A 72,089-nucleotide genomic window follows, 5' to 3' on the forward strand; every position below is an offset into this window, starting at 1 on the left:
GCAAATGTTGATATACCCGTATTGTTGGATGAGATGAGGGAGGAGGTGGAAACACGAGAGGCATCATCGGCCAAATGACACTTTAAACGTCCTGCCATTCGGTTTGACTTTGAAAGTAAATATTTTCTCAACATTTGTCAGGAATTTAAGTTTCATAGGAATTTCTTTGGAAATTGTTTAGAGTTTTTTTATGCAGGCAATGAGGGATGCCGAATATAGGCGTCCCTTAGAATGCCCTTAGGCAACATATGTGGCAAATCACATGTGTTGTTGTCCTTTTTTCACCTTTTTCGTTTTTTGGTTAATTTTGGAAACATTTCTAGGAATAGCAAGCCATGCGAGGATTTAAGGATTTCTGAGCAAATACCCGTGGATTATTTATACAATTTTAAAACACTGAGGTTCATGTGTGGAAAAATAAACATTCTAGACAGTTGTTTAAATTTTATTTCATTTATTTAATGTGCTTTTAGGGTTTATAATTTCAGTTAAAAATATAATTTTAAATTCCAAGTGATTTTTGGCCGCCACGTGGCACATGTAAGCAAATAGGGAGCAGTGACTTTAGGTTGAACTCCAACAATTTGCCATTGACTTCTTGTGTATCGTAATATAACTGTAATCTAAGATGATATGTAAATTTTGAAAAATTTACATATATTCATATATTCTCCATTAGTAGCCACTTCAATCATTTTTGTAACAAAGAAGTTAAATTATTAAAATAATTTTCCAAGGAACAGGATTTCATTCGCCATCAACCTCATTTCTTTTATAGTTTCACCAACTAAATACCACATTAGCATTTCTAAACAGACATTGACGACAATTTGCTAATTGTGTTCATTGCTTCGTGGTGTTTTTTTCTTCAACATTCAAATGAATTCTCGAATATCAATTTGCACATTTCCATTAAAAATCATTTCAATATAATTAACATGGCCCGAGAACAAAAACTATATTGATTTCATTAATTTGCAGTTTTTAACCAATTCTCTTTTCTCGGAGATTCGCTTCGCTCTCCTTTTCTGGTCGTAACATCGTCATGGTTAAATTGCATTATTATTTTTTACAATTGCATTTTTATTCATGCACTTCCTGCCAACGGCAATCTTTCTCCAATCCCTTTCGAAATTATCAGCAATCGTTGGTAATCAATTTTTATCGATATCTGGTTTTTTTCTTCTTGCTCTCCGTTTTTTGTTTTACTTGTATTTGGAAATTGTAATCGAAAGGAAAAGGGAAACTTTGTCGTGCTCGAGGCTATTAATTACTCTGAGATTTTTGCTGTCAATTTTTTCTGTTACTTATAATTTGTTATTAATTTATAGTTTGAGCAAAGAAGAAACGGATGATAAAAATTAAATAGAAATTTGTATAAAATTTAAATAATGACAGACTCATATCATATTTTATGAATTATGGGTTTATAATTATTTAGTATTAAATATCCAGTGTCCAATTTTCTCTTTCGAGTTGAGCTTAATGATCGAAGTTTTGCAATGCAAAAGGGAAGCTATAGCGCGAAGCTACAAATATAATAAAGAATTGCCGTCTAACAATAGTGAAGGCATTTCATCATTTTCTGATAAGCATTTCTTAATAATTCAAATCCCCATTCAAGTATTTGTTTTGGGTCGGTCTACAAATTAAAATTTAGCATTTGCTCTTTACGAAAATTAAATGAATATTTTGTGCCTTTTCACAGGAATCATTCATGCGACACAATTTGTGTAGATAAGATTGTCCGTTGTTTTTGCTTTCATAAATGTCACTGAATCTATTGTTGCTGTTGTTGCCGTTGATTTCATATAGCCTTCATCATTCATGTTTGAGTTTGATGATACTGCATAAAATTCAGTTTATTTTTGTTACGATTGAAATCCCTTTCCGTTTTTAGAAAAATAAAACTTTAACAACACTCGTCGCCTCTAGGCTCTTTTCTCTATATTTATGGATATTAATATTTTATTGTTGTTGTTGTACACTTTTGAATATGCCATGAATGGGTTGGTTGGATGGTTGCCGACTGGTTGATATCTATTTTTATTTAATTATTTGTTTATGCTGGCAAGCATATAAATATTATTTACATAACACCAGTCCATTTTTATATGGAAAGTATTTTTATTTTACAATATTCAATTAAAAGGTCATTCGATTTTTTTCTATTTTTATTATTCATTGTTTAATAAATATATATATATATATATATATATATTTGTAAACAATATATATTGTTTACAATATATATATATATATGTAAAATCAAATAAAATTAGTCAATTAGTAACGTTATTTATATTTGAGTTATTTAGATATAATTGTTCGTTATCATGACTTTAAAATAAAAAAATTATAATGTAATTAAAAATATATTACATTATAATTTTGTAAATATGTAAATATACATATTTATAATTTATTATTTCCTCTCGCCATTTTAAGCACATATTTGGTTTAAAAAACGTTGTTTATTTTTTTTCTACACTTATTTTCAAACCGTTGTATGGTCCATAAAGACATTGAAAAAAGCAAGCCAAAATATTGTTATATCATAACATATAACTGTAATGGAGGTGATTTTTTTAATTTGAATATAAAAGATTTCATGTAAAATGGAACATTTAAAATTATTTTGCCGATTTTTTATACCTTCTTCTATGATGGGTACATTACGGTCTTATCATTTGGAAATGCGTCTAGGTCCATCAAAATGTGGAAGAACCTTCATAGAGGAGAATAGACTTTTATTGCAAATTTTATAGATTTAATTTTTCATTAAGAAAAATCTAAAACATTCAAAATGCATTCTAAAAAGCCATGATATAAAACTACTAAAAAATCGGCCGATACCGTTAAATGGGGACTATTCCAAAAAGTGAACCCATATAAAGCATATTTTACATAGAAATACACCCTCCAAAAATCGGGAAAGTCAAGATGCCGATAAATCCATTGAGAAATTGTAGACTTTATGAATGCCAAATTTTATGTTCACTCTCTTTATGAAGAAGGGTATAACAAAGCATTTAAAATAAAAATTTATTTTAAATTTAATAAAGTGTTTTGTTTTTTGAAAATTAAGTTCGGAATAAAGTCACAAAAAAACCCTTGTGATAATGCGATTTACCCCAAAATTTGTTCATTAAATTAAAACCAAATTATTATTTTTTCATACATTTTTTGTTTGTGGAAAAATTAAGCCAACAAATAAAATTAAATGTCGCGTGGACAGAATGTGCATCGCTGCATTATTTCCCACACTCATCTCATTAATATTTTACCCTAAAGCCCAAAATATTCCCGCAAACCAATTATGTGACAATAAAACAAGCAAAAAACGAAACATTAATGAAAAACATCAAAAACGGCATATTAAAAAGTAATTGCATTTCGACCATTACGGTCGTCGTCGGCGACGTCTCTATATTCGTAAAGCTGCAATAATTTATGGCCGCACTGAACTGTGATATGAAAAACGAAGGCAATTGAAATGAAAACTGGAAATACCAACATTCAACTCAATAAACATGGCCATCAAATTATTTAAATTTCATTTATGGCCAGTAGAAGCCAAATGTGTGATGGCGATCATGCGGATGGGTGTCTGCCAGACACAATGAGAATTTCAAAATGCTAATAGATGTATACATACAGACACACATATAAACATGTATGTGTTCATTTGACACCTTCAACTATTCCAAGAATTTTAGTTTTTCTCATAGAGGGATTTTGAATGGCATACCATGACTGCAGTTTTTTTGTTGGTAGTTCATGTGATTGAGTGTTGTTGGACTCCTTATGCGGTATTAAAGAGGGGTTGGAGACATATTAATATCCCTTTATTGTCATAATTGTATGGCATGACACAATCTATAAGCAGATATCTTCATATGAAAATTAAAGAAAATTCGTAAGATTATTTTTGTGAAACATTATTTTATTTGATAGAAACATTTTTTTATTCCATTCCCTTATTTTATTTAATGGAATTTTTTATTTCATTCGCCACATATCCTAGCTGACTGACAAAAAACAGTGTTTTACCCACTTTAGTAGATAATTTAATCGAAATATCCACACTCCTGCAAATCAATATTCTAAATGAATGATACAAAAAAGGTTAAATGAAAAAAGGCTAAATAAGTGATGGGCATTGTCATGATTATGCCCTTTCGTTCTCATTTAAAATCCTTTCTTTATTCAACAATCAAAATGAAAAAAGAACCCTCACACACACATCCATAAAATGTTAACAGACAGGCAACAGTTATTGAATTGTCAGCATTGATGTGTTGAAGGAATATCAATTGGAGTCCTTTATTGGCACAGCTCTCTACAAACGGTCTGATTGAATTGCCTTTCATGACTATGGACATTTTCAAAAAAATTTTTTAGTTCAAAGCACACAATAGAATATTTAAATTAGTTAATTTATTTGTATGTTCAATGTTAAATGGAAATAAAATCAGTCTATTTAATAGATTTTTAGAGAAATGCTAGATATAAGTGTGTATAGATCGCCTCTAGAGTAAAGCACTATCTAAAATATCTTCGGCCCAAATTTGTTTATTAAATTCACTTCAATGCCTTTTTTGAAACATCAGTTTGGGAAACCGCTTTTTCATTCGAATCCGTGGTTCCGACACGTGGTCCTTTTGAGAATATGCATAGAATCACTTTTTAAGTCGATTTATGGATGTCCGTCCGTCGGTCTGTCTGTCTTTCCATGTTAAATTGTAAACAAAGTACAAGTCACATTTTTGATTCGAATTGAATGAAATTTGGCACAGCTCATTTATTTGGCACAAGTAAATGGTGCACCAAAGTCCCTATATATCCTTGGATTTGTACGAAATTTGGAATAACGTACTGCATGAAGTCAAGAGTGATGTGTGTTAAGTTTCGTGAAAATCGGTTCATCGGATATAGCAACTATATATATTTTCGTCCCTATATATCTTAGGTTGTGCATGAAATTTGGCACAGCATACTAAATTAAGTCTAGAATGATGTGTGCAAAGTTTTGTGAATATCGGTTCAGATTTAGATATAGCTTCGCCCGATTTTAGGTAAATAGTCCACTAAAGTCCCTGGAAATATTTTGATTTGCATGAATTTTGGCATAGCGTACTGAATTAAGTCTAGAATGATGTGTGGTAAGTTTCGGGAAAATCGGTTCAGATTTCGCTATTGTAAGGATACATATGTACAATATACTCAAAGTGGTGAAGCGTATCATATAGTCGGCCCAGTCCGACATTACTACTCTCCTTACTGGTTTAAGATCCAGCACTTTCGTTTTCTTCAATAGCGATCGTATTTAAATGAAAATTCGCTTATGTGTATTCTCACAGACACCATATCCTTACCAGCCGATTGCAATATTTTTCTACTTCATATTTAGCACCTTGTAGCATATCGGCGCAAAAACTCGGATTGATTATTACATCTCCAAAGGTCGAACCTACAACAGAGCTTTTACATGTCCTTATTCTTATTTGGATAGACATTATTAAACACATATAAAGTTCTATAGTTTCTCCAAACAGAGAAAGTATTTTAGTATTAATATTTTTTATTCCTATTATTTAATATATGTCTATATATATATGCATCAAACGACACTTTTCAAAGAACATATTCTCACAACGCTGCAAACACTCCCCTACTCATAATGTTCCACGAAGTGTGCACAAGTATCGAATAGATGGAACCCATGTCATATAAATCCAATCTCAAACAATTCAAAATATTCACACACTTATGTAAATGTTATCTAGCATATGAGACTCTCTGTCCGTGTGTTTTTATGTGGGCGTGATTACAATGTAGGGGATTTGCCACTTTTTTCCCCTTTGTCTCTGTGTCGACGTAACATAATGAAATGCAATTCAATTTTCCAACAGTGGTGTGCCACCATATGTGCCATGTATTACTGAAAAAGGATTTATTTAGTTTTCCATTTTCACACCAAGTCGTTCATGCAATCCGCCTCCTTCTACACCTTCCATGTGTGAATGAACGAAACACTTGAAAGCAACACAAGAAAATCCCATCAAGTAAACGAACAGGCATCCACAAAATGAAAGAAAACTTTTATTAGATTGCTTTCTAATAACTTCGTTTGCATCGAACTCACATTCACATGAACCAAAAAAAGGTCAGAAGAATAGAAGCAAAGGCGTAGCACAAACCACAAAGCAACATTTTATTAAGGCTTGATAGGCAGGCAAAACGGCAGCAAGAATATATCCATCATTCTCAAGGATTGCCAATAACTGGTCAGTGTTTTAATCAAAACTACTAACACAGACACACACTCACAATTTTTAGAGATACTGCCTTTGTGCGATGCCTCTAATCAGAATCCATTACAATCCAAAAGACAAACAGAAACCTATCAATGGTCGTAACTTTCCCATTGTCTTGTATGGGTGAGTGTGTGCGTGTCTCTCCGATAGACTTCACTGAATTTGTTTTCTGATGGTGCAGGGGGTGGCTCCCAATAATATTCTGCAGATTTTTTCACTACCAAAAAATCCTATTGTTCCAATGTTACGCCTTGCTCTTTGCCATGTCCCAGGCAGGTGATAAACCTCAAACAGATACAACCATTAAACGTGGCAAAATGTTGTCGTTGCCGCTGTTGATTGTAAATAAAGTGGCTTGTGTTCGTCGGTGGCATTGGAACAAAAATCTGAATTCACCGAAAAGCCAATGCTGTTGGTTGGAACCGATGTGAGAATTGTGTGCAAAACCCAGAGGTGGATTTCAACATATGGTAATAATATGTGTTGTATAAATAAAAATAAAATGGGATGGTAGAAATCATGGTGAAAAGGCAAATAAAAAATGTTTTGGGTTTTTGTAAAACTGTGCCAAGTGTAACATTTAAAGGAATTATTTTAAAAAATCGCAAAAATTAGTTAAACTGTTTTAAATAACCTTTTAAAATGAATATTTTATTATTTTACTATGCAAAAAAAATAAATGTATAAAATTCGATTCTTATGATAAAAGAAAATATATCTAAAATATGTTGGCCCAATGAGTTTTCGGTAAAGCTTGATGAAACTTACATTCTCCCTATATCTATACTAATAAAAGAGTAAATTGATTGACTGACTGATTTAACGATTCATCAACTCCCAGACGAATCGCCTGCTGCTAGGACCTTGACATTTTAGTTGAGGGTCGCTCTTGATCCAAATTAAGAATTAAGGCTGAAAAGTAGGATCGAAATAAGAAGGTGGTTTTCAAAGCGTGTACTCATGTATACGAAAAGTACTAAACTGTGCTAAAGTATGGTACAATTTGAATTTAAAGAAACGGATGGAGCTGAAATTTTAAATAAGGATTAGGATTGAGACATTTGCGTGGATTTGCGTGGTCGTACTACAAATGGTACAATTTGTACTTGGTTAGACCGGTAGAGCTGGAATCTTGAAATTTAACGTTTAGATCACTCTTTGGGTATAGGTTTGGCCTTTGTTGAATTGGGATATGTATGCATTTTTGGAAAGGTCTACTAATGTGTACTAATGGCCCTACTTTTGAAACAATAGAGCTGGGCAGTGGGCAATAAGATTTCCATTACATTTGTAAATTTGTACGTATGTGTACTAAATGGTATTAAATTTGATATAATTTGGATTTAGATGAACCGATACAGCTAAAATCCTGAGATTTGGAATTAAGATTGTCGTGTTTTGGAAATCCTATATAGATTGTTAAAGTTTTAAATTTATATTGATGTGTTCTAATTGGCACTATATTTAGATTTGGGTGAACCTAATATCATATTTGGAATGTTTATCGAAATAAGTATTACAAGATAACAATGGTAATAAATGATATGTTATTATATATTATCTGTTATTTGTAGTCTTTTGTAAGAAACCTTTGGGCATATTTTGAATCTAAATAAAATGAATATATTTTAATTGACCACCTTGAAAAGTTTTTATATACCACAACTTAATCTAATATCGAAATCTTTTCGCATGGGATTCACACTTTCTGAACAGCTGAAAACCTCCAAAAATGTTCAAAATCCTTATTGAAAAGCAAGATAAAGCTGAGAGAATATACATCGGATAAATAAATAAATGCTCCAAAATATATACTTTTCAATATCATCGAATTAAAAATTCTCTTTTGCCGTTCTACCTACTATCACTTTACAATGCCTGTTAATGTACATAAATAATGAAAATGCTTTCAAAAACAAATCTATTATAATTTCAATAATGAAAAGGCGAATACAAAACAATGATGGCATATCGATTAGCCGAGTAGGCTTTCATTTGTAATCCTTGTTGATAACACCAACAACAACAACAACGTACAAATAAATCAATACTGCTGTTGATTTACAAATGAAAATGAGCAAACAAGGATAATGGATTTGTATTCTAACAAGATAATCTATCGTGCATTACATGTGTCAATGAAACGATTTTTGTGAAAAAAGAAAGTAATACTATAAAAACGTATATCAAAACATTTAAAAAAGTATACCATTTTGCTCTGTTATATGTTAATGATTCAAAAATAAATATTACGAATTTTTGACCTGTTTCTGTACAGCAATAATCTACTAATTATTCGATATCATAATGGAAATTTTGTTATAATAGTAAAAATAAGGAACATACATTTTATTTAAACAAAACACTGAAACTGGTAATACCACCGTAAGAATAGAACCGTAATCTCAGAAAATTTATATTAATGATTTCAATTTTTGGTCTTTTCTAAGAGAGAATACTAAAACTAAATTGTATTCAAAAATAGTTATTTATTAATAAAATATTTATGTTTTAAAATTAAATTTATATTTTAAAGATCAGATCTCTAGTGTTATATATTGATAAGACTTCAATAAAATTACTCATATATACAAATAACACAAATGAATTTCCCACTAAAAATCAATATGGAAATCTATATGTAAATTCATATTCTGTCAAAAAAAAAAAATCACTCACATACAAACATACATACACATCTTTATGAAATCAAAATTTGTTGTTTTTCTTTTTTGTCTGATTGTTGTTGTTATTCGTTTTATCTACTTCCAGGAATCAAGCAATTTTCTACCATCATACGAGGCAATTTCCTTTGCCGTTAAAAGTATTGCGACAAAACTTAATTGGACACAAGTTGACATCTATGTTGGTGGTAAGTAAATGGAGGCAGAAGCGTGAAACACACACAAAACGGCAAACTGATAAACACCCACTTAAACAGAAAAACAGAAAAAAACCAAATAAAATAAAACCGAAACACCAAACATAACAGCATGGTAAACACAGAGATTTCTTACTCGCCGTAGGAACCATTACCACGTTCTCTGTTTTCCGCTGCTGCTGTTCCTGCTCCTGCCTTAAGGAAATTTCTACAAAATCTATTTACATCTAAGCAATTTTTACATCACGGTGTTGTTGTTGTTTTTTTTGTCGGCGTGTTTGTAGTTTTGTGCGGTGTTGGTGAAAATGAATGACTAACTTTATTTGGGACAATTCCTTCTACACTTCGTTGCCATCTTGTTTCCATCTTAATTGTATTATGTCGGATATTTATTTCGGGTAGTAGTGTTGGTGGAATGATAAGACAACAAACACTGGCTGACTGCCTGACGAGATTGGTTGGTTGACTAGCTGGCTGCCTGGCTGGTTGCTTGGCAGGTTGGAATAGCGACTCCAAAGAAAATTTACATTTAAATTTAAATTGAGTCAATGCTGGAGAGTGAAAGTGGATATTTGGCGAAAATTGTCTGGCTAAAGGTGTTAAACGTTTTGCTTTCTCTCTTGTGGAAGATTTATATGGGGTTATCATAAAAGGCACTTAAGCTAAACGTTCTCTATCGTCTTGAAGCATCTTTGGCAATGGCTTGCTTTGTTGGCGAGACAATTTGTTTGTTTTTATAATTTCATAAATAGAATGTAAAACAAAATTTAGTCTGCAGTACCGGCCAAAAAAGTCGTTAAAATTCAAAACGAGGAAGGCAGAGGAGTTATATTAAAAATATAATGCGTTATTTGGGAACTAAAATACTATATTAGTATTACTTTGTCACTGAGGTACACAGGATTTTATTTCGGATCGGCCCGCTGTTGCAATATGACATTTCTAAAATTGTTTGAAAAACATAATTTGGGATGGTAATTGGCCCCTGCATTCGTCCCTTGTTCGTGATATACGAAAACATTAATTATGAACGATTTTAAAAAATTGAATATAACTTTAAAGTAAACTCCTGGTCTCTAACAATCACTATCTATGTGCTGGTGTAGCGTAAACACATCTCCAACAACCTGTTTATTGCCTGAGCCATAATGTAGTTTTTTCCTTTGACTAAAGCTATTACCTCAATTTTAATTTCCTTCCTTAGCTGGGTAGGAGGATGGTGATTTCAATGTGTCATAAAGATGTGAAAGCTTTCTAAACAAATACACTAAGGCCGCCTAAGCAACCAACAAAATAACATATTCAAAGAATCATCCTTGATGTGGGGGACGGCAGAGGATGTGATATTTTGTAATGACCTTTAATGATATTCAGGTTCTTCTTTGAAGATGCCCAGCTAAAGACTGATGTTGTGAAAACTTTGAGACAAAATCCGGACAAAAACACAATGAATGACTCATTGTGGTGGCGATGGCACAACAACATTTTTCCAAGTTATTAGAGCGGAAAATTGAAAAAATCCTACACTTGACTAAACATTCTACACCTACCACCCCAACGTTCCCCTCATCGACTCATCTTACTAACAACTTTCTTGTCGATAAACAAAGAGATAAATTTCTGAAATAACCTTTTAAAGCTATTTTAACATTTTTATGTTATCCCTTAACTCAGCAAATAAGCGTACGGCATAAACCTGAAAGGTGGCCTATCCCAATCACATTGTTGTTTCAAAGTCACTGAATTATGTGACACTTATTGTATTAGGTTGGTGCTTCTTTTAGAGTAATATCTTTGATCTAAACGAGATTTCGGATGGATACAAAAACAAAACAGACACACACACATTTCATATTACCTTTAAAACTCAAATTAACATAAGAATGTTGTTTTAAAATTTGAGACATATAAATTTGACAAACATCCATCGGAGTGCATGTGTGTTGAAAGTGTTTTTCAAAAGGGTTCTCATAGAAATGTGTGGCGTGCGACTTGGCAATAGCAAATATACACTTTATTTTCAACATATTTTGGAAAAAGGAGTGAAAATGATTTAAATCGGGTGAAACGCACATCCATCATGAACGCATATAAGTCCATTTGTTTACTTAGCCCTCCATAATAAAGTCACGGCCCATTTTCGATATATAGAAAGTTTTTACATAAATCCCCATAACTTTTTTTGAAGATCAAAATATCGGTGCAGAAAACTCAATGTAAATCTAAAGCCACATATTATAAAGGCCACATTACCATAAAGGTAATTAGATATTCCGGATTCTTCAAGAGTAACTGGACCGATTAAATAATACCCTTCACCACTATGGGTGGTGAAGGAACATTGGCATGCAATTGAAGTAACTTGAATATGTGATGTTTATGCCTTTCAGAAACCTATGTTAAATTTCATTTCATTAGGGCAAGTTTAGAGTCATTTGCGTACAATGGCACAAATTTATTTAAATCGATTCAGAGCAGATTTGATACAAGCTATTCGGTTGGCCGCACTATCCAAAATTTAATCGCAATCAGACATACGTTTGAAATATATATGAAAGCTGTACATGCATCTGCAGCAATTTCAACAAAACGCAATAACGTCATTCTAGTCTCAATTCGATACGTTGTGCAAAATTTCGTGTCACAAAAGTCAAACGAAAATATATATGGGAGCTATATCTAAATCTGATTTTTTTTAACGATTAACTGATTTTCACAAAACTTAGCAAACATCAATGTGGTCTTAATAATAAAGTCACGGCCCATTTTCGATATATAGAAAGTTTTTACATAAATCCCCATAACTTTTTTTGAAGATCAAAATATCGGTGCAGAAAACTCAATGTAAATCTAAAGCCACATATTATAAAGGCCACATTACCATAAAGGTAATTAGATATTCCGGATTCTTCAAGAGTAACTGGACCGATTAAATAATACCCTTCACCACTATGGGTGGTGAAGGAACATTGGCATGCAATTGAAGTAACTTGAATATGTGATGTTTATGCCTTTCAGAAACCTATGTTAAATTTCATTTCATTAGGGCAAGTTTAGAGTCATTTGCGTACAATGGCACAAATTTATTTAAATCGATTCAGAGCAGATTTGATACAAGCTATTCGGTAGGCCGCACTATCCAAAATTTAATCGCAATCAGACATTCGTTTGAAATATATATGAAAGCTGTACATGCATCTGCAGCAATTTCAACAAAACGCAATAACGTCATTCTAGTCTCAATTCGATACGTTGTGCAAAATTTCGTGTCACAAAAGTCAAACGAAAATATATATGGGAGCTATATCTAAATCTGATTTTTTTCAACGATTAACTGATTTTCACAAAACTTAGCAAACATCAATGTGGTCTTAATTCAGTACGCTGTACCAAATTTCGCGCAAATCGAAATATATATGGGGACCTTGGTGCACCATTTACATTAAATCAGACGAAAATATATGTTGGAGCTATATCTAAATCTAAACTGATTTTTACGAAACATAGCACACATCATTGTGGCCTTAATTTAGTACGCTGTACCAAATTTCGTGTGGTGAATGGTATAAAAATTCGTCTCAATAAAATGTTTAATACAAGTTCATGTTTCTACATATCAGAAGTTCATATTTTACGTTATATGTTCATAAGTTGAAGTTCATAGCCCAGTTTTCTATCCAAATTGTCATTCCAATTTCTTCAAAATTTTAAGACTTGTGTTCCCTAAAAGGGACTTGTAATATATTTTATTATCATAATTTTATTGAAGCTATTTTTGAAAAATATAATTTTCAAATAGTAATACAACCTGCACAGGACTGGGATCTACCCGAGTTATGTAGATGTGGCCAAATGTTTTGATTTATGTTATTCCCCAATGCTATCGTCCTATATATCACAATCTTTGCAGTTGTCACGCACTCACACACTTACATTACACAAATACATATGTATATACAATTTAATCGTTTGTTGTCATGATTTTCATACACACATGTCAAACATATTTGGCGTTAACAACATAAATTATTTGTTAATCTGTCATTGGAGTCTGACGACATCCGTACATTAACACAGCGTGAAATTTGTATTAATATTTAATTTATTAACATCAACACACATCCTTCCGTTTCCGTTCACCATAGAACGATATTGGCCAAGGGAGGTCTGATTACACATTATTACTGACATCAAATTGGAAAAAAGATAATCGTGTTAAAAAACAATTAACCATTTTCATTACATTCTGTAATCATCTCGAAAAATGGTAATGTGACAGAAACCAACCACATTGGGTGGTGTACATTTGCAGTAATTAATTATTTTTTACATATATAGCAAAATAATTTAGTTGCTCAAAATTAACCGATAATTTATTATATTATAGCGAATGGGATTATTAAATCAAGCACAAGCATGAACGTCTTAATTACATGGGATTAGTGCGGAGTGATACAATTCTTCTTTGATTAATAATAGAATGAGGTCTGCAAATAATTTTTTGTGTACAATTTTATACAACTTTTATTACAGATGTAAATTAAGAATAAAACTTCACATCAAAGCCTGTACATGGGTGCAAATCAACGGAATAACATTGTTTACACTAAACTAAAAAATAACAAAGAAACAGCCCTTGGCTATTTAAATCCACTATTAGTATAACACATTTGTGACCCTCTATAGCTAAAAGGCAAAAACAATATATCAGTAGCCGTACAAGAGTCTTAAATAGGAAAGAAACCTTTGGGACTATAAATTGGCATGAGCGTCATAATGATAGTGTCAACACAGCGCGTATAACAAAAAGTAGAGAAAACACTTCACTAAGAACCATTGTGCCTACAGGAAAAGAAAAACACACACACACATAGTGTATATCATCCATAGAAATGTGCCAAATACAAACACACCCGCTCACATCGAACTACTCACGTAGATTCATTTAAGCATGACATGATGTCCTGACTGTATGGAAATTTATATAATAGGAGATCCACTTGGAATATCTGTCATCATCACATAATTTTCACACTCATCAAGGAATTCTTTTTTTCCACAATATACTTTGTATGTATAAATGTGTGTGTGTCTCTGTTTTTGTCGGTACACATGTACAGTGTATGTACGTACATTGAGATGAATATAAATTCTGTATAATTTTTGTATATACAATTTAAATGAAATGTTATTATTTTTCTTTTGCTTTTTCTATATTCGCCAACATATGTAAGTACATACTATATATGTCTACATACAAACAATTACTCCTACTTATATTTGAAAAAAAAAACCATATAACAGGAATATCGAAAACATCCGTGTGTCGCCAATTTTATCGATGCGACTGGTAAACATGCTAACGCCAATGCCAATATCCTCTAAGTGTATGTAAATATATGAGATAGTTCCAAATATATTTACTTTTCAATAATATTCAAAAAAAAAACCCTCAGAGGAAGTACATGAAGGGGTGCTACGATATATCTGGATATATCGGTTCCACAATTTTCCCAGGTCTAACATTTTTGGTATTTTTAAGATTTAAGCCGTATTTTCCAACCGAAGGAGGTATAATTTCGCATTCAAATTTATTGGATGTTGAAAGAAATCTATAAAAATATGGTCCAATATACGATATTTTCAATATATAATTCCCTGCGTTAACAAGACCCCCATATAAATGCCCCATCCGCATTTCGAAATATTAAAGGACCTAGACATAAAAGCCTCCCGGTAATATATGTAAAATGGAAATATGCCGAGAACATATTTACAAACAACAAGAGTATTTATTTAGTAGACAGTAGAATACATCATCCAAAATTTTCTGCATTTATATTTTGTGCAATTCAAATAAATTTCATGGAATAGCCCATACAAATACTTTTGAAAACAAAACAGAGCCGGCGTTACTTAGAAATTCAAATAGAGAACGGCATTTTCTTTGGGAGTGCGGGAATACGCTCCTCCAATAAAATAACTACCAGCCACCAATCTGTAAAACTGTGAGTTCTAATATAAATATGAATGGTGGAATTGTATGAATGAAATAATGTAATCGTAAAGTAAATCACAGGAAACTTAACATAAAGAAAAAACGAAAAATAAAAGAAAATTCGATTACCATGTGGTAGTGGGCGTAATTTGGCATTTTGTTGACAAAACTTTAAAATTTCTGCCATTAAATATTGTTAAGGTAAAAAATAAAAATATTGAAGTATACTAAAAATTGAAAAGAAAAACAAAACAAAATGTTCCCATTATTAATTGCCTCCTCCAATGGCATTGATGCGCTTTATTTAACTTCGTTATTGGATATGGTCTTATTTAATTTCAATTCTTTATGAAAACAAGGCATCGAGTATACAAATGCAACATCTGCATGACCGGACATTTCGAATTCTGGCCTCTGAATTTTGAGTCTTTTAATTGAGTAATGAAGTTTTAACGGTCAAATAAGAGTACTGAATCGTCTGCCAAAAAAGAAAAGGAACACATTGCTTTATGATTATTGCTTTAAATTTTTTTTGTAGGTTGTTTTTTCGTGCATCTGTTGAGTCATCTTTACCATTGTTTTGTGCCACAATTCATTTTACTTCGTTTTATTGTCTCCCAAATAAAAATATTATCGTTGCGGTTTTTTTATTGGTGGTGGATATGGTGTTGGTGCCGGCACTGCAATTGTGTTTTTAAATATCATCCATCTCGGTTGAATGTCATTGAACTTTTGGACCAGACAAGTTTTATAACCCCATTGTATTACATCAGTAAGCAGCTGCAATTTTTGTTTGAGGATACTGATAAGGACTTTTATGACTTCTTGTCCTTATTAAATGGATTATGTTTTTATGGAATTATAAAAAAAGTCTTACAAAACTAAATTACAACATCTTAGCTGGGTGCTGTTGATTAATGTACTTTGTTCGTTTTTCAAGCCTCAATAGAATATGAAGAATATTCAAATGTTTCTACAAAATACGATATTTTCAAATATCTAAAATGTGCCGGAACAATTTAAACTTGGACCAATAATGCCAACTTTAACGGGCTTCTACATTTCTTTCAATACCTCTTTGGAGAACGAACCGTAAGAAGTCTATTTTACATTTTCGAGCTTATTATACGTTTTGTTTAATCGGTTGTATTGGGTACAACATACAATTATGTTCGCTTTTGTATATTATCTATAGGCAATTCTAACGTTCAAAAAATTTATATATACGATTTTGAAAACATATTTTTTTCCAATCGAATTTTCCCACCTGATTCTTTAAGGATCTAACTGGATTTTAAAGCAATTTAATTGAAATTTGTAATTTCTACTCTGAAAGCTTTTTATAAAATAAATCAATACAAACCCATGTTAGTTTTCATGGTCCTTGACAAATTTGGTTTGCAGAACTTTAATTCCGCCTTTCCAGTTTATAATATGCAGATTATCTCTCGCATACAATGTCCAATGGGGAAACTCGTTTGAAACTCTGTCCATAATAGGTATTTTGAAGAGTTTCTGTGATTTTAATTTGTAATTTGCTTTTAAAAATACAATTCCCTACTTAATAACAAAAAAAAATGTTGTTTTACTTTTTAAACTCCATATGGGAAGATGCAATTTAACACAAGTAGAAACTGAATCCTAGTGATAATTCCTCTTCCCCCCACAAAATTAATTCATTAAAACACATTGCACCTTGACATTTGATAATTCTCTAGCTGTTGCCTTTGATAGCTGCTGCATCAACTGGAAATCAAGCAACTAACAACAACAACTTGCTTTATAATTCCTTCCTTGCTAAGAACTTCAACTAAAGTGAAACCAGTGAGGTCCTGTGAATTCCTTTCAGCGTTGGCTTTTGTTTTTCTTTACACAAATGTCACACTAAATATATTTACTAACAATGTTCCCGATGACAGAAGAAAAACGTAGCTCTTAATGCAACATTTTACAGAAGCCATAGTACTTTGGGGGTAGCGGTGGTGGTGAGGAGGATGGTAAGAGGGAGATTTCAGCGGTATTCAATGCCTTCACTTCCAGGACAACTGATTACTTTACAAATCTGATTAGTGTTGGTTTTGTATAGCCACGGTTCCAGTGGTAATTAACTTTGATGCTTGGTATATTGTTTTTTTCGTCTTCTTTTTGCACTTTCCTTCGAGTTTTCTTTACAAACCAAACTGGGAAAAACGGATACATTTGTAAAGCAGCCACACTAGTGGAAGAGAAAAGAACACAAATTATCACACAGATGTGCACACACACAGAACCAGAAACCAAGACAACATAAGCATGGTTGTGGTATCCTTGTGCTACCCTAATTTGTAGAAAATGTCTGTTTTCTGTGGCTGTATTGATAAGCTGTGAAGTGGATTTTCACCGAAATGGCAGACACGCACACACACACTCATGCACTCTTACTACTACTTAACTTTTCTTTCAGTAATAATTGTTGTTTGTATGTATGTGTGTGCGTCTGCTATACATAGAAAAGCAAGAACAACATCCTGACAAACTAAAGCAGAAAACTTCTTTTATTCCATTTAATTTCTACATTTGCTTTGCTGTCTGTTTTGGTTCTTCTCTATTTCTTCGTATTTTCATATTTCTTGAAAGACAAATTAAAACTGAAATGTTTGTTTTATTTCTTCAAAATACTTCAAGGCGGTCAACAACAACGAGAAAAAGATAAACATTCCCACATTCTTGAGCAAATAGAAATTGTTCGATGAAACTTCCAGCAGCATTTCTTGATATTATCATGGGTACAACAGTTTCCCTCAGCGTAGAGGAACAAATATTAAAAAAAAAGTTGATAACAAAATTGACGGAAGTTTTTTTCCAAGAAGAAAATATAAAGGATGTATTAGTCTATATATAAATAAGATCGTTTCTTACAAGAGAACGAGTATGTCTTCAGTGCTGTTGAGAATTTAATGTTATAATTACAGAAAAATGGATACACTGGAGTTAGATATAATTTGTGTTGCACCACTTAATAGAAACTTTGTCGAAATATAGCTGAATTTAATTATAACTAAAATTTACAAGAATTTGAAATAATCTTCTATTACAAATACTGCATCACAGACTGCGTGCATAAAATGCACTCAGTATTGAGTCAATGTGAAGGATTTCGAAATTGGTACTACACATTTTGGAAAGTATTAAAACTGCTAAAATGTAATAAACTCCTTAAGACAAGACAATACTATTTAATTTCTAAAGAAACAACCCCATTTTTTACAACAAACTTCAGTTGGCAATTTTCGTAGAGTGAAACGGGGAATTAAAAGTTAAAAGAAAACTAAAAAATAGCAATACCAATTAAAGTAATTTACAAAAATAACCGGTGTATTCATTCGAGTGTTTCAAAAGTGTTCTAATGGGCCCAGTTATTTGGGCGATATGGATTTCTTCGGTACCAAATATCCCAGAAATAATACCTATGTCGGTATAAAATTGTCAAAATTCCGACCAATGAGTGTGTAACATTTCACAGATCAAGCATTTATAAATATACTGTATGGGAATATTTCGAGGTGGAGCAAATAGAATAAAACCAAATTAATATACACACCATGGTGGTTAGAATGTATTATAAAGACTATGTAGTAATACAGACTAGTAAATAAACATTAATTTCAATATTTATTGACTTAATTTTCATATTTTGGATTTTTCAAATTTCAATATCCCCACACATGCAATCTTAACCCACACTAATTATATTTATTCTAATATTAAGTTCTTCCTCCATACCCCTTTCAATTCTCCTAAAATATGTTACTTACATACGCAACTAGCGCACCATAAATGTAAATGTGTGGGTATGTATGTTGAACTAATTGCACACTAATTGAGTTTGTTAAGAAATTTGTTCAGCCACACACCCACACACTGACAGAAATATGAGCACGCCCCTAAAGTGCACGACCTACAAAAGGGGGAGAACATGAAACTCAAGCATGAGATATTCTTTTTGGGTTGGCATATCTGCAAAGAACTTTTACTCACAACAACATCTGGGCCGAATAGCACTGCCAGAGCAGCTTAACCAGTTTTACTGTGACATCAGCATGGCAGTGCTACACACACAGTCATGAATGAATGACAGCCACTTGTTTTTCATTATTTTGAGATGCCTTCAGGTTTAATGGCAAAATTACCTTTCAACTCATCTTCAAGGATATGCACCAAGGAGATATCCAAACTTGCAGGCAGTGCTACAAACAAATATATTACAGTGGGAATGCGTCCTTTATGATTTCCAAGCAACTGCAATTCGTCCTCCGCGCACACAGACACACGGAACACATATTAATCAAACAATTTATCTTTGGGGCTCTACCCTCCTTCCGCAGTATGTGACTGTGTGTGTGTGTGCACATAACATGTATTTACACTTAATATTCCCACACGAAACATGCATCGTTTATGGTGCTAGCTAACAGACAAATATTTCTAAAAAGTTTCATCATCAGCTCTGATATGCTCGTTTCCGTTCTATTTTTTTTTATTTTGAGCAGCAAAGGATTTGTAAACATTTTAACGAATTGTTTTCTCTTTAATGCATTTATTGCCTTTCACAAATGCGTGTGAATGTGTGCCTGAGTTGATGGGCGGCTCGTTCAAATGCCAGATTTGTTGAATATTTTTCTGGGAATTTAAGAATTACAAACACATTAATGTTAATACCATTTTCTCGAGCTTAGGGATAAATTAAATAAATTCAATAAATACGTTTTCTATATATAGAGATAAATTTCCAAAAAATAAGAAATGTCATAAAAGTAAAATGAATATTGAGCTCTAAATGAATGTATATATAAATTAAATAAAAAATAATTTAAATCGAATGAATACCCTAAATAATATCCCATTAGGGGGAAATCAAGTGCGAACCTCTTTATAATATATATGCGGCAAACAGTAAATTCCCGTACCAATAAAAGTTAAAAAGGATTTCAAATTAAGTAGAGATCAGATAGAATATCCACATAAAAAACGTCAAACTTGGCCTAGATGTAGACTTAACGTGGATCCATAAGTTCACCTTCCAATACCAAGCAATTTTTGTTAAAAAGTTTTATTAGGATAATTTAAAAAATAGTCACAATAAATAAGGCGATCAGATTTTGAAAATTAAAATAGAGGACAAAAAGAAAATAAGTAAATTTTTAATAAAAATAATAATATGTGTAAAAGCTTACATTTATAGTTACTTATAAATATATAAAATTGGTTAAAAAGTCGTTAAGTACGACCGGCCCGAAGCGAATAATCCTGGGATCTTTATATAAGGAACATAGCAAAGAAGTAGACCTATGTCGACTACATAGGATATTTTGCAACCCCTATACCACAAGGAATAGTAAATTACACCACATTTGATGGCAAATTTTCGTAATATTAAAAAAATAAAAGGAAACCAAAATATCAAATTACAGCCTATTCGGTTGAAAAATGTGTCTAAAATACTGAAAATATTGAAAATGCGGGCAGTTATATTGTTTTGCTACTAAGATTCGGACTCTTTTTTAAATATTTCATTGAAATTTCATAAAATGTATTTATTAACTTTTTTTAATTTACAAAAATAAATGTAAAATAGAGGTTTTAAATATACACATGGCAATGATGACAAATTATAGAAATAGATGAAAGATAGAGGACATAAATTTTATAGATGATTGTCCTCCAAAAAAAGGGACGTATGGTCACCTAACAATAAACAATTTAACTGGGTATTTCTGAAATGTTTTGAATAACATTTGAAACATGTAAATATAATGATATTGGGTTACTTTTTTAATTTGACGTTTCAAATTCGCCGTGGTACTTCTCGAACTGAATTAAGAAAATGTGTATATATACATAATTTTTATACTTAATACCTAATATATTATATAAAACAACTTAGCAATATACACATTATTTATAAAGTATTGTATTCCAAAGAATAATCCAAAATGCAATTAATTTTCTTGTCATTAAAATAAAAGGATTATTAACACATCCATGATTCTTATTTCCTTTTTTCAATGACCACTTTACTGGTTGTAGTAGGATTCAAACTAATTACAAATATAATTATGTACATATATATTACAACAACAATCAAACACAACAAACTAACACATTCACATTCTTTAGAAATCCCATAAAATTCAGTCTCTCTCTTTCTTCATCTTCCTCTCTCTCCCTCCCGTTCTAACTTTCTGTAATGTGAACAGAGAGACCTTATTGCAGTGCAAACAAAAAATAATAATTTACAATACCTCGGTGACACATTTATGATGGTAATGACTCCGCAAGCCATAACATTATTTTATTATGATTTGTATGCGTCCGCCATTGGGAGATTCGAATGTCGATGTTCAGAGCAGGATGTTTGGCGTGAATGTTCGTTTACCACTTTATGGTCACAACAGCAGTGCCGGCTTCAGTAAATGCAATAGAAGTATGAACCCCTTTACCGCTTTTTTAATGCCCTTCAGTACAAAAAAAAAAACAAATTACAAGCATTTAGTTTTTTTGCATCATAATAAGCAATTTTGTTTTAATTTCTTTCTGCACCACATTTATGTTTTAAAATGTGTATTTTAAACATATTTGGGATATCGCCTTTATACACACAATATAGTTTATTAATATTGTCAAAAGTTTAGCTGATTAGCATAAAAACGAATTAAAAATAAAGGAAGGTTATAAATATTATAAATGATTTAAATGCAAACATCATACGCCATAAGGTCCCAAATATAAAATTTCGAGTTTAAGTAGTTTCAAATACCAAGAGGTTATGTCACTTTAAAAAATGCCTGTAATTGCAGTCTACTAACAAAATTATAGGCTAATGGCATATTTCCAACGAAATGAACTCTTTAGCGACTGTTTGAGGTTCTGTTAGGTATTTTAAAGATTTTCAATCAATTTTATAGGAATTGCCTTCAAGTATAAACTCTGCTAGATTTGACATTTATTTTTCCAATGTTAATCTTATGCCAACAACACTTTTCATGCCCCAAACAATATTTGGACTTATACACAAACAGAGACACACTAACACCCTCACAATGTTTACAATGATAAGAAAATCAAACATTTATTTTTTTCCTTTTCCTGCTTTTATAGATGAAAATTGGGCACTACCAATGGCCATTGCCGCCAACATGCATATCCCATATAAAATTGAAATCGGAGAAGATGATATACGTGACCTGCATGTCGAAGATCACTTTGGCAAAGGTAAGTGCGCAGTTCAAATATTCGGTGATTTACACGCAAGCACGACGGGCAGACAGACACAGTCAAAGACAGAGACACTTTTCTATATGTAAATTTCATTTTCAACCAAGCAAATCTTCTCATTATGTTTATTGTGTGCGTGCGAGTACGTATGTGTGTGCGTTTGCTTGTCTGTTTGTTGTAACTCCCATTGTTAATGAATCTCTTTGTCTTCGTGTTGTAGCAATTATCATTACGGCGCCAATGAACGATGACAGCACACTAAGACTGTTAAGCCAATTGGAGTCCTTATCTCACACCAAGGTGCTGCTCATTGACATTGTGGCGACATCATTTAATGCCGAGAATCGTTTCTACAAATATCTGACACGTATTAATCCGGAATCGGCTCTAATGTCCAATCTGCTACTGTTAACGGTGCTGAGTGACAACTATCGGCATTTCCTTAATGTGGCATTCGATGACAATGGCATTAACTTGGTGCAGAATTTTCGCCAAAATCGCAAACGTAAGGAGCTACAGAACAACCAGCCGGCAGCCCAGTCCGAGGAGGCAAATAGCGATTGGCCTATTCATTTGGACAAATCGGTAACAAAGGTTTTGCAATTAAGGGAGAACGATTTCAATGACACGACAAGTGAAATGGAAGGCAAACCCCCATCATCATCAGCAGATGACCATAAAACATCTGCAAATGTCAGTCATCAACATCAGCGTCACATTGAGGACAACAAATTACAGCTGTTATACGAATGGCTATCACCTTGTCCGTACATAAATAAATCCCATCAGGATTTAAATGAAATTTGCCAAAACTATCAACAATGCCTTGACACAGTGGGCGCGAACAATGAAAGCCTCCGCAATGTCATTGCGGAATTATGCCATAAACATTTCAGGGAATTTGATGAACAGCGTTTAATAGAGAAACTTCGTAGTTTTATAGATTTTTTCAACTTTTACGATTTTCTAATTGCCAACATCGTGCCAACGCCAGCAATCCCATCAAAAGAGGAGGCAAGTGACACGGCAAAAAGTTTTTCTAAACCCTTAATTAACGAATCGGAACATGTGCCAAAATACGACTTCATTGTACTCGATGTGGTGCGAAAGGGGGCGGCCTTAACAAGTCCTATATCCGTTGTGTCAAAAGCCACAGGCAGCAACGGAAGTCAAAAAAGTTTTAATGCCACCAACACACCCAAAACCGACACCAACACCACCATCGCAACCTCCGCCACCATGAACACCAGCAACAATGACAGGAAGCATTTGAAAAGTTTATCATCGGCTGGCATCGGCGGTGTCAATGCAACAATGCCTACAGAAAGATCTGCAGCCGCCTTTAAATGGCGACCCCTACTGATACTGGAACAACACGAAATCCACTTGAAGACATACATCACCCACTCAATACGGCCCGGCTACGATGATTGGCTTCTGGTTAGCACAGGTCAACTTTGGCAATGTGGTTCGTTTTGTTGGACGATTATTGCCATTTCAGCCTCTCTATTGATGGCAATAATCGTGGCTAGTGTGGCTGCTGGTATTGCCATGAGGTAAGTACACGAACAACAATAACACCAATGTAAGGTATAAAAATCAAGCACGGAATTATAGATCAAACAGAAAAAAACTTTGATAATTTTAAGGGAAAAAATAGAAGAAAGTTTTCTTCTCAGGTGCACTCGATGTCAAAATGAGTTCGAAAAGGTAAAACTGTGCCGAGTTATTATTTAAAGACATATTTGGTAAATGGTCTTTAAGGATTAAAAGAAATATATTGTTAAAATGGACGGAATGCCAAAAATAATAAACAAATAATATCTTATAAAAAATATGAGAGATTGTATTCGACTTTAATTGCTAGACAATGTCTAAATACATAATTTTGTCGCATTGTTTGGGGTCTGTTTATGGAAGAATAGTAAGGTGAGAACAGACAGAAGTCTGACCCACACACATTTGGCGCAGATTAATTTTTATCCAGCAGAATGGCATGTAATTTTGCATTCAGTGTTAATGAAAATTGAAAAAAACTCCTTCCTGAGGATTTTTCAATATAGGTTTTGTAAGTTTTACCATAAAAGTTCCTCCAAACATAACATATCTTCATTGAATTGAATTTCCAAAGAGAGTGCCTGTATTTTGTCATTCCAGGCAACGAAAACCAATACGATTTCAATAACCAATACGAGACCAGGTTAGACGCTTTTGTTCCCATTGAAATAGCTTGGAAAAGGTAAATGATATAAAAAGCACTACGTAGAATATCATGATACAGAATGATTATGATTTTAATGTATCGATCTGTATGACCCCTATATAAAAATTGATAAAGGTTTCAATTTTTATTATTAGAATTTTGAAATACGCTCTAATGTAAATTCCAAATGAAATATATTTTTATAATATTCGAAATAAAATCGTTAAAAATTCAAGAAATATTAATTAAATACAGTGCTATTCATTGGCATTTATTTGAACAAAACACTACATAATGGACATAGCCTTCCGTTCAATATCCGAAGACATTATGGTTGTAACAAATGTCTTCATAAATACTTTATTACCACATACATTTTTCATATACATACGTACATCTGCACGGACATGCATACTTCCGAGGCTTTCATTGTTAAGTCATAGCTGTCTGTTAGCCTTTGTATGAAAAAAGAAAATTCTGACACTATAACTATTCCAGTAGCTATGATGAACAAACACTGCTCCTGCAAACCAAACCAAACACAACATTACGTGTGAGTGTGCCATCGTATGTGTGTGTATGTGTGGGAACACACTGTTCATTGTATATGAGCATAATTGTTCCTGTTGTTTGTGTTTTGTGTTTCCACTTAAAGAGGCTCTTTTGTCTTAACTTAATTTTTTATGGGCCTTTTGTTATTCTGTCACATCACAACTAAGCCACACATACACGCGCTCACCAACAGACACACACACAAACAGGCAGACACAGATGAGTAGATATTTTTACAGTTATAATACCATAGATGATAGTTATGATCTCTTGTGCTATAGTCATATTTTATGTGAGTTGGTATGTGTGTGTATGCATGTTGTAGTTGAGGATAACATTTCATGAGTTGAAACAAAGTTTTAATAACCGTTATAATACATAAACCATTCACAGAGTTTTAAAGAATATAATCTCAGTACATAATTATTCTTGGCAAGAATAATAAAAAAGGAAATCTTAAAACAGCGGCTAATGGCAAAATCAAGGAGAACGAAAAAAGACCATGTAATAAAATAATTATACTCTACACCTTGACATGGGTCGAATATTTTTTTATGATTTTTCCTGGACTAAATACAAATCTCATGTTGAAATTTATGTATAAAAAAGGTAGAATTAGGTGAATAAAATAGAAGACAGATATTTATATATTTATTGATTTTACATTTAAGTTTTATTTTTAACCACATTCACAACGCTTTCAACACAACAAAGAACATATTTTTATTTTGTAACCTTGGCAATTTTTTAACGAATAGGCACCTGTTGAGATGCAATGCCTTCAAGCATTCGCATATTGACACGCGTTGCGTTTATTTATATACTCGTATAGCTTACCCCCAGAGAGATTGTTAAACCACGTTCTTGTAGATGTATGTATAAATGTGTGCTTTTTGCAGTGCATTTAAGATAACAAAAATTAGTGAAGAAATTAACTATTTAAAATTATAAAATTAGGGGCTTGCAAAGTAGAAGAAGAATATGTCGAACTAAACATTTTTCAATTTTTGATTTATTTAACTTCTACAGCTTTTTCACTTTTTCGATGTCCTTCTAAGAGATTTTTTTCATATTTTCCAGGAACTATTTGCTTCGCAAACGATTATCCAAAGGTCCCAATAAAATTGTCTTGTCTTCAAATGATTTCGTTTTCCCAGTGGACTCAAGAAGAGTAAGTATTCTCATAAAAAATTATATTTTTTATATTTCCCCTAATATTTGAGATCTTTAATAACTCGAAATCGATCCTTTGCCTCTAAAATACAAATTATATTATTATTTAATTGATTGTATATGCTTGACCCTCTTTCAGGTTGATGAAGGTATTGAGGCCATGCTCTGCTGTTGGCTTCAGCAGCTACAGGAATTTGGTGGTCCTGAAGTCGATAAGCCTGACTTGTTAAAAGGTTCCATTGGTTCATTGAAAAATCTAGGCTTTCTTATACCCGGAGCATCAGGGCCAACACAAATCAATGGTTTAAATGGCAAAACTAGTTCGGGCTCAGCCAGTTTGGCCCGCCACAATCCAGCCTTATTGGATATGAGAGCACGCTACAATGGTGATTTAGTACAACTCAAAGAAATTCCACTCAACGGTTCAACCGAATTAAAATCCAAGGCCATGGACCTATTGGTTATGGCCCATGGTCTGCGCCATGAAAATATAAATCCCCTTATTGGTTGGTTATCCGATCCTAATCGCACGGCCATGGTGTTCGATTATTGTTCACGGGGCTCTCTGCAAGATGTCCTCATTATGGACGAAATCAAATTGGATTGGTCTTTTCGTTTGAGTTTGCTTACCGATTTGGTGCGTGGCATGCGTTATTTGCACACCTCACCGTTACGTGTTCACGGCACATTAACATCACGCAATTGTGTGGTCGATGCACGTTGGGTACTCAAAATAACCGATTATGGTTTGCCTCAATTCTATGAGGCTCAGGGCTTGCAACAGACACCAAGGACGGCCAAAGAGATGCTGTGGTGTGCACCCGAACTATTGAGGGCCGTAAAACCACATTCACACCACAATCATCATCATTCACGTATGGTGTACACGCAAGCAGGTGATGTCTATTCATTTGGTATTATCATGCAAGAGGTTGTGGTGAGGGGTGAACCCTATTGTATGCTGTCATTGTCGGCGGAGGAGATAATAGCGAAAATTAAAAAGCCGCCACCGCTAATACGGCCATCGGTATCGAAGGGTGCTGCACCACCAGAAGCAATAAATATAATGCGTCAGTGTTGGGCTGAACAGCCGGAAATGCGTCCAGATTTTAATTCGTGAGTATTGATTAATTAGCAATTTAGAAAATCATAATATAAATTTTCAAAAGTATTTAAAACATTTTAGAAACATATGTTTAGAATAATAATTTTAAATAGTTCAAAATATAAAATTAAATTTGTTATAATTATTTTATTTACATGTTGTCATTACGCCCTAATCCATTAGCATATAAATGCAAATATTAAAAAATAAACGTTGTTTTTATGATAATTTCATATTGATTTCCCTATTTATTGCTTCTTCTTCATTTCCGTTTTCAAATATGCACTCACACTACTACACACACACACTCTGTTCCCGCACTTATTGCGGACTGTGTTGGACAAATGTTAACACAACTGATTGATTGACGATGTCAATGTCGTCGCTATAAATATAAAAAAAAAACTATCCTGATGATGACGATAATAATGGTCCTGGTATTGCCATAAACGATGACTGCATGTGATAACCTCCGCAAATCAAAACGGAACAGAGTTTATGAACGTTTCAAGTTATTAAATCATGGAAGGAAAGTAAATTTCGTCGATACAATGTTTCAAATGCTCGAAAAATATTCCAACAATTTGGAAGAGCTGATACGTGAGCGTACCGATCAATTGGATATGGAACGTAAAAAGACTGAGCAACTCCTAAATCGAATGTTGCCAAGGTGGGTGATTTGTAAAGTGAACTCAAAACAACGAATTTTGAATATATTTTTGCATATTAAATTTCAGTTCTGTGGCTGAAAAATTAAAAATGGGCTTGGCCGTTGAACCAGAAGAATTTTCCGATGTGACAATTTATTTCAGTGATATCGTTGGTTTTACAACGATAGCTGCCCACTGTACCCCGGTGCAAGTAGTCGATCTGCTAAATGATCTTTATACGATTTTTGATGCCACCATAAATGCGTATAATGTTTACAAGGTAAAACGTGGATTAAAACCATAGAAACTATAAACAATTTATTTTCATACGCTTCAACCTTAATCGATCGATAAAAGCGTATTAGAATGAAACTTTGAACGTTGAAATGAAATGAACTGTTTCTAGGTTTTCCAAATTAACAACTCTCTTTCATTTTAAAAGGTCGAAACAATCGGCGATGCTTATATGGTTGTGAGTGGCCTTCCTGTGCGGATACCAGATCATGCCGAGCAAATTGCTACCATGGCCCTAGATCTATTACATCAAAGTGGTCGCTTCAATGTTAAACATTTACCAGGAGTACCTTTGCAGCTGAGAATTGGATTGCATACAGGGCCCTGTTGTGCTGGTGTAGTTGGTCTAACCATGCCACGATATTGTCTGTTCGGTGATACAGTTAATACAGCTTCACGTATGGAATCGACAGGTAAGGGAATGAAAATTGTGTTTCATATGCCGTTTTGACTAAATACCGATTGTAGGTTCCTCCTGGCGCATACACATGTCACAAGAAACCCGCAATCGTTTGGAAGCCCGTGGCGGTTACATGATAGAACCCCGGGGACTAATTGAAATCAAAGGCAAAGGAATGATGAATACATTTTGGTTGTTAGGCAAAAAGGGGTTTGATAAACCCCTGCCAAATCCCCCACCGATCGGGTAAGTTTATGGAATTATCCACCAACTAATTATACAACTAACATTACTAGTCTTTTACTAAATGCGGCGGATTAATTTTTAACTATAACTATAGAGAATCACATGGGTAGGTATTTTTACAAAAATAAAATCCTAATTATTCAAAATAATGACACTTTCTCTCCCCTTCCCTTTTCTGTACCTTTAATTGCAGTTTGGATGAATCATTGATACGCAACTCCATTACCCTGAAAGCTCAGGCAAATAAATCACGCAATAGTACAAATCCCTCGTCCAGCCAATCATCATCCCTTGCGGGAGAATCCGTCGAAGTGAAAGTAGAAATAACACCACCCACAAATGTGGAAGTTTCATCGCCCAACCTACCCAATTCATATTCGCTGGATTCAAATTCGACCACAACCATAAGTCCCAACATGACATTGTGTCCGGAATTCCCCATTAAGACGCCCACAACATCACCACAACCAAGAAAAATAACCGATTTGGCAACAGATAATCTCCTGAATCCGAACAATTTTAATCGTTTGCCATCCTCGACGGCTGGATCTTCGTCCAGGTTATATAAGAAATTGGAAGAAATGATGGATCTTAGTTCACCTTACAATCACTATAAATGCCTCAGTCCAAGTGAAAGTAACCTCACCCAATTTTATGATGGCAAATATCTGTACAGTGGTGGTGTTGGTCCAGCCGCCAACACACAAAGCAATAGCGGCAATTTACCAATCCAAACAAGTCGATTTGAGAAACCCGGCTCATCGCGTTTGTTGCGACGTCAATTTAGCCTGGATCGTGATGATACACACTCGAAATCGGAACATCACCACCATCAACAACATCATCAGTCTTCCTTACAATCCAATCACGCCATGTCGTTGTCGAACAAGTCTTCAATGCTCGAGATTCCTATACTACATGATACCTCAAGAAGTCCCAAGGGGACTATAAATCGAATCCATAAACAAAACTCAAATTCCATAGCGCAGGATTTGGAGAAAATCGAGGAGATACCATTATCGCCGGCTTCGTCGCAGCAGCACAGTAGTTTAGATAGCAACATGAATCGTAGTCCACCGTCCACAGTGGATGCCCAATCGCCACCTCCGCCGCCGTCGACAGCACCACTACAAACAGGGATGACCGGAAAGTCGCCGAGAAGAATTGCCGGGGGATATCTCTCGTCCACATCGCCACCCACTTTATTATCAGCACCAACATCACCGGCCCCTTCGAGATCATTGAATGGTGGTCTGCCCCTGCGCGACAGTGTTATCATGGAAAGCCCCACCACAGATGCCTCATCAACGGCAACAACCACGGCTTCAGTTAACTCCAACACCACAGTTCCCATGGAAGATCATAGCAATATAAAGAAACCTGAAATTACTCTCAATGTGGAGGCTCTACTGAGTAGGTAGGATACGGTTTAAATTCTTCATCTATTGGAGAATCGTATAAAACATGTCCATCTGCAATGATAAGGTTTTGAAAAATTAAAATTATGGCTGTTAAAAGATTCTGCCACAACTACAGTAGTTTGAACAGAAAAAAAAACATTATACTGGACAGGTTCGAAATAAAGTAAATTTTAAACATTCCTACACACATACAATGACTTCATGGATGGCAAGAGGTATCTCTTGAAAATTTTGGAATAAGTATGCTGTGGCGATTTGATATAAAACTCCCCAATCAATCTTGGCATCAGGGACTTTGAGAGTCAAATTTGGATTTAAATTATATTTCAATTGCCATAAAATTGTATTTTATTGTTATTATAAGACTTGCCAAAATAATTAAATTAATTATATATGCATACGAGTACATAAATAATTACCATTACGACTTAAATTGAAATCAGAAAAGCTTTATTATAAAACAAAAGAGAATGAGTATGAAGTAAATCGAATGACTATGATGCTGGTGTACCTCATGTTGTAGTACAATGTTGTGTTTCTCGTTTAAAAAAGAATTATCATATTTATGCTATTTGTTAGAATTCGTATTAACCACTAAAAATATATAAATTATGAATTGTAGTTGAATTGGTGAAAGTTTGTAGTCGGAGTAGTTTAGTGAAAAATAGACATAGATAAAAGTGTGTATATGGGTGTGAATGCTCCAACAAGATTAAGATTCCACAAAAAGCATACATCTATATTTCTTTTCGGAAAGTCTAAAGTAAATCATGCTTCGCATATTATTTAAAGACTGTAATATTTGGTTAAATTCTTACCACTTGCTGTCTTTTATATCGATGGGAGGTATATGGTAAATGTTTCAATTACCTAGTCTTGCATCCGATGTTGGCTGCTCTGGAGGAATGAAATCAGCCCCTTATTAAACCGTTATGTAAAATTCCGATGGATTTGAATAAAGTGGATTGTTAGCATGACGATTATTGATGACTTCTTCAGAGTCACCGGCGTCTCTGTATAATAAAAAATATAAACAGGAATGTATTTCAATTTATCCAAATAAAAGGTAATATATACAATTTTCAGATAAACTGGAATGAAAAATATAAACAGGAACGTATTTCAATTTATTCAAATAAAAGGTCTACTGTGTCTCTTGTTTCTCATATCTGTTTTTTTTATAAAAATAAATCTTGTATAAAAACATTTCCTGCAGATTTTATTTTATATTTTGTTTTATTTATTATTTTTTAATAAATTTGTAGTGACTACAGTATTCTCTCTTATTTTAATTGTTTATAGTATGTTTACATTGTACCGGATTTTATTAATCCAGTAGATCTACTGGATTGGCAATTCCATTACATCTATGCCAAATAAATCCTCACAGACCCGGCAAAAAGTTCTACGTAAATTTTCAATAAACAAATACCTTACTTCAAAATTTTAATATTCATCAAAAACCCACTTCCTTACAAAAAAGAATTCATTAAAATTCAAAACATCAGATAGGAAATAATTACACTAATTTACAAAGACATTACAACACAAAGTAATAAACAAAAAAATAGAAAAAAATAAAAATGAGGTGTTAGTTTCCTTTAATTCACATGACAATCGTTAACAAAAAACAAAACAAAACACTAAGTAATACCAACAAATAAAAATTTATAATACAAACAAAAAACCCCATCCTCATCCCGGTCATTCAATGCTAGAATTCTCACCAAAAACATAAACTCTTAGAAAAATAAAATAAAAAATCATATATATAGTCAATGTTACTTGTTAAGATTTTAATTGTTAAGACTTAATAGTTTCCTTATATCGAATATTTCCTTTATCCTTTGCATGTATCCGCATACATATATGGATATACGCACAAATTACAAACAAAACCAATGTGTAAGTCTTTGTAAGATCCAAAAAAAAAAATTAATAAAAGGTATGCCTGTTTTTAAAACTACCATAAATAATAAACTTTAGTTAACAAGCAAATGTGTGTATTACTCTTAAAAAAACAACAACTACAAAATATAAAAAGAAACCAAAGATATAAAAAATAAAATCTAAAAAAAACATAAATATGAGTTTTTTGTATTGTCAACAACAAAAACTATAAACTAAAACTTAACCTAACTTTTTTATATATATTTGAAATATAAGCCAAAGAATTGTTAAACCAAATAAAATGTTTTTCTATTTATTAAGTTACCGGAGAAAACGAAGCCAATAAAAACAGTCAACATACCAATTGACGGTCATTGGGGGCGCCAATGAATGGCTTAAATCATTGCATTATGTCTTCATTGGCCCTACAACCCACTACTATACATAACAAAAAAACAAACCCACCCACCCATTTTAACACTTCTGACCTGCAAAAGTAACAAAAAACAAGCCACTCGATTCATTTTTTCCGATTTTAAAAAGTTAGTAAAAAAATAACCCTTAAACAAATGAAACTAAAAATATATTTAAAATAAAGATGAAATAAATTCCTTAATACGAAAAAATTAAGAATAAAAAAGAAGAATAATTGTAACCCATATTTAAACTGAAAATTACACAATAAATAAAAAACAAAAACACTAACATCGTAGATGAATGAACAATAAACGATTGTAGTTTTTATTATAAAAGGAGATTATAATAATAATTAATATTTAGGAGATGATATGGACCAAAAACAGTTTTTTCTGTTTTTCTGGACGCTCAATTATGAAATTTTACACACAGATAAGGGCTTGGCCGAAGAATAAGCATATTTGATAGGGTTAATATTTAATGGGTCCAATGGACATAGACTTTTGTGTAAAAATGACAAAATTTGTATTCTATGGCATATATGGACATATACCCGAAAAGTTGATAGTATATCCTAGAGGAGTGGTTAACCTTTAAATAGATAGCATTTTTTTGTGCTATCTTGTCAGATGCAGGAGTTTTTCTTAAATGCTTACAGGTATCTACGTATTCTGATATTGTTTAGTATTACTATTACCACATTAGAGGGTATACATTTGGAGCTGATGGCAAGGATATTTTGCAGGAAAGTCCGGTTATGGTCATCTAGTCGCTCTAGACGCCACAACTAATCAATATTTAGCCACCTGGACAACTAATCAATGTGTAGCGGATCAAATGGAGAAGACCTGATTCGGTAAAGATGACGCAGAGAAACTGGTCGGCCCTGTCCAACTATAATGCTCCGCTCACTGGTTTATAATTATTTTTAAATTTTCACCTCAAAATTTTTTTTTACACAATTGGTCTGTTCCCATACTGCAAGAATCTACTACTTTTAACTACGATAAAAAAAATTGTAAAATATAGTAGATTCTTGTAGTACTGGAACAGGCCAAATTAGAACAGAACAGATTTTTAATTATTTCAAAAACGTATCATTATTTCTTTTAATAATTTGACAACAACATTGCCCGATCACCACAACGGACGTCAACACCGAAAGGACGTCAAGGCTACAAAAGCAAATTTTAGAGCCGGAATTTAATTAAAGGTTTTTCGATTCTGGATACTGTAGTTCTTCTCATAGAAGACCAGTAGGCATTCTATTAGAGTATCAATATCTATTCTCCTGGAAATTCAAATCTCATTATATTCTTAGAACAGATGGTCGTCCAATAAGTTTTCCCTTTACATTTCGATTAGATTTTAAGAAAAAAAAAACAAATTACTTTAATTAATAGCTTTACATGAAATATTTATATATTTTACTTTGTATTATCATAACACAATATTTTAAACTTACAAACCCCCCTTACAATGTCTTAATAATATCCTTGACAATGGAACGAAATAGTCCGGTCAATGTACATTCATAACGTCGCAGTGACAATTGACGCAAGGCCAAGAGTAAAGAACCAAAACGCAACCAATTTGACTGTTGAGCTGTGTAGCGGGCCAATGCCAACAATGCATTGTTGCTGTAGGACTCCAAGAGTGAGGCACACTCCGAATTTAAGGCATATTCTAAAAAAGTAAAATGAATATTATACCAAGTTACCACAACAATTATCTCCGCCTCCTCCTTACCCCTGCGGCATAGAATAAGCGTCTCAAGAAAATTCAATTCCATTACATCGGCGTTGATTTGTTTCGCTTCGTTGATGATGCGTTGCAAGGCCACATCACCGCAGGCTTCAAATACGGCCGAGATGTCGAGTGTCCAGTGGGATGCCCTCAACACAAAACATTCACTCCAAACCAAATGTAGAATGGCCTCCTGTTGACAGCGGGACAGTGTACGGAATTGTTCATTGCTCTTGGCCTGACGTAAACAGGTTACCAGAATTTGAGCCAACATTTGAAAATTGAAAGCACTTTCATTTGATTGTGGTGACAACGATGAACTGCTCAGCCTGCTCGAACACGGTGATGGGTCCGACGATGACATCGAATAACAGTACATCACTCTTGAAGAATAACTTAAACGTTTTGTGGTGTTGACTTTTACAACTGATTTTGATGCTTCCGGTGAATAATTTAAAAAGTTCGTTGCATTTTGATGCCTCGGACCTCGTTCTTCTTGCACGGCCTGGACATTCATGCCCACCTTCAGACATTGTTGAAATCGACAAAATGGACACCAATTCCTTCGGGCCTTATCAATGATACAGTTTCCTTTTCCGGCTATACAGCTGTAGGCGGTTATGTTGCCCTTGCGGACACTGCGCTTAAAGAAACACGAACAGCCATCACAACAGATGACCCCATAATGTTTACCCGAACTTTGATCGCCACAAACCTGACAGAGTAACAACTTTTGATGCGACAAATCCATATCCGTTAAAGGATATTTTAATCCGCTTGTTTGTGTTTTATGTGCCATCTTCGAGCTTAGACTGAAATATCCTCCGCTCTTTGCTAGAATATTTATAGACATTTTAGCCACAGTTGAATCGCTGGCTGACCGTTTGATTAAATATTTGCTTATCACTTGGTTTTGTTAACCGCCAATGCATTGGTCAAATAATTCGATACACGTGACAGGTCATGTCAAAGGACGATGAGTTGGCACAAATGATATGCAAATCAACAAATCAAATGTTTAGGTGTTACGCCTTTTATTGACCAATTATATGGCCACCAAGTCGTACTCTGTGTATGATTTCGATTTGATGACCAATGTTGGGGTGGTGTTGACGTTTTCGGGGAAGGCATGATTCTTGTGTTAAAAGAAAAAGGATATTTATTATATAGACAACTAAAACTGAATAATTGTTACTTATTTTATTTTTCTAAATTCAATAACGAATTTGCATAGTCAACAATTCTTGAGCATTTTGAAGCAAGTATATGACGTTGCTCACGTATACTCCACCCTATTATTCTGTTATCCTCCAATAATTGTCTGAGGTTAACAATCAAATCGACACCTTAACACTTAAACGGTAAACTCATTCTGCTAGTTAAATAAACTATTATCTGTTATCGTCATTGGTGGATGTGGGTGTGGAAGTGGAAATGAACAAATCTATTTATTGTTGAGTTGAGGTAAACATTGAATGACCAGAAACTTTTTAACAAATCCTAATTGATAAATACTTAGAATGTCATAATTGTAATAGGAAGTAAATAGACAGATTAAAGAAATTTCTAAAAAAAAGTATTATATTTGGGTGGGAATCAGAATTTTAGAAGGATCTAAGAAAAACATGGCTGTAAAATACATAATTGTACTGTAAAATACATAAACGTAAACAGGAGACAATTATCATTTTTTATATTAATTACAGAGGTAAAGTTTTTTCTTTAAAGTCTCTAAAGTCCACAAATAATTGATATTTAAATATTAACTTTTTAACACTAATCAAATTCAAATTCGAAAATTATAATTGCAATTAACCAAAATTCGAATATTTCATTTGAATTTAAAATTATTATTAAAAATATATTTGTATTTAAAATTATTCTATTTGTATTCGACAAAAAATCCAAACTTTTAATTAGAAAATTGCAATTTGAAGTAAAATGATCAAAAGTTATTAAAATAGTAATTTTTAAACCAATTTCACTTTTAAGTCCTCCCTCTCTGTGGAAGGTGTCAGTTTCTACATTGGATACAGTTTGTGTTATTATGAAAAATAACAAATGTGTAAAAAATAGCAATATATGTAGCCCTTTAAAACAATACAATTAACATGAAGTGTCTTCAATAATCTGCTATAATCTTTTATTAATAGAAATTGTTTTCGATTTCGGCACAGGAAAAGTTTAGTTTAAGTTAAGTTATTTATTCAAATTGATAATCGAATGATGTATTTAGTACTTCAAAATGTTTGAAATTAATTTTAAAAATATAAAAAATTGAATTTTCAAATAATTTTAACGACCTAGGTAGTCTCCAATGTGGCCGATAACCGCTTTTATCGATAAAGTTCATAAGATGTGAACCGGCCTATAGCTCCAGTCGATTTCGCCAAAATAGGGATTACGTAGTCTAGCGCAAAAGTCGACTTTAAGACCTTAAGACTTTTAAATTTTTTTTTCTCTTTAAATACTGAAGGAAGGTCCTCCTCCAGCTTGTCCACTTTCTTTTAAAATTGAAGGTATAGGACCATAAACCATATGTAACGAGATTTTCTTATATTTTTCGTTTAGTTCGATAGATGAACAAACTGGACTTTACAATTTTTGTCTTGGTGTGAAAAGTCGACTTTTTGATCTTCCGATTTTGTGGAACCTGTTCAAAATCGATTTTCAACTTTTACTGATTAATGCAAATTCGACTAAAAATTTCTTAATTGAAACCCCTTTCCATCATTTAAACTTTCTTTATATTTACGTAGGCTACAAAATCCGTTCGATTTAAAATGTCAATTCAATAGCATAAAAGTCAAGTAAATCGTATTCGTTAGGCTATTGACATTTAAGATCGAGTGAATTTCATAAAGAATTTCAGTGTGTGTCTCTACTAAATTTTTGATTAAAAGTTGATCTATAGGTACCTATTTATAAAATAATAAAAAAATTAACGCCGTCGATTAACAACGTAAAGCCGTCGATACAGTCAGTGTGGCTCGGTTTTCTAAGTGGGGTTCTCATTTAATCTTCATCCCACCTCATTCGTAAACAATTCGGTTCTCATTTTATCTCCATCCCACCTCATTCGTAAATTTTCGTTTAAACCACTTTGACTTCTTCTTTATCGGTCATTGTGCCTTCTTCTCCCATTCGTTAGCAGGCGGAACGTTTTTAATTTTTTCTCTCCTTCACTAAGGTACATCTTTGTTTGTTTTGATTCATCCACGTGCGGATGCGGTGGATGCGAGTGCTTCTAGTGAATTAATTCCCAGCCTACTCTTTAAGTCTAATCCTCCATTATGACCAATTCCACCGAAATTAGTCACAGTTATAGGGAAAATGCATGTGAATTGGAGCTGCATGTTAAGAAGGCCAATAGAGAAGCTGCGGGTGGTCCCACTGGTAGGTTTGTGGAGAATATAAGAAATTGTGATATTTTCATAGAAGACTACCATGTCCTTATCTACTTGGATGTACAGCTGTACAAGTAAGCTTAAACAAAATTAATTTTTAAAATTTACTGTAATTGATTATTGTGTCTCCACCAATTCCAGATTTCGTTCAGCACGTCGTTTTGATCTAAAGGACTTAAAAAATATTACATTCAAATTTAATTCCAAAGACAATGTACTTACTGTTAACCTTCCCTGCTTACCGCTAACTGAGGAGGAACATCCCGAGAAAAACTCGGAAGAAAATAAAACAAAGATTGTAGAACGTCCCTTAGATTTGTGGAAATTGAAGAGAATCACCGATAACTGCCTGCTAAAAATTGATGATAACGCGGAGCTATTGCGGCCCGAGGGATCATATGGTTATGGATTTGCTAGTAAATTCCATGGACGAATAAGAAGTTTTGACGTATGTTTTGGAGCATTTCAACTATTGGGCTTATACCTTAACTAAATTTGTTTATTACAGTGTGATTTGGACACTATTTCTCGCATGCCTGAGCCAGATCGAGTGAGCCCTCTGCAACGTCTAATAGACAGAGATATTGATGAAATGAAAAACTTTTGTCGTGATCAATACAAATTGAATTTCGTAGAGTTACAAGTTCCTGATGGTCTGGATAATCCCATGCAATATACATTTAATTTTAAAGGTATGACATTATTTCAATTATTATATTCCCATTGTCACTTTAATGAGGACGTTGTACCTTAAATGAATCTTCAAATGATTTCGTTCGTATTTGAGAATGAAAAAATTGCTCTCTCGGTGATGTCACATTTCAAAAACATCTGTATTCGTTAAGCTTTTAGCAAATTAAATTCAAATCAAATTACTTTTTTCGATAAAAACCTCAATTCAAGTGCTCTGGATCTGAGCAGTTCAGTTATGCAGTGAACTCTATATAATGGGGACATCCAATACAGTGAACTCTCATGTTAACACTCAAACTGACATTAAAGTATTGAAAATCGAAAATGTGAACAAATTCGAAAATATGAACTACTCCGGCATTAATTAGTTCATAAATTAATACCGTGGAATTACAACATACATATTTTCAACATTTCAGATAATACACTAGAACGTGATGAAGAATATTTACTACACAACCTGACGTCCAAGCCAGAGCTAATGGAAATGCCTGACCAATATGACCCCATGGAAATTGATTGCGGGCTCATAAGTATTTTATTGGCTATATGCTATGATGTTAGGTATGATATTGTTAGAAAGTCATATTTCTATTATATTTCATTCCATAATTTACCACTTTCAGATTTACATCGAATGAACCAAACTGCGAATCGGCATGGACTCGTAGCATTTTGTCCGCCACGTTAACCTATTTCGAGCCATTCACCTCACTAAAATCTGTCGTCATTAGTTTTATGAGACGTTCCCTTATCTATCCTTTATATCGCAATTATGAACTTAGCAGGCAATGCGTTGAAGATTGCGTAGCTGCATTGCAAAATAATTCCCAATGGATCCTCAAACAACTACTAATTACTCATGATTGTTTTAGCCTTAATGAACGTTCGGTATTCAATCATTATTACATTGAAGATTACATACGTTATGTTTCAAATCGAGAAATTTGCTCAAGTTCTCATCTGCAAATGTTGGCACATAACTTAAAAAATGTTTTATTCGATGTATTCAAAAAGAATTTGGGCTTGGGACTGCAAGAACTGGAAACGGAATTGCTGAAGGAATTGATAACCGATATTCACATTGCTGCTAGTTCGACAAGTGAAGATGAGTCTGTCGAAACGGAATCGGATACTTCTAGCAGCGACAGCAGCGATGATAGTGATAGTGACAGTGATGGTGATAGTGTAATAGAACAGAAAATGGGAAGTTTAAAATTGTAGGATCGCAGTTATGTAAGGTGGGTTATCGTTTTTCACATACAGTTGAAAATCCAACGGTGTATATCAATGAATATATAACAGTAAAATAATATTAATGCATATTTTTTCAAAATAAATGGTTATTTTTATAAATAGAACAATGATGCATTTTTCATTGAAATATACCCTTGTTTATTTCGACAATAAAATCGATTTTTTTATTGTAACTTAAAATAATTTTATTCCCAAAGCATATACCTCATTATTTCATTATTATGATATGTTTTACAGGCAATACAAATCAATTATTCATTCATTACATATCTTAAGAAAATCAAATTTCGTTGCTGTATTATATTTGGATAAATAGTTAATCACCCCTATTCTGTATGTCGTCGTCGACACGAAACGACGTCGAAGAGAGTCGTCTTTTGCAAATTGGTATTCCCTATGTCGTTGTCGACATTTATCGATAACTATTGAAACATTTTTGGTATTCCGTAACAATGTGTGACGACGACGATGTCGAAGATTTCTTCGTCATAGTTTTTGTTGACGACTGAAGCGTTTGAACTTTTTTTTTTGAAATTAAAAAAAAACATGACCGGACAAGAACAGGATATATCATTCTAGAATCTATTCAATACTTAATGCAAAATAAAGTGTAAATAAAGAAAAATATATGGGATCTATATATAAATCTAAACCGATATTTACCAATGTCAATGTCTATGTGGAAATAAAATTTCATCCCAATTGGATGGATTTGTTTTCCAAATTTCATCCCGTTCGGATCATAATGGTGGCATGTAACTTGTTTAAAATAATACATGAATGGAGGGACATGCATAAATCGACTGAAAAATAATTCTATGTACATACTATATACTAAAAAGTAACTATGGGTCTATCTCGTTTCTTTTTGGTCGTTGCAAACACATTTACCAAGACATAATGCCCTGTGCCACAGTGCGGTGAAGGATACAAACACATTTTTGCCCGAAAATATGCAACAAAATTTTTGTTTTTATTGATATTATCGATAAATAGTCGACATCGTCGCATGAGTGTTACAGAATACCAAATCAGTGTCGAAGTGATGTCGATGTCGATGCGAAGTGATGTCGAAAGAGAAACGTCGTCGACAACGACGACGACTTACGGAATAGGGGTGAATGAATATGTCATTTTCAAAATAACCATGGACTAGCATTTCCAAAACTAACAATTTCTCAACAATATTTTCCAATAGAATGCGGAATTTTTTAAGTCGTTGCTGGTATGACAATATGGAACACTAATGAAAGAATCTAGGTAAGAAGGTATTCTAAAATGAATTGTATTTCTTAGTAGTGCTAATTTTGGCGATATTGCGGAAAGATAAATAAGAAACATTCTTGCTATTCGCTTAACAACACCACTCTTCATAGGTGGACATCTTATTATCCTATTCCAAAAATGTTTGTAAGGGACTATTGTATAACAATGCTCAAATAATCAAATATCCTCTACGAACAATGTCAATGATAAAAATTTCAAAATCTGCAAAACCAAAACGTGATGAAAATGAATGAAACTATCTTCTACAACATTCTGCCGTCAGCATTGCCCGACGACTGTCGCATTAATCTTTTATATAATTTTGATATTTATTAGACGAGAATTTTAAACGTATTGCCATTTAAAAAGGAGTAAATATCATTCCATTATGCGTAGAATACAATGACCAAGTTAAAACCAGAATTTATGTTGGGTTCTCACTCTTTTAAAATTTGACTTTCAAATCTTGTTTTCCCGCAGACTATTCCTTTTTGTATTTCCGGTAATTTCATTAAAACACTGTTAGATTATTTTTGGATGGTTTTTTTTTATTATTATTTCGAACTTAGATTTAATTGTCGTTTGCACGTGTAAAACTAAGCAAAAGTAAAGCTAAAAATTATACAATGCCTTTCATGTGGTTAAAAATAAAGTAAAAAAGGAGGGAGTTATACCATGATTGGAATAAATACATGAATTCGTTCATTTTTTGGGGAAGACAAGTAGATTGATAGACATACAAAAATAATACAGATTTAATAGAGATTTATATACAAAAAATCATATAAAAAACAAAGATATGAAACTGAAAATGAACATTATACTTAAGACTATTAAGAGTTATTATTTTTTGTTTTGTTTTTCTTCTCTTTTTCTAAATAATGGCTTTATTTTCTGTTTTAGGACAAAAAACATTACAGTACACATTGTTTGGCCAATTTCATATTTCTTTTTAGGTTTATTCGTTAATTACATTCTGGCACTTTACTACAGCTATTATTTTTTTATTTTAATTTCATTCACTCTTCATTTTTTTCATTGCTTGATTTTTAGATGATTTGGATATGGTTTAACCAATTGTTGTTCTCTATTGTTCTTATTTATTTCGAATTACAAAAAAATTGCTATGTAATTATCATAATTATATATTATAGTATATATGTATGTGTATATATATATATATTGGGAATTCGTTTCTTAGTTTTCGTTTTTAAATATTTACATTAAAATTTGTTTTTCAAACCTATTTACTAAGACACAACTAGGATTTCATGTTTTTGATTTTGAGTAGAAATAATAGAAATACGATGACAAAAGGATTTCCAGGAAATCCACTTATTTATCGTTTAAAACCGCTACAGATCTGCAAGGAAGTAAAAAAATATTTAATTAAAATATCATGTTAATTTGTATAATATTTCAACTTACTCATTGTCTCTTGCTGAATATCAACCTTGTACGATGGATTATCATAGGCGGCATCACTCTTACGGGGTGGGGTTATGGAAGCGGTTTGATGGACACGCCTTCTTGTCAGTATCAGTAATAACACTAAAGTCGACATAATAGCTAAAGCTGCAACAACTGAAACAACCACCAATGGTCCATAGTAATCTCCCACAGGCTGATCGACACCAGCATGTAATAGTTTACCTAGAGGAAAACAAATGGCGTTAAAAGTGAAATCAAATAGTAATGAAATTAAATGAAATCCCTAATATCTGGAAAATTAATTTAAAAATATTTTCTTGTCTGTATACACTAAATTAGTTTTTATAAAGAACTTCATTATTACCAATGTCTCCAAAGAAGGCTTGAATCCTTTGGTAAGCAGTTAAAACTTTAGAAAAATTACATTAACATCTTAAATAGAATTAACATATCGAATTCCCAATATTTTTCAACTTACCAGTTTTACCCGGTGCAGCATTGCCACCTGGTTTGGTAATGAAGTTGACAACATTACTCTTCTTAATCTTGCCATTGGTCATGTACATCTCCAACCATAGACGATATTTAGTGCCAGGTTTCAAATCCATAATCAGTGTACCCGTTGAGCTGTCTCTCTTGGCTACCTTGAACACACTTGAGTCCTCCTTACCCGAATCACTTTGATATATAGCTCTATAAATATTGACATATTTATCTTCGGGATATGGTACACCACTCCATGTAACTTCAACACTTTGGGCCTTGATCTTGGTAACATTGACGGTAACATCGAAAGCAAATACATCCACCTTTGGACTAGTGCGAACCTTAATCATATGACCAGCTCTCATCTCAGCACCATGGCCAGGGAATGGTATGTAGTAGAGACCGATTTCATAGCCAGTATCGGGTTGCAGATTCTCGATGGTGTATGAGGTAAGGGAACGATGTATCAGCGGCGAGGATGAGTAAATCATGCCAGTCAATTCCTTATATCTCAACTGGATACCATCAACATAATCCAAGTGATCATCGGAAAGTTTCTTCCACGTCAAATGCAACCAAGTCGAGTTACTTTCGCTGACATTCAATTCTGGGTCTTCAACAGATTTGAAGATATCTTGGAAGTCGGGACGATAATCGGATGGTGGTGGAGGTGGGGTAATCGTTCTTTCGGCAGGTGTTTTGACAGTGTAAATTGAGCTTGTGGGCTGGGAATTCAAATCTCTCAAAATTAGAGTAATTTTGATTTTGTACAACGAATTTGGTTCCAAACCAGGCAAGTCGAATTCCATTTGCGATGTGGCAATTAAGTCTTCTGGTGGGGCAAATATTTGTTGTTCCCACTTAGAAGTGTCGTTACCAGGTCCATTGGTATAACGTAATTCCACGCGGCCATGTAAATTAACATAGACTTGGGGAACGGTGAAGACAATGCGAACCGTGCGGGCATCAATGGCTTCCAGAGTGTGTACTTCAATATCGGGTTGTAAGTTATTGAAACCTGAATGAATGGAGGAAATAGTAAGGAATTAATATGATTTACAACTTATATTCGCTATATCACTGTTGGGGGGTCTGGACTCCAAACTAAAAGCTTTTCTACAGGCAAATATTTCGGGTAACAATGGAAGGGGCTTACCACTCCCACTAAGTGGTCTCACTTGTGTATTTACAAAATGTTAATGTGTGTGCTGTGGTGTTGAGTTGTGTGTGTGTGTGTGCAGAAATGTGATTGATGTGGAATGACCATCACCCATGTTCAATGAAAGTAGAGCAATAGAAGTGGTTTTTTGATTTGGAATTAGTAACAACTACTCAATGGGTTGAATGCAATGGAAATGTGGAAGATTAATGCAAAGTATTGATACAGATAGAGACAGAAAGAGAATTAGGGGTTTAAAATCAACCTGTTTTTTGGGTCTTCGTTACAGCACCATGCTCCGAAGATTGTGTCTGCAGACCGTTAGCAGTTGTTGTTGACGCATGTCCGGCATTATGGCCGAGATGAGTGGGTACTGGACCCACACCGGGTATAACAGGATAACCACCATACGAAACCGGATGGCCATCGACAATGGCAATACCATGACCTGGCGGTGGAGGTGGTAGGCCACTATGAACAATGGGGACATATTGAGGCGCCTGTCCTCCGGTACCACTTGTGTTGACATGCACAAAAGGTCCTTGGGGTGCATTTGCACCATTCTGTATGGCTGGATTGACATTTTGCTGTAGATGTTGTAGAATGTGTTCGATACGAACATGTGGTGGTAAATTTGATTGACCCAACTTGCCGCCACCTGGTACTCCTGCTCCTATTATATTAAACAGATCCGATTGACTTGTGGGTGCTGGAGGTTTGCCTTGAGGTATACCATTGGGATTTAGATCATATTGTTCATACGGATTAAAGGCTTCGTTGTGATAGAAAGGCCCATAAGGTCCTTGTGGGCCAGGATGTTGTGGTGCCAGATTTTGATTGTAATTCACACTGTCATATGGCGAAATGGCCACTCCACCGGGAGTTAAATGAACAGGAACATAACCAGGTCCTAGACCGGGATGCTGATGCACGGGTATATCATCCTCTTGCTGTTCGTGGACATCATATTTGACATCATTTTGTTGAGGTTTAACTGGAACGGGAGCTTTCTTCCCATGTTTATCATGTTTTTCGTGTTTCTCATGTTTTTCAGTTTTATAATCGAAACCGAAGGGTGGCGCCGCTGCACTACCTTTAGGGGGCTTACCATCCAATGTGGGATAGAATGCATTTGTTGTTGTTGGCTTCTTTTCTGTTTCGTCGTTGCTAACACCAATAGTGGCGGCGACAGATTCATGTTTTTTGTTGGCATTTTCCATTTGTGGGTGTTCTGAAGGTTTGGCCGTGAACATTTGTTTGTTTATTTTTTTTTTGTTTATGTACAAATGCAAATTATTTTAATGAAGCGCATTAGTTTTTAAAATAATGAATAATTATGTGAGTGCAGAATACAAATAATTAAGATAATTTCAATAATAAATTTCACGTTTTCGGTTACCCGATACATTGAAATTATCCATTATTTAAAAAACGTAAATAGATAAAAAATAAGAAGGCAGGAAACAAAATAGGAGAGAGGTTTCGTAATTCAATTAGTTTTTTTAAGATCAATTAATGACGATTATTTTTAGAGGAAAGGCAAAGACAGGGTAATAGAGCGAGAGAGAGCATGATTTACGTATGAAAATGACCTGATGGATGCTTGACATTTAATGAAACTACAATAGACATTATGACATGGCGTTATCATGCTTGATCCGTTTTTAAATTCAGGCAGACGCGGTTTCTGATAATAAGAAATTTGATCGGTGTTCGAGTCTTTCTTCTTTTCTTTGTCACACTTAAATGTTTACCCACAACAATAGCAATATCATTGCTCTACTCAAACAAAGCATATCCAATTTGGTCCTCGGACCTTTTTCAGCATATTAGTGAAAATATTAAATAGAAAAACAACACATTCAAAGTGAAAAGCGTCATTCATTTCATGCACCCCTTGAAAGAAAAGCTCTGAAATGTTGTTTTTGCAACTGTCATATTTACCATTGTGTCCCAAGTGTTCCTGTGAGGCTTCCTCCTCTTCCTCATCCTCTTCGTGCTGTTGGCCACCGTGATAGGGTCTCTCAGTTTGATTGGGTATCGGAGCACAAGCCCAATGTTTGCAACATTCATCGTCGGGTATGGGTAATAGGCGGGCCTGTGCCCGATGACAAGGTAAATCGGCGGGTGGCAAAGCCAAAACGGGGGGACAAGCTGGACGACATTCTACTTTACCGTTTTCACAATAACAATGTTGGTCACAACCTATGGGAATGTTATGTCGGAATGCATATTGCATATGGAAGTTAAGGGTTAGTAATTGTTCACACAAATTATATGATCGGAAAGCTTATGCCAGCCAATGAAAGCTTGGTGTATGACTTACCGGTTAGATTGGTGGGTATTTGGGACCAATTCTCAAATTCTTCACCACGATATTCGCAGGTGCCATTGTCGACGCAACGCATACTATCTGGACAACAATTGGGTGCAATGGGTTCGAAGTTGGCCGGTTCAGGTTCCCAGCGTAAACAATGTGGGTTCAGAACGTCCAAACCAAATGAGGTGGGACACTGCAATTTGGCACAGTGAACCCCCTCGGCGGTACACAAACACAACTGTTCACAGCCATCGTGAAATTGTTTACCTTCAGCATACATCTGGCCCTTATATTCACACGAACCCTGACCGCCAGCACCATCGATATCGCGGGCCTCTTGGAAGCCATAACCATCATCACCAATGGAATTGTGGGCAGCCGATGGTGATGGTCTTTGTTCGTGATCATCCAATGTGACATCGCAGAATTCCAGCTGGCAGCATACGTCTTTGGGATCTTTAACGAAGACACACTTGTCGGGACGAGTGTGGTTGCGTTCGGGGCAACGGGGTTTGCAGTTCATAATGCCGCCCTCATCACAATGGCAAATTTGTTCACATCCAATTTCCAGACGCTCACGGAATTTATAAATACCACCATTGAAGAAGCAGTCGGGACGTGTTTTATGTATGGATGCTGCATTTGTGTATGTGTTGTTGATGTTGTTGTATTGGTTCGTATTGGTATTTAGAAGCAATGCAAATGATGACATGAAATGAAAATTACACAGATACAAATAACGTGAATGTGTGGAACTAAACGAATCTAAAGAGTAGCCTACAACTACATACACTTGTATTGTAGAAGTTATAATAAAGGCATCTAAGGTTAAAGAGAACCCCCCTCTCTTCTAACGATATTGTCTACTGTTGTTGTCGCTGTTCAAGTACCTACCATTCATAGCTTCATCAGTATGCATTGTAGACTGTGTGGGCAGGAAGCCTTCTTCACTTGTAGAACATTCCATTCGGCTGCAACATTCGTCATCTTCGACATCAATTTCACGGCATTTCCTTGTCTCGTCTTCGTCAGCCATCATCGTTGCCATTGTGCCACGTTTAAAGGTTTTGCCCTGGCATCGAGGTGAACAAATCCATTCACCACGATTACAAGTACAACGTTCATCACAGCCACGTTCCATATTTTCGCCATTCTAAAATTGGTGGGCATAGACAGACCGACAAAGAAACAAACAGAAAGACAGACAAAGAAAAAAAAAACAATCAGTACATAAATTTCAAAAATTGAACTCGTTACAGTTGTTTGGCTTTCTAAAGAATTGCATTAGATGGTGTTGTCTATTTTCTTAAGGGTATGTGAATGTGTGTGTGCAAATTGTTTAAAAATATTACTTTTTGTTGTGGTTAAACTAAAATTAGAAGGAAGAAAATTTCCAGAGCATGGCGTTTGTAGTCTGAAATTGTTTAAATAGAACTTGCGACAAAAACTGTTTAATCACATTCTGTCAACCATCCATAAAATTTGGATTTTTTCACTTGAATTTGTCATTATAATGATATCATTATCATTCCAGACTTAAGTTTGCAGTTTTTTGTGTGAGGAAAATTATTGTTAATGATAGAAAAATACTCGGTTAATACGAGAGAAAAAAAGACTTAAGACACAAACATATGTATGAAAGACGACGAATATACACTTTTACTAAGAATTCCAAAAGTGAAAAGATTTAATAAATATCTAAAATACAGAAGTGGGGAGTAGTCTTTTCCACAGATTGAGACCCAATTATAAGGAAATTTAGAATATTTTTGAGTGTTTATTTAGGGCTCATTTTAATGAAAGTTCTGCACAAGCTTAAAAACTTTGTAATAATAATCTTTATATCCTGAAACATGTATGTAAAATGTATTTTTTAATAATAGAAATTAATTGATATTTTGTGGTCATCTAATAATAGTACCCTGCAAGAATGGTTATGAATAAATATTCCTCAAAATGTGGTTGAGCTTTGTGATAATTTCCATATAAACTTTTGAAAGTTATTAAAAATCCAATGTACACTTGTTTTACTACAAGTTTTCATTTCATTATTTTTCAATAAATATTTGGCTAGTACAATTGCAATATTGGCAACTGTTGTTGTTACAGAATATATACTTCATCACTAGGTTAACATGTTACTTTATTTGGTTATAACAAATACCATTCTTGTCATTCTTTAAAATTTCGCGAAAAAGCAAAATTTTTAGAACCATTTTAAGTGAGTTCAGCAATTAATTCTATACACAAAAATAACCATTATTATTTTTATAAACAATCAATTAAATTAAAATAAAATAAATATTTACTCTCCCTAATCGTATGACAAAAAATAGTTGTTAACAACATATTTAATTGCCATGGCTAATTTATTGTTATGGGTTGTAGTGGCGTTGCGCGGTATTTCGATTATAATTTCAAATGAAACCTATAACCCAGTGAACCGTTTTTGTTTTAGTTGTACGGCATGGCGAAAGATAACAACTTAAGGTCATCTGCATCATCTCGCCAACACCAGAAAAAAAGACATGCAACAGTTTTCAGGCCATCTTTCATTAGCTGTTGTAATTGTTGTTACACATTTTGGTATTAGTCTGTCTGTGTGTGTGTCTCTAATTAGCTCTCGGCTTAATGATAAAATTAAGTTTTTTTTTTTTTGTTTGAAAATTTGAGCATGCAATGGTGTAATTAAGTTGAACACCAATACTATTACAACAACAGATAGAAATGTATATAAATGGTCATTGCTGTTGTTGTTGTCTAATCTGAAAAAGGCCGGTTAATGTACGTCTAAGATTGCACGTGTGGCATGCTATAACACCAGCTACACCAGCCAGTGTTGGCTCATTCACATGACGACAATTCATGTGTAATTTGTGTGTGTGGGGGGTATTGCATGTAAGTATGTGTGTGTGTTTGTGTATTGACCAATTTACAAAGAAAATCACAACGTCGTCTCCCCAGTGCAAAAGTGAAAGTAATTTTGTATTGCTTGGCGTTTTTTTTAGTTTTTTTTTTTTTTTTGCAAAAAGCCAAAAAAGAAAAACGCTTAGTAATATCACATCAATGCAAATATGCATGCACTGACTGGCTGAATTTTTATATATATATTTTTTTTGTTATTTGGTCAGTGGTAATATTTGTGTGTGTTGTTGTTGTTGCTTTGTTTTTCTGTGCAAGGTTTTTGTTGTTTTGCATTCCACAAACGAAAATCCACGTAAATATTTAATATTTAAGTTTCAGTCATGCGGTTTTTAGCAAATATTTTCTACCCCAACTCAATTAGTCTGAGATGTTGAAGTGTAATCAGAGTAATTAACCTAAATGTAAGGCAAAAATATCTGAACATAAAATGCCAATAGCAAAATGCGAGATATTGGCAAAGGTTTCGTTTGGGAGATAAGACAAACGATCGCAGCATACATTTGGAAAAAATGCCAAATAGTGGAGAGAGATATTATCAAATTACTATGCTAATTACTTTGCAGATTATTATGTAAATTTATAATTATGATTTGAGAATTGAAGAAGAAGATTTTTATATGAAAAATCAGTTTTAGATTATACTTTTTCAGCTCAGTTTAGATTTTTAATCAATATTGTCAAAACTCAATTTACCATTGTACATACAATGTTTTCAAAATACAAAATCCACAATTCATTTATAATCTAACGTCCTTGCATAAAATATATGTAAATCTGTAAAAATCTCTGAGTTCAGATATTAACGTTGATAAGGCAGACAATGAAAGACATCAACACTACGCAAGCAATACAAAAACACCACCTACTCACTTTAATCCAAACAAAAGTTGCTGAAATATGGGCACCCTACATAGGCGACCGGTTATGAGATCAGCCAGAGAATTTGTTTGATTGTTTCACTTCATATTTGGTTAGTTCGGTGTTCATTGTTTGTTTGTGATTTTTTTTATAACAAAAAATTTTTACTCTAATGCAACGTCGTAACCTAAGCAAATGCCTACATTACAATTTGAAATAAAGCTTTATTATGAAAGCAAACAAAAACAAAGACATAGAAAACAAGTGGAACAAAAAATAAACTGCACTCATTTTTTTTGTACAATATTGCAGACAGACGGGCGGACGGACGTTGTCTGATGGTGGAAGATTTGAAGCAGACTAAAATAAAATAAAAAAACAATACCATTATGGTCTGTTACCACCTTAAAGTTTTTGTTTTTGCCAAAGAAAACGAAAACACCAACAATTTAAACTAAATAAAAAAACACGAGCAACAAATTTTTAGTTCAGTTCAAAACCAAACGTATGCCATTCACAAATCAAATGTAAGCGAATGCTGCATTCACTTTTTTGTTTTGGCTTACAGTCTCCGCCAGCACCAGTCATGTGCTTTTATGGTGGGATATTGTCAACTTAAATCAAAAAACAAAAAATTGAAATACATAGAGAGAGTATAATCGATGCTAATCAATCGCATCTTTTATTTATGCATTAGAAAACAAAAGACTTAAGACACATACTTTGTCATCAATGAACATGGAACACACCCAGTTATGTTAATATTCTGGAATTTATAGTTTCAATCGATTGATTTTGGAATTATTTATTTCAACTTGATGAGACAAATATTAGCGTTATATTATATATAAGATACCTTTATATACCATTTGAAATGTTACACCAAAATCTTTGCTATTGAAGGTCAAAGATCAATTTTATTCAAAAATTAAATAATAAAATAAATTTCAGGTTTTGTATTAGGATACCTGTTATTTTTGGAAGTAGACTACTTCCGATTCTCAAATAAAAAGATGCCCATTTTATATAGAATACTTGCGAGGTTTTCTACAAAATCCAAATAAATTTGTGAATCATCTGACGCCCTATTACAATTTTATATATTTTAATGTGCCTGATTAAACGCTTTACCAACGCGTTGTGCGAAGATTCTTCCCCTATTTTGCTTTCCCTTCTTTACGATTATTATATTTATTAGATGAAATTAACGAACCTTCAGTAACTTTAAAGGCTGTTGGACATCAATGATATTGATGTTATGAATATTCAGATTTTAATAATGTAGAATTTAATTCTTACATGATTCCTTGCTTTCATTGCAAAACTTCGATTATTAAGGTCCGCTCGAAATAGAAAAAACTCACTAAAAAATCATTCAAATTATCAAAAGATACAGGCAAAATTCAAATAAATAACAATTAATTCACTACATTTATTTTTTTAAAGAAATTGCAATATTCTTATTATTGAATACCAAAATTGAAGATTTAAGACACACACACACATTCAACAACAATTACCCAATTCGCAATTGTTTAAAAATATAACAATTTTGAACATTTAACACGGAAATACATAACGGAACCCGTTACTCCTCTTAGCCAAAAAATAAATAAAAGTGTTAAATTTGTCTAATAATATCGTGTCATTATACCAAATAGGATATCTCTTCAACATGAAATCAAATCGAAATTCCTGTTTTGAATTCAACAGGGAAATGTAGTGGACAAACTAACATTTGGGTAAACTTGATATGTTGTACTCCATTTTGGCTTTTCCCCCTTGCACACGACATGGTCTATTTCCATTTTCATTTCCATTTTATTCATAATTCATAACATTAACACGTTTTACAACCCCGGCACACAAACAACATCACACCAAGCAACTGGTGAGCAGACAAACTATGGCCAAAGAAAAACTAGCTCAACAAGGAAACGCTTTTCAGATGCAGTGTAAATGAAAACAAAAAGAGGAAAAAAATACGAAATGAAAACCACAATTATAGTCGCAACAAAAACAGAGACACATATTACCAAAAAATGCAAAACTCCAGCGAATGCAATAAACAAATATAAATATTTTTTTTTCTTTTTTTATGCAAAAACTTATTTGTTGGTGGTATTTTAAACAGGAACAAATTTAAAGGAAGTGGAAAAACTATGGACTTTGAAGGAATTCAACAATATTATGTCTGCTTGTATGTGTCTTAAATCTTTTGTTTGTGTTGTGTGGAAACGAAACATGATGATTAATTATCGGATTTTATGATTGTTGATGGTGTTGTCATTTATTGATGATAGACTCTTCAGTAATCGACAATTTTTATTTGTATTTTATAAACAACGTTACTTAAATTGGATTTTTACAATGGTGTAAGAAAATCGGTTTATTGATTCGGCACTTCGATTTAATTCATATAAAAACTCTATTAATAATTTATCATCATGACGACAATATGCCTGTATCTTAAGTCTTTTGTCTTCGCATAAGTTGCAGTAAAGGAACTAGCGTACAAACTTAGTCAGTCAGGGTGATTCCTACTGATGAATAAAACACCACAATATGACAATTTTCCGTATATCACAAATAGCTAATACAAAAATATAGAGCTGCGTTTAAGGTTCAAATGCTGAGTGAAAAGAATTTTATCGGTATGTATTTCTTCAAATCATCTCAGATTTCTTCTATGGAATAATTTAGATATTTTATATTTTGTTTTCTCCTTTATTTCCTTTATTTATTTCCAAATACAAACAAATTGATAAACGCTAAATAGTTCCTTTTTTTGCATGTAGTGTATTGGGCATAAAATCAATGAATTAATAAATTACCATGACGACAGTGAGCTTGTGTCTTAAGTCTTTTGTTTTCACTTAATAGTCAACAAACACAACAAAAACAACATCCATCCTATCGTTTATCGATGCATAATTAATTTCCCTCTTATCATTGTAAATTCCATACAAAATACACCAGGGTCACTGTGGACGTCATTGAAAAATGAGTTTTTTTTTTTTGCAACGAAAAAGGAAAAACTACACTCACACACATATAACCATTAAAAAAATACTCCTATGTGTGTACCTTAGCTTTTAGTTGTTCATAACCTCCAACACACTTACCTTATAACTTTGACCATCTGCTAAACATTCACGATGCATTACATCGCCGGCTGCAGTAATTTCTGTTATTTTCATATGCGCCTCAGATGTAGAATCGACGGCGGCGGGTGTTGTGGTATCGGGGGCAGCCGTTGTGCTACTACTATCCATGCTATTCGCCATTGATGTGCTAGCCGGTGTTGTGGTGATCATCATATGATCTTCCTTGTGATTTTCGGAGACGGCAAAAACATTATGTTGTTGATGTTGTTCGTGTTGTTGTTGTTGCTGTGAATATTCCTGGCTTTTATTCTGTTGTTCATCATCCTCCATGCTGATATTGCTCAAGTCGTTGATGGCGGCGTTTTTCTGCTCATTTTGCGGGTCGTGTACCCTTTCGGTGGTGACAAAGTTATAATGATAATTCAGATGCGACAAATCATCCTCAGCCGATATGGAGGAGTCAACGGAACGACCCTCACCATTGAATACATAAACAGATGGCATTTCATGCATTTTTTCTGTGGTGCTGGTGGTAGAGGTCAACTCGTCGCCATCGCGGTGCATATGCTGACTGTGATCATGTGTAGCATGGTCGTGGCCATGTTCAGTTGGATTTTCATGCATGTGGTGTTGTAATCCTTCGATTATGCTTATAATTGGTCCCGCAGGTGTGGTGCTGGTCGTGGAATCCATGGTTGTGGGTGCCACACTATCTTCGGAATTTAAGTTGATGGCTCTGGCCCGGCCTTCGTTGGTTTCGTTGTGTATCATTGGCATTTCGCCTTCCATGACAGGTTTGGCTGTGGCTTCGTTCTCTTGACTGACAACAATTTCATCAGTATGGGTTTCTTCGAATGCTTTGGGTTTGTCGGAAGATTGAGTGGTTGTCGATGACACATCCCTGGAATCTTCAGTACTGGAGATCATTTGATAACCTTCATGTTCGGCCAAACGATCATGACTTTCAGATAGTATGTGAGCATGGTAAGGATCTTCAGTGTCCTCTAAGGACTTCATTGAACTGTCATTGTCTTTGTCTGTGGTTTCCTCGCTCTGGCTGGCAGTTATTAATGTAACGGGATGTCGGATATTATTCAAATCTTTGGCATCGGCATCATCAGGTTCCTGGGAAATTTGATTGAAATGTTCTTGGGTGTTGGTGATTGTAGTCATGGGCACATCGGTGGCAGTGACATCCATTATTTCTTCAGTCTTATGTTCGGGGGTATGTGCCATATCATGATCTATACCAGTTTCATGGTGGTGGTGATCGTGTTCATGATCATGATGTTGATGCTCAATTTGTTGATCAACCATTTTATTAGAGTCGGTGACTTCTTCTATTGGCTTCTTTTCGTCTGTTGCCATTTCAACCTTGCTTTCGATTTCATTAAAGCCATTGTGCTGCACACCTAAGTTTGTGGGCGTTGTGGTGGGTTCCGTTGTTGTAATCGGTTCAATGGTTGTCATTGGCAATGAAGTTTCTCCTTCATTAGTGGTCTCAATTAGATGATTTGTTTCCGTTGTGGTTGTAGAGGAGGATGAGGAGGTGGCGGCGGAAGATGTCTCTGCCTCTAATGTAGATGATGATGAGTGTTCATGGTGTGGCGGTGTCATTGTGGTTTCCATTGCCATTTGTGGTGGCATTGTTGTTTCAAATGACTTCGATGATGAATCTGCAAATGAATAAAATATATGTTTTTATGAATATTGGGTGTGTATAGTAAAATATAAATTGAAATTTTAATATTCAAAATGAAGAGGAGTTGAACACAATATAGACGTTATTATAGTAATAATGTACTCTCTATGAAGATGAGCTCAAAAATATATATTTCTTCATAACAAAATCTAAAATAATCGTTTATATTAATTAGTAATTTCTTTAGTCCCAGGTGTACCACATTTTATCTTCTAAACTAAGTTGTATTGTCTCAGAGTAAATTTTAATTCATTTTTGAACATTTAAGTGAAAGATTGCAAACTATCGATATGTTAACATATTGTCTTAGTTTTTTTACCTTAAAGTAAAGCACATAGATTGACCCCTTTTTAATGATCAAATATCATGGAAATCATGCTGAGTGCACTACAGCGACCAGCATGCTGAATATAATCGTTCAAGTACGTGTCTTAACTCTTTCGTTCGGCATTATCTATTTCTTTCGATTCACAATTTTACAAGTTAGTGGTGAATTAATACATTTTGTTTGTGTGTGCGTGTGTTTTCTTTCTTTCCAAATATCAAGTCAATAACCTTTTTCACACACTCGTGTTTGTGTGCGTGCGGGTAATGTGTGAAGTAATACCGCAAAACTGCCATAATAATAAATAGCCCACGTACAGTTATTATTCGATATATCGGTACCTTGTCTATTCGCCCGCCAAAAAAGGCTTTCGACCTATAATGTGCGACATCATTTTTATCACAAAAATAAATGAATTATTTTGTTGGCTACATAATTCTTAACACAGTGTGATTCGTAAAAAAAAATAGCAAAAGAAAAAACAGTTAATTTCTTTTAATTGTGCAAATAAAATAAAAACGATGGCTGGCATAAGGGGATAAATGGTGATTTGGCATTTGTGTCATATCTTTAAATGAAATCATTGATAATAATTTGCGCATAGCGAGGAATGTGGTGACTTAGTCGCCATCAACAGTTATTTGTGTTTCTTTTTCCCAGCCCCATAGAATAATTGCCATATCAGATCGGAATAAGAGTAGTAGGTAATGCGTGTTAGTTAGCTATCATTGCGGAATGGTAGAAACACGTAAACATATAATTACACAATGCTACAAATAACACAATTCTGCAGTATGTCAACATATGTATATGTTAATAGCACACAGAATTATTATTTTTTATTTGGAATGGAATTAGCATTAACACTTTTAAATGTAGTGATAATCAGCACAGAGAAAAATCATATATTTATTAGGGAAATGTGCCTCGATTTCATTGGAAATGTGCAAAGATTTTTTTGAGGAAAGAGAGAGGAGAATTTATCCAATTTATGTTTATATTTCTCTATGAGAATGCTGGTTATAATTAAAATTTTAATAATGTTTCAATTATGTGATTGCTTAGTGTGAACTCTAACTCGTAGAAGAAAAGTCATTATGTCATTATAATTCTCTGTAATGATTTTTTTGCGTTAGATTCCTTTTTTTATATTTTTGTTTTGATATCTCACACATATACACAACAACAAATTCATTATCATGATTAGAGTTAGTGAGACTGACCTGACTGCCTGGTTGATTGTCTGCTATTCTGTTATGTGTTATTGTGGCCCCCTTAAGCTTATTATTTTGAAAGAAAGAAAAAAAAAACAAACAGAAGTAAACACAAAACATCTCCAAAGAATTCCAAAGAAACACCCAATGAAAACAAGTCTGTAGCGTTGAGCAAAGATGAAGAACAAGAAGAAGATGTCTTGCTTTTGGCCATTCATCCATACAAAAAATTGTTTTGGAATATTCCCAGGCTGTTTTTTGCTTCTTCTTCATCTTTTTGTGTACCACAACAAACATACCAAACTGAATCATATAAAATTCTTGGAACTTAGGCAGGGGTATTTCATTTTGTTTTGTTATTTCTGTTCCTTTCATTCAGAATCAAAACAACGCCAAAAGTATGAAAAAGCCAAAAAATAACGACAATTCAGCAACCATACATTGTAGTTTGGGTAAGAAGAATTGATAATGACCGTAAGGGGTTTTTCGCTTGAAACAAAAAAAATCATGCCGAAAATTAGAGGGGAATCAATTTTTTGATGCTGTTATTAAATGTTGTGGGCTTTTTTTCGTAATGTTGCCAAAATAGTCAAAACAATTTTCTGTTTTGGTATATTTTACAATTGTAATTAAAAACAATTTGCACTAACAAATTTTCAATTTGTGTGACTAAACATCATGAAAATAACAAAAAAGAACTATTTCAAATTAACTAATTAACTAAAATACATTGTATTTTCAATATAATTTCAGTTTGTTGTTTTAGCTGAAAGCATCTTAATTAGTGGAAACATATGCACCATTCACCAAATGATATGGCAGGAAAAATTGTACTTTAGAACCCCGAAAGAACCCTCTTCAGTTCTTCAACTTGTTCCCAGGCGTTACTTTCCCAAACGTTTTTCATTTCATGAAAGGGCGATGGTAATACTATGTTTTAGATACATTATGATTGGGAAAAAATCTTGCATTAGTGCAGTATATCTTAAATTGCGCGAAATAAGTCTTTGCCATTAAGTAAAATTCGTGATACTTTTTAAACAAACCTCGCACAAATATATTCAAATATTTTCAATGATAAATGTTTCTAATTTTATAGGTTAAAATAGTAGTAATCCAAGTTTTAATTTAATTTCAAATTATCAGTATACAAATAAACTCATTTAAAATCTTTAAGTGACTATAAAATTTACTAAAAAAACAAACATTTTCAAATGTTAAAATTTTATGATATATTAACTGGTTTGTGTGTTAAGTCTTTTGTTTTAACCCGCAAATGAATGCGTTAACATATCGTATCAACTCATCAGAGTTGTAGAAATATCTGTAAATCTTTTAATCATGCATCTAAGCGTTTCTAGTAACATGGCGGTATTTTCTGATCAACAATTATCTGGTGAATTCCCCATGAATTCTGGTTGACCATGAACGCACAAGACCAGGCCAGATCATTTAAAAAATGTAGTATTGGCATTGTTATTGCCTTGTTTTGTTTTCTTAGTCGTGAAGCAGTAGTTAATGTTTAATATTTGAATCAATGACTGAAACACCAACAACAACAAGTTTTTTCGTTGCAATAAAACAATGGAGGTCGTTACAATTAATAGAAATTTAATAAAAGACCTTGTAGTAAATCCCCCTGCTGACACGAGAAAGAAACAAAATTGTTGTATTTTTGCCATGGAAATTAATTTACAAGTTTGTGTCTTAAGTCTTTCGTTTTGCATGACGTCTACATACATATGTAGGAGTTCAGTTTCTTGTTTTTGAGGAACTTAAACAATACTTTTTTGCCATTAAAATATTATCTTGTCTTGTTTTCATTTCTCAGCAAACGCTTTGCCACATGAATGGCAGTATGCAAACCAAAGAATCATTACTCGAAACACTTCAGTGCATCAAGACGTATGCCAAGCACGTTCTTCGTTAGCATTAATAGCAAATGCAGGAGAACGGCGGAGAAAAAAAGAAACACCAGCGTTTAAGACATGAGAACACAAAAATGCAAAACTTCATATGCATGTCTGAACATATGTAAAACCTAATAGAGTCCAGTAGAAAAATAAAAACGTTGAGAACAAAGAAAGCCACAAAAGCGGATGTATAAATATGCCGCCAAATAAGACCCACACACACCGCCACAGACAACAAGATGGTAACTATTTTAACGGAAATCCATGGTTGATTAAATGCTTACAATTGTTTTGTACAGGAATAATGCAGACCTCAACACGGAACCATTTAAACAGAAGAAAAAAAAATATCCAAGAAATTATTTTTTTTTCTTCTGCTGACCTAACCACAAAACCACGTGTTTTTTATTTTTAATTTATTTATTGGTTTTTTTGTCACACATATAAAATCTCCAGAGGGCGTCTGAGTCATTTGTATATCTTCTAGTCGAAAAAACAACTCTACAATTTGATTGATTATCGTCGTATTGATATTTCGTTGTTTTGCTACGAGATTTCTAGTTTTAACCATTGGTCAATTTTTGTGTTGTTTTGTTTACACGACGGCGTTAATGAATTCAGGGTTTGGGCAATGTTGACACTTTGCGTGCTTGGAAATATTAATCGATGACTATAATTAAAATGATGTAACCACGGACAGTCGTTGATTTGTTGTGGACATTTTTAAAACAATAACAACAACACAATTTATCGACGTCATTTGTTAAAACAAGACATGAAAATTGTAATGTTTTAATTTTAGAGTGCTTGTTGTTATTAAATATCAAGAACATATTTTTGTGAAAAAATTGCGATAGGTATCGAGGTCATAGTTGGAAGGTCCAACTATTTTTTCCTTGATTTATAAGTACATCGATATTTTTTAAAACTACTCACAAAGGAAAACCCAATTTAAGGTGCCTGTTTCTCTTGATTTGAAACTCAGAGCTTTAAACGAATGTTGAGTCGCATATTATTGGACTACGAACACTGTCAAGGAAACTGGATTCACATGGAATAATTTTCATGGAAAAAAATTCCAACAAGCACAAGATTTTTGGAGTCTGAATAATGTTAATTTACACATTACTAACTGATTTGCTTTATTAATTGTTTTGCTAGTTTTTATGTGAATTTTTATTTATTTATAAACTAAAGCATTTATAATCTTAAAACCTACACTCAATGATCCATACATTAACAGGAAGTAAGATTGAGATGACTGGCAGATTTGTATGAATTTTAATTTATCTAAGTTTTATTAATATTGAGCCACTTGAAATGAATGTTCTAAATCATTTGTCATTAAAAATGTAAACTTTTGCAAATAAAATTTCCATAAATTAGCATTTCGAGACAGAACTTTAAATTTCTTACCCTATCATTTTTATAAACAAGTCAATTTATTTCAAATAAAAAATATGGTATATGTATAAGGTATACAATAAGTTCTGTTCTTCGTAAAACTTAGATTTCAAGTAAAATTTTTCAATTTCATACCCATCCAATATATAAGAACTCATATCAGTCTCAATGCTCTGTTATGTACATAGTTTACCCAAACTCCCTTTTTAAATGCCTGTGGCACAATTGTGCAGAACAAGAACCTATCATTTTTAAAGGTGTTCTTGTTTTTGTTTGCCTTTGCATTTTGTCTGGCAAACTTCCAGTGAATGGAAACGTATTCCAAACATTTTGCCACACTTAAAGTTCGTCTTGGAAAGTAAAGGCTTTTGTCTGTCTCCCTGCTGTTGGTTAACATCTACCCAGTATTGTTTGAGGGAGAATACGACAGAATACAAAACTGTTTATTTAGTTATGGCTGCAAACCACGAGTCCAAACACTATTTGTTGTTGTTATTGTCATCGTTGTCTGGTACTGCCTTCTATTTTTTTTTTTTTTGTATATATATATATATATATATATACTATTCTTCTCCTTTGGGCCATTAAAGTTGAATGAGTCTGTGTTTTATTGCATTCTAGGAAAGGGTTACTGACATGAACCTTGAGTCTCGCAACACAATTCACAAAAAAAAAAATAGAATACAATAAAAGTAGGAAAGTGGAAGAGAGAAACAATACGGAGATGAGAGATAATAATATTTGCTGGCCCATAAAAATTGCATACATTAGAAGACCGGTCAGGGACTATATGAAGAGCAAATGAAAACATAGTTGATTATAAAAAACTATAAATTTTATGATTGGTATCCATACAAACATAAGACCCTTATGGTTAAAAATAAATTTAAATTATTTCTACAAACAAAATACCTTAAAAACAATATTTAAATTAAAACTAACAGAGAAAGAAACAACATTTTTGCCATGAAAATTTATTTACAAGTTTGTGTCTTAAGTCTTTTGTTTTGCATGAAATTTTTTCTACGGAAGTTTTACCTTATCTTAAAAAACAATATTTAAATTAAAACTAAATATAAATATAATATAAAAGAATATTTTAATAATCTCTTGGTTAACCTACTACTATTCGATCCTTAAATATGAATAATAATAATTTTCTTCTCTCGTTTCCTTTTATATCCTTGAAAAAATAGTTGTTTATTATTTTCAGTACTCTGTGAAATTTTTAAGCCCATGATCTCATTATTAAAACAAACTTTGTCCCATTACAAAATGAGGCAACCTTTCACTTTTCAAAATTTCAAATCGGAACACAAACATTTTTTTTAATTTCCTTAGCTAAAAATATATGTCTTGGCAAAAATAAAATTAGCCTATTTGCCATTCTATGCTAGTTAAGTGTAAAAGTTGTTGTTGGTGATATGGGGTTCGGTTTCTGTTTTCCTTTGTTCATTAGTATCATCCAAATCTAAGACAAGTACAATTTTTTTTGCAAATTTTTCTCCACCAAAACACAAAATAAAGAAGAAGATTTGTTTGTTTTCTCTTCTTTGTTAATATTTTTCGGCTGCTTCCCATTAAAAACCCAAGAAGTATTTGTAGTTGTTGTTTTTGTCTTTTTAATGTTCATTCATTAAAAATTTTTCCTGAACAAAAGACCGGATTTGATGGTTGTGTTGGCGGCGTTTACGATATCAGTGCCGTAATGGTATTTCTGGTATGTGTTGTAGCCCCACATCACTCTTGCTATGCCTCGAAGACTGGATATCGATGGAATATCTTTTATTTCCATTTCACTGACATTTCTTTTGGCCTGCCAAACAGACTTGGACAACATCATCGTAAATACATACGAGTATGTCTGTATTAAGAAAGCCATCGTTATGTTATGGTCTTGTGGACATGCCACACAGAACAGGTTAAGAAGATGTTGTTAACATGCAACCAGCCAGCCAGCCAGTTAGTCAACCAGCCGGCGACAGTCGCAACAAGTGGTATTTAGGAGCGTCGTGTTATGTGCCATAAAATCACCTGCAAAAAAATTGATAACAAAAAAATGACCACCAAGAGGGGGAACAAAATATTGAATAGATGGTTGGTTTCGAATATTTCGGTTGTTGCATTTTAACTGGCGTCTTTGCACTGGAATTTACTGAAGCATAGAAATACAGTCGGAAATCAAGCAAGACAATTAACGTATGAGTGATAATGTTTCAAAGAGGGGTATGTGTGTGTGATAGTGTGTTTCAATTACATTCTCGAATCAGTGTTTAATAAGAACAACAATAATTTGTTGTAATTTATTTTGAATTATTAGTGGTTGCAGTATAATAATATATTAAGGAAGGGGAAAATATATTACTGAATTTAGAAGAAAGAAAGTCAATGCCCTAGTCTTCAGTGGATCGAAACAGCATATAAAAGTTATACATAGTACCATAGACTTAAAAAATTAATATATTTTTTATTTTTTGTCTTCCTAATACATTTCCTATTTAACTTCTTCAAATATTTGTACTCAGCCTAAAACGATATATTTTCTAATCAAATGTCCCAAAAATGTTTGTATTCCGCCTTTAAATTTTAAAACAATGAAAATATTTAAATAATAAAATGTAAATAATCCATAAAAACAATTTAAATTAGGTCATTTCTATTGCCACCGTTCTTGGAGACACCTAAACAAATATAAGTAAATATTTATTTTCTTAATTTTCGGCAATTTTTCAAACAAACTGGAATAAATATGAATCACAAACACATGTCTGGTTTCCGGCATTCAAAGGCCTTAATAACAAGCTGAACATACACATACATGATTCATTGTAAAACAATTGCTTTATTTTGGGAATAATTTGAAGGCCATTTACCACCAAATCACCCCAAAAAATGAGTTCCGCCCAAAAAACAATAAAATCAAAAGAGAAGTTGCAGTTATTCATTCACATGCAAAATGTAACCAAAACTAGAGCCATGTTTGAACGATTTTTTTTTTCTTCTCCTCAAGTTGATGCGTGGTTAATTGGTTTTTATTGTCGGATTTGAATGTTGAATAATAAATAGTTTTTGCCAATATTTCTGTTTTTGGCTTAAAGGCAAATATTGCGTAAAGGCTACATTGCTATTGTTCAATAACCGCAAATTTCGTGCAATTCATTTCAATTATTATGTGAATGCAACAAATGCAATATTATGGAGTGAATGTTGATTTTCCTTCCATGAAGTGTATAGGCCAAATATGATTTTTGTTCCATGTAACGTAATAAAATAATTTTGTTTTTCGGTTTTTGAAAATGAAGTATGGCCAATATTCGTGATTTGTGATGAAGGTCTAAATTTTGGGAACATTATAACATTAAGAAAGAATGTCAATCTTAGACCGGGTCAAATATATGATGTCCTACACTAGTTTGGCTATTTGTGGGATTGGCATTCATATTACAATTTATTATTATGAAGATGATGAAAACATGCGAATATCGATCTATTTCCTTTGGGGACCCTATCTATAATCTTATGTGTGACATTTTATAGCCTTATGACTAATGAGGGTATGTGCACTTTGATACGGTGAAAATGTGTCTCATCGAAATATTGTTTCTTTGGACCAATTCCGTTTCAGACAATTTGGAGTCGATGTACAAATGTCCGTCTGTCTATCTGCCTGGCCGGTTGGGGCACACGATAGATCCCTAAGGGAGCAACCGGTTTCCATACTTTGCACATCGCAATATTTTTTCCAAACTTAGTTTAAAATGGGACCCATTGGTTCAGTCCTACTGGTACCTCCCCCATAATAGTCAAAATATTTAATATTTATTAATCCAATATCAGGCCGATTTTAATTGAACTTTGCTCAACCTATTACCAAGATCAAGTCCAAAGGTGGGACCCATTCGTCCACTCCTTCTGATACCTCACCCACAAAGAGTCAAAATGTTCAATATGTATAAATCCAATATCAGTCGAATGGAATGTCCGATTAAAACCAAACTTTGTACAACCTATTATCTTTACCAAGCCTACATAAAGTCCGAAGATGAGACCCATTCGTCCACCCCTTCTGGTACCTCCCCACAAAGAGTCAACATTTTCAACATTTATCAATCCAATATCAGTCGAATGAAATGTCCGAGGGTATATATCTGTCGGCAACACCAACTGACACTTTTTTTACTTGTTATAGAACATGTGGAAGTTAAGAAAAATCTCTCTTTGTTTAGAGTACAAGAAAATAAGGACCGTCAAGATTTACAAAGACTTGAGATAGAAGGATGTACGTTTTACAAGAATAATCATCATTTGATTTGACTGAAGAAGTGTGATCTCAAAATATAATCTGCTATAGCCACAAACAGAGATATAAAACATTTTTTCATGAAGTTCAGAGTTACCAAAAACAATTTCTTCCAAAACCTGATCTCTGTCGAAATTGTCTTTCTGGGTTCTTTCATCCCACAAGGAATTTTTCACACCCCAGACCAAGAGTTCCTCTTTGTGTCACAGTGTAATCATCATTATTCAATCATTATTTTGGCACACATAATGAAATTGATACGTAATAACATTTAACGGTGATTTAGCTACTGTTTTTTGTTTCTCCCATTTTGAAAATATTCGCTAATAACAGGTCGGCGCCGTATTTGCTTAACATTTAATTTGAAATCGTTTAACAAGCCATGAAAAACTAACCGAAAACTTAAATTAAAAAAAAAAAAAAAAAAACATTTCACAACGATGAGTTGTATAAGATTTAACTTTTACGTTTACTTTGCACCCCATATATACGTTAGTATGTGAAGAAATAAATAAAAATTGAATGAAATGAAATAAATCGATATGTAACGGTCTCTAAGCTAACAGAAAACAGTTATTAAAAGGCGCTTAATGGATGAAAACAAATATGGAATTTCGAAAAAAAAATAATTTAATATATTTTTTGGTAATAAATATATTTTACACTGTTGTCAAAATGCCGATTACGAGTTAAAGGATTTCGGCACGTTGCAAATAAAGGATTTCGGATTTTTTTTAAAAGCATTTCATTTAAAATTATTTATTAGACCAAAGACTAAATAGGCATTCATCGAAATGCTCCAATTCAAATAAGTTTTTTTTTTCAAATCTAAAATTTCAGATTCATTTTCATCATTATAATAATTGTCCCTTTCGAATCCACACCAAATTATCGCCGCATTACACAAATTATATTTTGTACAAAAAATTAAATAATTATTTATTAACATCATAACCTAAATACAATAACAAAAATTATTCATTTCCATTCAATTGGAAATAATTAACGGAATATTTAACAATTAAAACAAATATTTATTATTATTTTTTTTTCATTATTGGTCGGAGTGACTTTAGCTAAACTGTTTACTTTGTTGGGCGTTTATTTTGTATTGCCCCTTCGCTCCATTTAAAGCAAATCCGCTTTGAGTTTATTAACATAGAACAATGTCTGGTGTACGATTAGTTAATGTCTATAGAATTATGGTTATAATGTACGTACATACATGTGTCTACAAATACATATTTCAAGTGAATGGCTTTAAAGTTCAATAACAATTAAAGCCACGTACACACACACACAGATATATTTATTTCTTTCAAAACTAAACCAATTAATGACGCATTCTAATAACCGCTTTTTGCAATCAAGTACACTGTGAATAATTTGAATATAGACTGGTTGTTATTGAAGAATACCTTTTTTATGTTAAACAAGAGTTTTTAAAGCTACGCTTCTTATTTTCTATCACTGATATACCTGAAACAAAATGTTTTATGTATGGAAAAATACTATTAGTTTCCAACAAAAATTAAAACCATAAAGCGGAGTGTTCTAAAACAAATTCCCGTATATATTTAGCCAGGTCCGTCCACCAGGCTGTTGAAATCACGGTATAGCTTGCAGTATTTAGAATATAGTTCCTACAAAGTTCCTAAAAGTATTGAAATTTTGATATATTTATTTTCGGCATTTTGATATGTTTAGTCAAAGTTACTGCCGGGTTCTACCACATTTTATGCATTTTTATGATATTTGACACACTTTTCTACCGAAATAGCCGTAATTTGTCATTCCTTATCATTACAAATTTGTCATTGAAAATCTTGATCCGACCATAAGAATGTACTACAAGAAAATTCAGTATCTCTAAATCTTTCCCTATTTAAATTTATGACACTATCTTCATAACTCTACACTTTTTAGAAATATACTTCTATCGTTTTGAATCAAAACAAATGAATGTTGTTGTAGTTTGGAAATGCCTTATTGAACTGAAAATGCTGGCTGGTTGTCTTAATGGAACAAGTTTGTGGTCATTTGTTTCTAGTTTTTATGTGGATATCAAACCACAAAATGCAATACAAAGGCCAAAGTAACAAATATGAATATCACTTACTCCGCGTGACTATAAAAATAAAAAAAAACTAAAAAAAATCATTAATTTAATTTGCTGTGAATGAGACTTGTCTTGGTTAGTTTGTGGCACAACAATCACCGGCAACCGGCATTATTAACGACATTCAAATTAAATGTTCTTAAGAAAAATACAAAATATAAAAGAGGCTATAAAAACCGATACGCACATATGAACAAACACACACACACAAACATGTGTATTACGATAAAGTTTTAATTTAATTAAACATTAACTTTGAACTTCAAATGCAAATTTAAAAAAATATATTACAAGTTTATGTGTGTGTGTGTCTTTTACTTTTAATGAGTTATGACTTTGAAAATTATTACAAATCATTAAAACCCCTTGTATTTGTAGGCCAAGTGATATCTGGTTGAGTTGAAAAAAAAAATAAAACGAAATGAAACGATTTCAATTATTTGGTTTGAGTGGCAGCACTTTGTTTTGCAAAAAAATAATTATGGAAAATGTTTACTCTAGTTTATGACTAATAACCATGGTTGTTTTATTTGTTGTTGCTGTCGTTTTGTTAAATACAGATCTTGAACTACATTCAGGTTAATTATCCCCAGTTACCACTTTAAACGGTGTGTACCCAAGGGTTCAATAAGTGACATGTGCCAAGTGGCAAAGTTCATTTGCAAATGTAATTATACATAACGTACGTAAGACATTTCATTATATAATTAATACGAATTTGGAAGGCTTGGGATTTTTTTCACAAATTATACTTTAATTCTTAAGTGTGTAATATTAATGCACAGCCCATTTTGGCCACATTTAATGAGATGTGGTGAAGCGTGGCATCAGAGGTCGTTCATGCTATGTTGCATTTAAGATCGATTCGATGTGTATGTTGACCCAATGTAGCCAATCTTGTTCATTAATATTTTTATTTTTTATAAACAATATTTGCATATTATTTATATTATTTTATTAAAATAAAATATATTCATAATTACACATCAGTGTAGGTGTCTGCCTCTTGTATACGGAAACATACTCCCTCCCATGCTCTTTGTCTTCTATCGCAAGCCATTTGTATGCAAATGTATAAACTTTAGAGTCAAAATATTTGTGTGTGTGTGTTATTTTTGTAATTAATTGTATGTAATCTGTCTAGTTTGAGATACAAATGAAAGATAACTGTATTAATTAAACAAATTTATAAAAATACTACATTTAACTGGCAGACGCGAGTTGAGATAAATAAGTCATTTTCGAGGTCATTTAATTTGTTTACAATAGAAATATGAAAGACAAGCTTTATAGTTTGTATATATCAACAGAAATGTAGGGTGACTGAGGTTGCAGATTTCCAGGCATTCCCTAGGTATGTCTCAAAAATTTCACATTAAATCAGAAATGAACCTAGCACCACATCTGCTAAATATAAAAGTTTATTTATTTGTAAAAAATTTAATAAATTAATTTTAAAACCAATAGGCAAATGCTATAGTCGGTCGAACATGACATAACCTATCCAGCAACCAAAGATCTTCAATTATTAGCAGATCAAAATTAATCAATTCAAAATACTTTCGGAACTATATACGTGGATTTTTAAAATGACATTAGAAAATAATATCATGTTTCTTTCAGGGATAACATAAGTTTGTCTATCACAAGACACAAGAAAAATATACTGAAATTAAGCTGTTGATGCGTCCAGAACCGGAATTCTAACGTGTTCTTGAAGGTTTGCTGACGTATGAAATTAAATCATATTAAAATACTGGTTCTGCTAAAAACTTTTCTCATGATTAAATAACACATTTTTTTGTTGATCATTGCGGCTACATTCTACAATAAATTAAGAATATGACGAGATTAAATAATATTTTCTTAAAATGAAATAGTAATATTTGTTATAATCATTTGTTTTAATAATTTCCCGACACCAATGTATATTTTCATCCCCCTGAGAACCATTTATTTTGATTTTTCTTAGAATAATAAAATCAAATAAATCTCATTTGGTTTCAATTAAAATGATGAGTCACATCTTAGCCAAACAACACAATATCTGATTCATTCATAACATCTATGAAACATCTTCAATACAAGTTTTTAATTGAACAAGTTCGTTACTTAAGTCTTTTGTTCATGAAATAATCATCACATAATTATTATCAACATTTTCGAAATATTCTACTCATCATAAAAATAGGGTACACCCTACTTAAAAAACGGAAATGTTCAATTTTTATGTTTTTCAAAAAAGAACACAATGAAAGTAGGACGCCTCCCAAATTCAAACCCAACAAATTAATACTCCATAACTTGTAATAAATCTTTAATCAGAAAACAATTTTTTAATAAAAAAAAAAAAACGAACGATGATAAGGAAAGAACATTTAAATTTCTATTCTTTCATGCAACAACCTGCCCACCGATACCGACAACACCATCACAATGTTTCACATGCATGGCAAGTCATTATTTAAGATTTCATTTTTGTTCCACTTCTAATGACGATGGAACGACCCCCATTTGTTGAATATGATAAGCGTGAAGAGTCAACAACAAACTGAAGAATATCGAAACTAGAAAAAATGGGAGATTTATGATGAGCCAAAGCAAAAGAACAATATCTATTGATTTTTTGGTTATTGTTGGAAGAAAAAGCACATAATGGAATCTTTTGTTGCATGCTGTATGTGTGTATAAAGATCTGAAGATATTTTTTTGGTTTGTAAACAAATGAACGGGGTTTTAAATATAAATGTATAGAGAAAAATAGCTTCGAGTTGATAATTGGATAACCTGCCCATAGAGTTTTCGGAAGAAAAATAGCATTGCCAGAGGGCATATGTCCATAAATAGGTATGATTTTCGTGATGATAGAGAGTTACTGAAGATTTTTTACACACATTCCCATCATACAAAATGGATGGTTTAAAATATTATTTCAAATATATGAACGCTTACATATAGTTGCATAGGACACCATATAATTAATAAAATATATGGTCTGTTCCAGTACTGCAAAAATGTACTACTTTTTATTTCGATAACGAATTTTCCTTTATGATATCGTAGAAAATAGTAAAATCTAGTAGATTCTTGCAGTACGGGAACAGATCAATAGTATGTAAAATTTCTATCGGTGATGTGTCAAATTATTATAACTATATAAATAAATATTTTACCCCACTGTAACTTGGCACACAAAATATTTGCACAAGAAAACTTGCTAAGAAAAACCAAAACAGACAACAAAAACATAATTTTGTAGAATGAAAATACAAATCTATTGTTCGGCTAGGCAGAACAATAGCCATGTAAAAGGAAACCCCCCTTCAAAAAATGCAGAGGAGGTGGGGAATAAAAATAAAAAAAAAACTTACCAGAATTTGACTCAGTTTTAGACGAAGCATCCACGGATGCTGTGGTTGTAATTGTTTGTGGCAATTCTGTTGATGATGATGGTGATGACGACGACGATGATAAATCCAAAGAGACTGCGGACATGGATGTGGAAGATGGCAGTGTTGCTGTTGTAGATGACGCTGACGAATCTGTTGTTGTTATTTCAAATGGAGTCATTGAACTAGCATTGTTTGCCGAAACATCCATTGTGGTTGTTGTCGTTTCTATCGCCTTAGCCTCAACATCCATCTCCGACATATTCATGTTCGAGCTGTTGCTGCTATCAGAGCTGGTGTTGGTGTTTTCATGATGATGATGATGGTCGTCGTTGTTGTTGTTATTTTGCAATTCAGCAGCCATCATTGGCAGCAGGGTTGTTGCTGTAACATCACCACCAACATCTGCATTTGCTGCAGTCAACGATGATGGATCGGTAACGGCAACAGCAGCATCATTTGCCATTGTTGTTGCTGGCATATTCACATTAGCCATTGCATTTACATCATCCATTGAATTGGCATCGGCTGGTGCTGCCTGGGTTTGAATGCCAGCACACAAAATAACTAAGCCACAAATTAAGGCAGTCATTAGGCATGAAGTTGAAGATGCTGCTGCTCGCAGAGCTGAAGATTTTCTTCGTTTACTGCTTAACATTTTCGTAAATTTGATTTAAAGTTTTTTTAACGTTTGCCACTCTATTTTGTTGTTGTTGTGTTTTCAACGAATTTCCACTTTAATGTAAGACTTTGTTTTTGTTTTTATTGTACAATTTTATTAAATTAATTTGATTTGTTTTTTGTTTTTCTTTCTTCTTTTCTCCCTTTGTTAGATGTTAGATAACGAGGAAGTTTAAATGCGATGTTTCTTATTATTTTGTTCACTTCTGTGTCGAGTGTGCACTTTTTTGTTTGGATTTGTTTTCGAAATTAAATTTCGATGTAGAAATCAGAAAAACCGAAACAGTGTGATTTGTTTGTATTTTCTTTAAATTTGCATACAAAAATTATTTTATTAAAGGCCACATGATGCTGAAAAATTTTAGGTTCGAAAAGATTAGAATAATGTAAGGGAATTTGAAAACAAAATAACCAAATACATAAGCTAGAGATATTGAAAAGGCATTCTTATATACATCGAAAATGTCTTCATTCTGAAATATTTCCAATTTATTAAAAGTTTATTTAAAAAATCTCCCTTTCAGACACATTTATTTCTTTCAGACATATGAATATATCAGAAGGAAAATTGGGAACTTCGACACAGAGTTTCCTCGAGTTCCTCCCCAGAATTTATTTTGAATAATTATTTTAAGAAAAATCTGATAATTGGTCAATTCTTCGTGCTTTTTCCCAGTGTACTTCGCAAATGTTGACAAATTTCCAGACAAAGCATTGTCGCGTATTGGTATAACCTTTTTTTTTAAATCGATTCCAAGCACCTTGACGGGTTTATGTCTATATGGAACGGTGCATCACCTTCAAATATATTTTTTTTATATTTAAATTTAATAAGGCTCAACGACCTAATTCTGGTCACATATCACTGAGTTTTAGAATTTATTAAAAGCACGACATACCTAATCTGACTTATGTATTTGTACCCTAGGGTATGTGGCGATATTCGTCAATTGCCGAAAACTGAAATCCAATGTTCAACGTGTACATAAATCATAGTATACGATGCGTTCTACAAGTTTTTGCATGGGATTTTTGCAAGACTTTATCCACAATTCATGCTGATCATCATGGATCTTATACAGTATTTTGTTGTAATGTTGTGATCAAATGACTCAAATTTTTCTATGAATTTTGATTTGATTTTTCATTGATTTCACATTCATTGAATGGTGAGGAGCAAACAGCCGTTGTGGCACTTGCTTGCTAACATGTGCCGAAATTATCCCAATTTTCTTAGTTCATATTAACACCATAATTTAACAACAACTTATTGGTTGACCTCATTTTGAATGTAATTCATTAACACATTTCTGTTTGGAATTCGTTTGACTGGAGTTTCACTTTTGGAGACTAAATTTAGAAATTAACATTTTTTATTGATGGACTTCATTCATAAAGTGTGTTTATCTTTTATTTTTTAAGATATGTTTATGTGAACATATTTTGTTTATCTCAAAAGAAAGTCGTCAGATGTCTTTTCATTAACCCCTTAAGATATCCATACATTTTTATTTACATATTAACATTTATTGAATAGCAAAATTCCTTTTCAGATACTCTTAGCTGTATGTAAATTATTTTCT

The 72,089-nt window shown here is 33.1% G+C and overlaps 4 protein-coding genes across 4 annotated transcripts; 2 read left to right on the forward strand and 2 right to left on the reverse strand.

Moving 5' to 3' along the window:
* The first annotated feature begins 6,583 nt into the window (after positions 1-6,583).
* On the forward strand, positions 6,584-30,508 carry LOC133328680 (uncharacterized). Its single transcript, XM_061537223.1, has 13 exons — positions 6,584-6,661; positions 9,093-9,192; positions 22,337-22,450; positions 22,674-24,009; positions 26,289-26,379; positions 26,521-27,497; positions 27,980-28,156; positions 28,224-28,416; positions 28,579-28,843; positions 28,899-29,076; positions 29,171-29,182; positions 29,270-30,180; positions 30,259-30,508. The coding sequence occupies exons 1-13, from the start codon at positions 6,584-6,586 to the stop codon at positions 30,495-30,497; spliced, it is 4,671 nt and encodes a 1,556-aa protein (XP_061393207.1). The 3' UTR covers positions 30,498-30,508.
* Positions 30,509-34,278: 3,770 nt separating this feature from the next.
* On the reverse strand, positions 34,279-35,301 carry LOC133328685 (nuclear receptor subfamily 2 group E member 1). The gene is made up of 3 exons (XM_061537228.1): positions 34,974-35,301; positions 34,554-34,868; positions 34,279-34,490 (listed from the first exon to the last, which is right to left on the reverse strand). Exons 1-3 carry the CDS (start codon positions 35,299-35,301, stop codon positions 34,279-34,281), a joined length of 855 nt encoding a protein of 284 aa, XP_061393212.1.
* Positions 35,302-37,843: 2,542 nt separating this feature from the next.
* On the forward strand, positions 37,844-39,874 carry LOC133328687 (protein SHQ1 homolog). Its single transcript, XM_061537229.1, has 5 exons — positions 37,844-38,031; positions 38,099-38,405; positions 38,466-38,649; positions 39,070-39,214; positions 39,277-39,874. Exons 1-5 carry the CDS (start codon positions 37,844-37,846, stop codon positions 39,872-39,874), a joined length of 1,422 nt encoding a protein of 473 aa, XP_061393213.1.
* Positions 39,875-42,380: 2,506 nt separating this feature from the next.
* LOC133328688 (putative epidermal cell surface receptor) lies at positions 42,381-54,929 on the reverse strand. The gene is made up of 9 exons (XM_061537230.1): positions 53,674-54,929; positions 53,478-53,562; positions 47,464-47,722; positions 46,576-47,205; positions 46,194-46,454; positions 44,515-45,480; positions 43,083-44,108; positions 42,602-42,826; positions 42,381-42,536 (listed from the first exon to the last, which is right to left on the reverse strand). The coding sequence occupies exons 1-9, from the start codon at positions 54,927-54,929 to the stop codon at positions 42,529-42,531; spliced, it is 4,716 nt and encodes a 1,571-aa protein (XP_061393214.1). The 3' UTR covers positions 42,381-42,528.
* Positions 54,930-72,089: the final 17,160 nt, after the last annotated feature.

Source organism: Musca vetustissima, unplaced genomic scaffold (assembly GCF_032173495.1).
Source record: "Musca vetustissima isolate MV318-11 ecotype Yass unplaced genomic scaffold, APGP_CSIRO_Mvet_v1 utg1439, whole genome shotgun sequence".
NCBI lineage: Eukaryota > Metazoa > Arthropoda > Insecta > Diptera > Muscidae > Musca > Musca vetustissima.

Coding starts and splice junctions, on each gene's coding strand:
- LOC133328680 (XM_061537223.1), top strand. CDS start 6,584: ATGTCCCAGGCAGGTGATAAACCTCAAACAGATACAACCATTAAACGT. Junction 28,417..28,578: donor ATGCGTATAATGTTTACAAG/GTAAAACGTGGA, acceptor TCATTTTAAAAG/GTCGAAACAATCGGCGATGC. Junction 30,181..30,258: donor AGTGGATGCCCAATCGCCAC/CTCCGCCGCCGT, acceptor GGGGATATCTCT/CGTCCACATCGCCACCCACT.
- LOC133328685 (XM_061537228.1), bottom strand. CDS start 35,301: ATGGATTTGTCGCATCAAAAGTTGTTACTCTGTCAGGTTTGTGGCGAT. Junction 34,869..34,973: donor GGAAGCATCAAAATCAGTTG/TAAAAGTCAACA, acceptor GGCTGAGCAGTT/CATCGTTGTCACCACAATCA. Junction 34,491..34,553: donor GCTTATTCTATGCCGCAGGG/GTAAGGAGGAGG, acceptor TTACTTTTTTAG/AATATGCCTTAAATTCGGAG.
- LOC133328687 (XM_061537229.1), top strand. CDS start 37,844: ATGACCAATTCCACCGAAATTAGTCACAGTTATAGGGAAAATGCATGT. Junction 38,650..39,069: donor ATATACATTTAATTTTAAAG/GTATGACATTAT, acceptor TCAACATTTCAG/ATAATACACTAGAACGTGAT. Junction 39,215..39,276: donor GCTATATGCTATGATGTTAG/GTATGATATTGT, acceptor TACCACTTTCAG/ATTTACATCGAATGAACCAA.
- LOC133328688 (XM_061537230.1), bottom strand. CDS start 54,929: ATGACAACCATTGAACCGATTACAACAACGGAACCCACCACAACGCCC. Junction 47,206..47,463: donor TACTGATGAAGCTATGAATG/GTAGGTACTTGA, acceptor ACACAAATGCAG/CATCCATACATAAAACACGT. Junction 44,109..44,514: donor AACGAAGACCCAAAAAACAG/GTTGATTTTAAA, acceptor CCATTCATTCAG/GTTTCAATAACTTACAACCC.